The sequence below is a fragment of the Pinus tabuliformis genome, chromosome 9 (assembly GCF_031772625.1).
Source record: "Pinus tabuliformis cultivar Carrire ecotype Pingquan chromosome 9, CPIR1, whole genome shotgun sequence".
Classification (NCBI taxonomy): Eukaryota; Viridiplantae; Streptophyta; class Pinopsida; order Pinales; family Pinaceae; genus Pinus; species Pinus tabuliformis.
The window spans coordinates 1,104,564,224-1,104,636,312 of NC_142307.1; the positions used below are offsets into that span (position 1 = coordinate 1,104,564,224).

Consider the following 72,089-nt stretch of genomic DNA (forward strand, 5'->3'; position numbering starts at 1 on the left):
TATAGGATGTCTATGACTTTCATCCAAAGGGTTAGATTTATTCATAATGAATTTGAAGAAAAATGTGGCGAGGATAAGATAAATGTTACTCTAGAATTTCGAAAGGAATGTTGTATGGAAATAGTCTATAAAATTGAGGAGAAAATCAATTCAAAAGGTGACAAAGTAAATTCTGATATATTCAGAAGTATTGATAACATTTTCCAGTTGGAATTCAAAACTGGAGAAACATGGGAATTTATTAGTGATATTTTTAACATGTGGGAGAACATTGGCATTAAAAACTAGAAGGTCAAAAAGTCTAAACCATTGATATGTGGCAACGATAAACCAGGTCCTGAAATGAAGCAATTTCCAAAAGATATGACTATCACACCTTAGAGAGTGTTGGGGTCCAAGTATGAACAATCTATTCACCCTTTTTCCTACATTAATTTATCAATCCGGGTGCGTATCCTTTTCAAGGCAACACGCAAAGTATATGCAGGGGCAAGGTTACCATCTGTCACTGACCAAGGGTTCGTGATTAATACTCAAAGCATTGCTGTAAAACTAAAATTAACTGCAGTACTCAAGAAAAGCAATTACAAGAAATAATAATCTGTAACCATGAAATGATAAATGACACACAGCAGGAACTACACAGCACCTGATCAAAAGAGTGGGCCCAGCTCTCTAATCAGGGCTGCGTTACTCACAGCGAAGAGTGGAGCAGAAAAATAAGTGATATATTATTAAGTGGAAGAAAAGTATTACAATATCGATGGGGAGTCCCCCTTTTACAAGAATAACCTGTCTTTTATACAAAGCAAAGGAGAACAACATCTTTCCCCAAAACCTAGTAACCATATACCCAGAAACATACATCGGTTCAGAATGACACTAGCATCGGATGAACAAGATCAGAGAATGGTCCAAGAATGGTTCAGGGACATCTGCAACTCCAGCTACACAGCTTCGTTATGGCTGGTCCTTGCTTGGAATTGTGGATCTATTGCGGGACACTGAAAGATCAGTACCTGTTCTCCGGAAGCTACGCTCAAACATGTGTTTTAGTGCTGTGAATAGGCAAAACCCCGCGACTTTACTTCATTAATAAAATATTCCAATAGACAGGAAAGGGGTAATTACCTTATGGATTTAGAATTGTAAATACAAATGAATAAGTGAAAAAAGGACAAAAAGAGGGATGGAAATGCAACAGAAAGATAGCTCAATTTGGTGCCCAACATCTCCCCCCAACTAGCCTTCTACGTGTCCTCATGCAGTTCGTCACCTCTGTAGGTCTAGGTTACGCAGACTGTTGGCTTCCAGGAGCTGAGCGAGATCATACTCTTCGGCCATCTCTTTCCCTGGAACCTTGAAACCTTCTGAGAGGAGGATTTCCTTCCACCAATCACCTGGAACATTATATGCTGGGGTGTAATTTTCCACTGGCAACCAGATGGTGGGGAACTGGAACTGAATCCCCATCCACCAAACCCCGCATGTTTAGACGCATACCACATACCTTGGCACTCTGCTAAGCACTCGTGCAAAATTCAGTGCTCCAAAGGGTTCCCTATTCTGGATAGCTGTAGGTGACATCATCCACCTTTACTAACAGCAATCAAGGGATTCATCTTGAAATGTGACTAATTGTTTGACATAAAGATCAAGGCACCATTTTTGTGTCCTTAGCATTCTTTCCTTGTTTCCCTCAATTACCAGAAAGGTGTTGTGTTTAGTGAACATGGTTATTGACCTTTCATGTTCTCCTCTTACTACAAAGGGCTTTGTAACTTGATTGGACTCAAATGTATTAAAAGCCTTCTGCCAACTAATCTGATTAAAAGCGTAAGAGGTGAGAGCCCTTAAATGAATGTCTCCCACATATGGGACCGGGTTGAATCCTTTATCCATGTGCAGTAGATACCCATGCATGTAAAACTCACACATCAAATGCTGAGTTGGCAAGTCATGGCTCCTCAATATGTGTAGGAATTGTACACCGTCCTCTATTTCATAACTGATCTCATTCTTGATGCTCTCCATGCAGAAGAAAAGAACGTGTTCATCTAAGAATGAAGAATAACAAGAAGCAAGGGAACAACATGCCATCACCTCTTGTGCTAAGTTAAACATCTGCTCCTTATCAGCTTTCAATTCTGCCACTTGCCTTTCCAACTGCTCCATATTGAGCTACTGCTTCGCATGCCTCAACCTCATGACATCTATACGCTCCACATATTCAAAAATGGTTGTGGAGGCTCGTTCCTGAGTTATTTTGACCTCGCTTTGATACTGTGCTGTAGTGGATTTCCAAGTCTGCGCTTCAGCTGTTAGGGCATATTCACGGTCTTCAAAGAGTTGCTCGACCGGGTCTGTTTGAATGGCAGCAAAAGTTGTGGCTATCTGGTCCACCTGAGTCCCTACTTCCACTACTGTGGCTTGGGACATTTTGGTTTTCCGCTTGTATTTCTTCACCAGCTTCTACAATTTATGTACCTATTTTCTCAAATTCCTAACCTCTGTCTTGAGCTGCATTGTTTCTTTGAATTGCAGCTGGTAGTTTTGTTTGACAAGTAGTCTTCGTTGTTCACCCAATTCCACCCATTCTTACTTAGCCAAAACCTCTTCAGCTTCTGCAACTGGTTCAGCTGGAGGTAAATCTCCAGGGAAAGCTTCTGCTATGCTGACTACCGGGTCTCCTTCCATTGCCCATTCTTCCTCAATTATTTCTTATTTTATAGCCTTCTTGCCCAGCCTTACCACTAGCTCATTCGTCGGGACCGCTTCACTTGGTCCCTCCTCTTCGCCAATAGCTGCTTCCTTTTGTTGTGTGATCACTACGATCGGTGGTGCTCTTGTGAGATGATCACCCATTAATATGTCTATTGGAACCCCTCAAGGTTCCCCTGCCTCAGGGATATCTGCCTCTTCTTCCCTTTCAGGCTCCGAGATGCTTATCGCTTGGGCAACATCGATCCCACCTGATTGCAGTCTTTGTGATGTTTCAAGCTCCTTTTCTCTAAGCTGTCCTTCAAAAGGGTCTTGTCTGGCACCTCTTCTTCTAATCGACTTGTCAAATTTCAAAGTAGGGGGAACAAGGATATCTTCTTCTGTGCGTCGGGGGGAACGAGATACCCTCGCTCCTCTTGGGATAGAAGAGAAAAATGAAAACTAGCAGGGATCTTCATTTTGGCCTTCGACAATTCTGTTCTAGGTCATGTTCCTTGCTTGTACAGTGTTTGGTCCTGAGGTTGACATCGATTCTTGTGGAGAAACACCAGCCTCATGCCCTAGTTATCCTAGAACTTCCTCCATAGTTTACATGGTTCTCCTAGCTTCGAGCTCTTCTTGTCCTGGTTCGTCCTCCTCCATTGGTTCTATGGTTGGGGTGGCCACGACCTCTTCTTCATTCAGGTTGTCTTCCTCCATTGGTTCTATGGTTGGGGTGGCCACGACCTCTTCTTCATTCAGGTTGTCTTCCTCCATTGGTTCCATGGTGGCGGGAGGTTCTTGTGGGGTACCTTCGGCCACAATATCAACCAATTTTCTCGTCATTGCTTGTTGTGGTACCTCTTCTGTTGTTGTCATGTTGACAACTTGCTCTACTAGCTCCATATTTGGGGTCAGTTCTTGTGGAACAGCCTCGGCCATGGCACTAGTGGGCCTTTCTATGTCGATTCCTCTATCTTCCATCGATTCCGTAGTTGCGGCTTGCTCTTGAGGAGCAACCTCTTCTTCAAGTTCTTCAGCTTCCATTTCCATCTCCTCTGGCTCCTCTTGGTCAACGTAGTAATCTCCTTCTCCATATTCTTCCTCCATTGCTTCTGGTTCATCTTCCCTGGTGGCTACAGCAGCTGCTATCTCTTCCTCCGTGGAATCCCGAAATATCTCCCACGGAATTGGAATCCGTCTAATTGCATTCATCACCAGTAGCTAGACCAGCCCATGGTGGGTAATGACTGCCATCACCTATCGCGACCGTTGAGTAGAATGTGCCATCAGCTGAAGACTCCTTAGTAGGAAATAAGGCACATTTAATCAGTAGGTCTCTACTTGGGGGAATTAGAGGTGAGCTAATATCCGGAGATGATATTTAAACACACTGGAGTATCTCCCCTCACAAGTTATATACTTTATTACAAACTCTGCTACCTCTCCCCATGGATGCGGTAATGAGTTTCAGTCGTATCCTCGACCCTTTTGAGCAATGCTTTCTCTTGCGTGCAAAAAGGCTTCAGGAAACTCCAGGAGGGAAGTCCTCCTTGAAAACTATCTCTGTCCATTTTGAGGGAGCCTTCTATCTTCTACAATGGCTTCCTTCGTAACAGGGACTTCTATCCCACGGACCCGAGAACTTTCTTCTTCTAGATTGAGTGCGAATTCCACTGCAATTGCCTCGTTGGACCCCCTAAACCTATGAAAATAGACATCCCAGCCTGCATTTTCAAAGACCTTCCATACTTCCCGACTGTTTCGAACTCTTGTTGTGTCTTCTGGCTCATGCCGCACAGACTGTCCACCCATCGCTGTAGAGGCGGGATCAGCACGACGAATACAGTTAGCTAGTAGGGAAAATGACAGGGACCCAAACCGTTGGCAACAGTAATAATGTCATGGTCGCCTCGGGAAAAAGGATGGTAACAGTACTGGTACTTCTAAAGAAATCTCAGAGAATGATGGCGAGTTATGGCAGTAAGGTTGGATGTTTTCAATGGTTTAATGCGGCATGTTGAGGAAGTGACTGGTTATGAATTTTTGCGTACGAATATGCATTCCAATACTTCGGGGTCGTGATTACGAAATTGCCATAATCATTAGATTTAGTTTGGTGTGAATCGTGTGATATGGATGCATTTTTTTTGGTACGTATTCATTTATTATGACGGGAGCCCCCCCCCCCCCCCCCCAACTTAATTACAGATGTCCACGGCACGTATTGGTGTCTTTTGGAATATTTTAATTAAATCCGTAAATGTCAGCGATGACATACCTAGGGACCTACCTTGTGGTGGAGTAACAACAAAATAACTGGTGGACTAACAGCACACCGAGTAATAGTAGCGATGGAGTAATGACACTGGCGGAGTAACAACAATGGTGGAGTAACGACAATGGCGGAGTAACAGCACCGGCGAAGTAACAGCACTGGCGGAGTAACAACAACTGCGGAGTAACAACAACAGCTGAGTAACAGCACCAGCGAAGTAACAACAATGGCGGAGTAATAGTGTTGGCAGAGTAACAGCACCGGCGAAGTAACAGCAACGACAAAGTAACCGCACCGGCGAACTAACAAAACCGGCGAAGTAACAGTACTGACGGAGTAACAGCAACGACAGAGTAACAGCATCAACGGAGTAACATTAGCGGTGGAGTAACAACAATAGCGAAGTAACAGCAATGGCGGAGTAACAGCAATGGCGGAGTAACAGCACCGGCGGAGTAATAGCAACAGCAGAGTAACAACACCGACAGAGTAACAGCACCAACAAAGTAACAACAGTGGTGGAGTAACAGCACCAGCAAAGTAACAGCAGCGGTGGAGTAACATCACTGGCAAAGTAACAACACCGGCAGAGTAAGAGCAGCGGTAGAGTAATAGCAACAACGGAGTAACAACACCGGTGGAGTAACATCACAAGTGGAGTAATAGCAACAGCTGAGTAACAACATAGAGTGTTACATTTCTCCTGGCTATATTCTTTTGCTATTCCTACAAAATACAAACAATTAAGTAATAACAGTGCCTTTATATATATATATATATATATATATATATATAGAGAGAGAGAGAGAGAGAGAGAGAGAGACTCCTTTATACCAATAACAATTAAACCAGATGAATCAGAAATATGTTTGACAAAGGAATCTCTAGAGGCTGGACAGTGGTATAGCTTTAGATGGTGTCCATTTACTAAGAACGAAGTATGATTCCGATATATTGTAATTAGTCCAACTATTCCATTGTCAAACACTGCGTCCACTTCATACAGTCCTATCCAACGAGTGCAAAGCTTGCCTTTGAAATCTTTAAACTGGGAGTTGTAAAGTAATGCCCAATCCCCTTCGTGAAACACCTTGCTCTTGATAAATTTATCATGCCATTTCATTCTCTGTTGTTGAACAGCAGTAGTTTTCTGGATAGTTACCGATCGAATCTCGTCTAACTCATTGAGTTGTTCCAGTCGGTGTTTCTATGCTTCTGATAAGTTTAGGCCTACTTCTAAAGTTGTTCTGAGCGTGCTGATCTCAAATTCTATTGGAAACAAGGGGGATTTCCCATAGAAACTCAAATGGAGAAAGCCTGATTGTGTTCCACCGTGTTGTTCTATATGCCCATAAAGCTTCTAGAAGTTTCTGTGCCCAGTCCCAGCAATGACTTGCTACTATTTTTGTCAAGATATTTTCCAATATCTTGTTTGTACTTTCTACCTGTCCATTCCCCTAGGGATGATAAGGGGTTGTCACTCTATGTTTAACCCCGTATTTCTGCATTAGCTTCCCTATCATGTGAGATGTGAACTGCGCCCCTCCATCTGACACAATTTCCCTTGGAGTAACATATCGAGCAAATATTTCTTCAAAAATAAAGTCTGCCACTACTTGCTCTGTTGCTCTTGTGACCGCTCTAGCTTCCACCCATTTATTCACATAATCAGTGCAGAACAAGATGTGAGCTTTCTTATGAGAAGGTGGATTGAAAGGTACAACAAAATCAATGGCCCATTTCTCGAAAGGTTTGAGGAATATCTGTGGCTGTAGAGGCATTTCATTTGCTTTCCCAGGTTGTCCCATCCATTGGCAACTATCACATCTACGGACATAATCCTGAGCATCATGAAAGATGGAAGGCCAGTAGTATCCGATCTGCAGCACTTTGTGGCCTGTTCTCTTATCTGCAAAATGTCCTCCATAGGGTCCATCATGGGTGGCCTTTAATATCTCATAGATGTCATCCTCTGCCACACAATGCTGAATATGTTGATCAACCCTTGTATGAAAGAGATACCCTGCCATCCATGAATATCAGGTACTATGATGAAAAATCTTCCTCTAATCCTTATATGAAAAATGACGAGGCATTTTCCCTGTATCAAGATAGTTAGCAATATCTGCATACCACAGAGTGTTAGGAAAATTATCTTCAATGGGTGTATTCTTACCATCATTTTCTATCCTAGAAAGGAAATCAGCAACCACATTGTCCTTCCCTGGTTGATCTATTATAGTAATGTCAAATTCTTATAGTAGCAAAAGCCATCTTGTAATGCGACTAGGGGTAACATGTTTATTCATTAAATAACTGATAGCTACATGATCAGTATGTACAAAGGTAGGATACTCGGCAATGTAATGCCAAAATTTGTTGATGGCATAGATGATAGCAAGGAACTCTTTTTTAGTCACTATGTAATCTAATTCAGCAGGGGCCAAATTCTTACTAACATAGTAAACTACATATGGTACCCTATTGTCTTACTGTCCTAATATTGCACCAACTGCTATCCAGGAAGCATTTGTGTGAATATGGAATGGTAATGCCCAGTCTGGCCCTCTAAGGATCGGAGTGCTACAGACCAATTCCTTGATTTTCGTGAAGGCTACATCACAGTCATCTGTCCACACAAAATCTGCATCTTTTGTTAGCAATTGAAAAAGTGGATGTGCTACTTTAGAAAAAATTTCTATAAAGCGCCTGTAATAACCGACACAACCAATAAATCTGCGTACCTGCATGGGTGTTTTGGGTATCGGAAAGTGAAGAATTACCTTTATTTTAGCTGGGTCCATCCAGATTCCTTCAACCGAGAGCAAATGTCCCAAAACAATTCCTTCCTCCATCATCATATGGCATTTTACCATACTTAAAGAGACACGTGCCTGTATGCACCTTTCAATAACTTTCTCATCCCTTCTACGAATGAATCCCCATATGGAGTAAAGTCATCCATGTAAAATTCAACACTATCGTCCACCAATTCAGAGAAGATCCCTAAAATTTCCCTCTGGAATGTTGAAGGTGCATTACACAGGCCAAAAGGAAGGACTCAATATGCGAATCTTCCCTAAGGGCATGTGAAAGTAGTTTTGTCCTGATCTTCAGGAGCTATCTGGATCTTGTTATACCCACTAAATTCTTCTAGGAAGGAAAAGACCTTTTTCCAGCCAATGTGTCTAGAACTTGGTCAATAAATGGTAAAGGAAAATGATCTTTTTGTGTTGCCTTATTTAATTCTCTATAATCCACGCATATTTGCCATTAACCATTTTTATTACGGACCATTACTAATGGAGAAACCCATTGGATATCTAAAATGGGGTAAATAAAACCTATGTCCAGTAATTTCTAAATTTCTTCTTTAACAACATTTTTCAATGCAGGGTTTATCCTTCTCTGAGGTTGTCTCACAGGACGACAATCTTCCTTAATATATATATGGTGGGTACATAAATTAGCAGGAATCCCCTTCATGTCTGAGTAATCCCAAGCAAAGGCCTCTTTATGTTTTCGAAGGACATCTAAAAGTTGTTTCTTCTGGGATTCTGACAGGTCTGCGTTAATGTTCAGGGTCTTTCCTGGTTCTAATTCCACTAGGATACTTCCATTGGGTGCAACTATGGGTAGCTCCTCAGATCCCTCTGGTGTTTTAATAGATTCCTGAGTTTCACAGCTTAAGATGGATTCTAGGATTTGTTGATTTGGTTCTGAAATGGAGCAAGGATCATCCATAAATGAGGTGATTACATCATCCTCCGATTCCATTTTTAACTAGAGGGCCTGTTCAATAGTAAGGACTGGTCTTAATTCCTCATTTTCCAATTCAGGTTCCTTCCTGGATAAGATTTTCTTCCTACCTGCTAGTTTTGTAGATGGGTTTGGTTCTGCAGGTGGGTATAAAACTAAATTCTTAGTGTTGTGCCCATTTGAAATGACCATGTGCCCTGAACAACACCCAATGTAAGCATCTGCAGTATCCAACCATGGCCTACCTAAAATCAGGGGATGGCCGCCAACCGAAGATTGCATGTGTAATACAAGGAAATCTATGGGATAGTGCCATGAATCCACTGAAATTGTTACATCTTATAACTTCCCTACTAGTTTTACTGTAGATCGATTGGCCAATTCTAACACTGTAGGTGTGTGTTTCAAGTTATGAAGACCTAATGTATGCATAGTTTCAATGGTGATAACATTGATGGCAACACCCAGATCTACCAACACATTTGGAATTTATATCCCATCAATTTCCACTGTTAGAATTGGGTTCCCTCGATCTCCATACTTTACAGTCATTGAATTTTCCATCATAAAATCTGATAATTTTCCCATGACGTGAATAGTAAGGGGGTCTTTGGATTTCTTTGTAGGCTTCTTCGAACAGTATTCCCTATGAGTCTTTGCATATATTGGTACATCCTTCATAACTTGTAATAGGGGAATTTTGACAAATAAGTTGTGTAATTCACCTAATAATTCAAATTCAACCTAAGGGCTTGATTTACTCAAAGTCAGTCTTTCTGGATAGGGTGGTTCAAATTTATGTTGTTTTGCAGGAGGTTGTTTTGGTTCCTTGTTAATTAATTCTGATTCTTTACCTCACTATCAATTTGTTCAATGATAACTTGTGGAGGTTGAGCATCGACTGTCCGCCCTCATCATAAATTCATTTCATACAATTCTGCAGTGGAAATGCTATATGAAGGTAGGTTGAGAGTGTCGGTTTGATGAACTCCTTTATTATTAGGATTCAGTTTAGGTTGGATGGGAAGCTGGGGACGAACAAGTTGACTACTAGGAGGCACATTAGAGGGAAATTGGAGTTGTTGTTGTGGCATCGACTGAGGAAACTGCCTAGGAGAAGATCCTCGCCAAGTTGGAGCCCACGAGGAGCTTGAACCGGCTTGAGGGCTCCACTGGTGCCAAGGTGGAAACTGGTATTGTGGCCACATGGGTGGATAGGGCATGGACTGAGGATTCATATTAAAATTGTTGAAATATTGAGATGGGTCCAAGTACATACCTTGATTTCCCATCGGTGGTCGAGGTTGCCATGGCGTTTTAGACCCCATGAGGTACAGCTGCTCCATGTCTTATCCTGTCCCTTGAAACATTGATTTCAAGCTTGGCAAGGAGGGGCATGAGCTTGTTGCATGATTTAATTCACAGATTGCACATTCCTCTATGGAGTTCAATGGACATTCCCTCTCTGAATGATTCTTTCTACACTTTGGGCAGAATATAGCCATGTTCCTGTCTAATTACAACTGCTTTTGTTTCACTTGTAGTGTATCCATCTGTGCCGATAGAGTACTCAGGATATCCGTTCTCAAGTTGTCCGCAAGTTTTCGATTTCTACCTTTGTAACACCCCCGCCAGATACCCTTGCTAAGCGAATCCCTTGTCTATTTCTTGCAAGTCCCCTCGAGCACTGGATGCAGAGTTCACAGATAACCTCGAAGCTTTCCTTCGATATATCTCCCTTTCCTACGATGTTCAATAATTCCAAAGAGTCCTCACGAAAAGCCCGAAGGAGGATAATTTTTAAAATATCCTTATCCAAGTCGGAGTGACCTAACCTCTGTAATGTGTACTTAAATCGTTCCGCACAGTCTTCCAACCTCTCTTCTTCTCTTTGTGTGAACTTAAAAAGTTCCTCCTTGATGTTCCAGGGTTTGTAGTAATCCTGGTATTTTTCCAGAAAAGCTATTCGCATATCATCCCATGTGGAAATAAAACTTCCTCCAAGGCCCATAAACCATCGCAGAGCTGTCCATTTTAATGTGGCGGGGAATTTTTTTAACTTCTAAGCATCCGTCATGTAGTCATACCCCTGGCACACTATGTCAAACTCAAACAAAAATGTGTCGGGGTCTTCCAAAATAAGCCCATGAAAGCTTGGTAAAGCTTCTAATGGAATGGGCTTCGTGGGTGTGCCAGCTCCCAGATCCCGGATCGGAAAGTCAATAATGGAGGTTGTGGGTGCCATAAATATCCTCCAATAACCACTGGGTATTTCAATAGGCTTTGTGGAAGATGGCCTAGGGTTCCTTACCACTTGGGTTCGAGTTGCTTTGACAACACTTCCCCGGTCCCCTGGTGATGCGAGTGCCCCTACATTTCCTTCTCCTGCGTCGTGATGACTTAATCCCTCGACTACGACCTCCTTTCCTTTGTTGGAGTGGCTTGACCCTATCGATGTTCTGCTTGCAACCTCTTCCCCTTCTATTACTAGCGTAGGGTTCCCCTGGTCAGGTATACTGCTAGATGTCTACTCAACTACTGGAAGGGGTTGTTGTGTCGAATCGCCCAAGAATGTTGTAGATAGTACTGGTTGATCTACCGATTGTCCCTCGGATTTTACTCTCCGCGCATCCAGTCTCACGGTTGCACTAGAGGATGCTTCTGATTCAAATTTTGCTATAATTTGCTGGATGTAAGTCTTTCTTCCCAAGTCTGGTCCTCCCCTCTTTGGGGCTCTTCCTATTCCCCTCTTATTTGGTTCTCTATTCATACAAATAATGATATGACAGAAGGTCTCGGTGTCGAATTACAGTGCTCTAGTCTTGAAGTAAGGTGTCAAAAGACCATTCCTTCCCCAAGACAAAAGAGCTTAAGAAAAGAGAGACAACTAACAGAAAAGAACAAGAATGTAAGGTTTAGGGCTTGGAGCAAGGTGTCAAAGGACTCCTCCCTCCCCAAGATAAGAAACAGAAACAAAAACACACCCCCGAGAAGACCTAATACTTCTAGATCTGAAGTAGGGCGTCAAAAGACTCCTCCCTCCCCAGGGTAAAAGCTAGGGTTTCCTGTAATTAAAACACAAAGGGGTTTGAAAAAAATATCTAACTCAGGGCCTAGAGCAGGGCGTCAAAAGACTCCTCCCTCCCCAAGACAAGAGATAGCCCCTATGAAAACAAGAAAGCAAATAAAAACAAGAAAAAAGAAACACCTACGCTCAGGACCTAAAGCAGAGTGAGAAAACTCGTTCTCTCCCTAGGATGAGAGATTGACCCTCTAGTTGGTCCAGATCGTGTCTTGCACCTTGTTAGCCTCCCCAGCAATGGCGTGAAAATGTTGGGGTCCAGATATGAACAATCTATTCACCCTTTTTCCTACATTAATTTATCAATCCCGGTGCATATCCTTTTCAAGGCAACATGCAAAGTATATGCAGGGGCAAGGTTACCATCCATCACTGACCAAGGGTTCATGATTAATACTCAAAGCATTGTTGTAAAACTGAAATTAACTGCAGTACTCAAGAAAAGCAATTACAAGAAATAACAATCTACAACAACAACCATGAAATGATAAATGACACACAACAAGAACTACGCAGCACCTGATCAGAAGAGTGGGCCCAGCTCTCTGATCAGGGCTGCGTTAATCACAGCGAAGAGTGGAGCAGCAAAAGAAGTGATATATTATTAACTGGAAGAAAACTATTACAATATCGATGGGGAGTCCCCCTTTTACAGGAATAACCTGTCTTTTATACAAAGCGAAGGAGAACAACATCTTTCCCCAAAACCTGGTAACCGTATACCCAGAAATATACATCAGTTCAGAACGGCACCAACACTGGATGAACAAGATCAGAGAATGGTCCAAGAATGGTTTAGGGACATCTGCGACTCCAACTACACGACTTCCTTATGGCTGGTCGTTGCTGTGAATTGCGGATCTGCTGCGGGACGCTGAAAGATCGGTACCTGTTCTCTGGAAGTTGCAGTCAAACATGCGTTTTAGTGCTGTGAATAGGAAAAATCTCCCGACTTTACTTCATTAATAAAATATTCCAATAGATAGAAAAGGGGTAATTACCTTGCAGATTTAGCATAGTAAATACAGATGAATAAGTGCAAAAAGGACAAAAAGAGGGATGGAAATGCAACAGAAAGATAGCCCGATTTGGTGCCCAAAAGAGAGCATTGCAAGGAGCGAAGGATGAAAAAATTGTCAAAGAAATATTATCTCATATGAAGTTAGGGGAATTATCATTGGAGGAAATGTCTGAGGAATTTCAAAAGTAAGTTTGTTGAGTTATTTTTACTTATTTCTAGATTATAAATTTCTTTTAAGTATAACATATTGTTCTTGGTAGTATTTGTTAGACATATCATTATATTAATTTTTTTTACTTTATCTATTGAGTCACAAAGTTTACTTGAAAATACAAGAACAAATGGTTAAATTGTTGAGTGAAGATAGTTGGGATGATTTTGTACGCAACTATCCAGACTCAAGTTCTACATCAACACTAAAGGATTTTTATCTTGCATTTAAAAAGTTATGTTGATTTATATATTCATTTTTAATCATCTGTATACTATTTTTATTTTATAACTTATACATATATTTGTTTATTTTATTAAAGATGAGGAAGGATGGAAATGAAGCACCAAATAGTTTCAGAAGCTTTATTGAAAAAATTAAGATAGAAAGACTGAGAAAGAAACGCCTTAAGAATGTTGAACTGGATCCAACTCTTACTCATTTCATTTGCAATGGGCTTGAAACTATTCAATATCAAGTAATACAAGGTGACCGTTAAGACATTGCGAAACTCATACCTAAAAGGGATTATCCCCTAGTTATTGCAGATATTCCCCATGGTTTCAATATCCCAAACATTGACTATGATAGTGACCCTTATACTTATCAAGATCTTAGCAAAGTGGTTGCGGGATTTGTAGAAGTCACATAATCACCATTATGAATATTTGTGACATTTCATTTAAACACACAATTGGCAATGTTGTTGCCAAGCTTCAAGGGGAAAACAAACACAAGGATGCAGCTTACATGTTAAGACATTGAAAATGTATGTTTGATTAATGTTAAAAAATTCATTTATGTACAAGTTAATTGAACTTTTACTAATTCATGTTACAGGCAAAAGTCAAATCTTCTTCACTTTGAAGATCAACCAATTATAAATGATTGTGAGTTCATCCATATTGATAGTTGGACAAAAGATTATAGCTATATGTCTAAGCTTTTCAATCGGGTAGATTATATAGAATTGAATTTCAATATCTTCTTTCTTAATTTATATGTCATTATACTAATTTACTTCATTATTTATTTTTTGTTTGATAATTAGGTACAACACTAGAAGTTCGCCAACAAAAAAGGAAGAAATTGCATTGCCATTGAAAAATATCCAGTACAGTGCAAATTTATTCAGCAAAGAATTAATGCTCTTCAATTTCTTCCAGATGCAATGCAAGCAATTGGGTTGAAGAAAGGGAATTTTAGTGAATCACGTGTGGAAAAAAAGACAAAGGAACCTCAACCACCATTACATGGAATGATTAGAAAGACATACATTGGGAGATTCACAGACATCAAAGATCCATTAGAAGAGGAAAATGAGCAAAATGAAGCAGAGAATATTGTGGAAGAAGACAATGATGAAACTCTAGAGGATGAAGATTTTGGATTACGTGATATTGTTGATTAAATTTAAATTATAGTTGGAAATCAAGCTCATTTTTTGTAACTATTAATTAGTTATACTTGTAATGTTTTGACTTTGACATTTTATGAGAAGAATAAGAATTCAATTAATGTTGTTATATGTTCAATATTTGTATTATGTGATTTTCGTTTTAATTTTTACGTGAACTATTATTTTTTGAAAAAAATGTGTTTATTATTATTTTTTGACATGAAATTCATAATGGAAACTATTATTTAACCATTTTTTTGTTAAATTTTTCCTATAAAAAATGTGATTTTGGCATGCCATTTCTAGAAAAAAATTATCAAAATGTGTAATTTCTTAGTTATATTTATGTTCAAAATGTTTATTTTTATGTCAAATGTTAAAAATTATTGTTTTTTAGAGACAATAATTTGATGTGCATTGAAAAATTAATTAATGATATATAAATATGTAGAATATCGAAACTTTTAAATATTGACCTTCTTATTTAACTATGCTAAAATATAAAGACCTCACTGCAAAAAAAATAAAATAAAAGAAAAACATGAAAATATGAAGAAGAAGACCACTTCAAAAAATTTTAAATTTAGAAAATAATTATTCACATTTAATACATTACAAAATTTAAAGTAAAAAAAAAAAGTCTTTTGAAAAAAGGGCTTGATGCAGAATCAACGCTTTTTAAAATCAGCATGCAAATCACTAACATTCTAAAAGCTAATGTACATAAAAAATTAAAGTGTCAAAAACTATATATATATATATATATATATATATATATATATTCTGCATCACCACTTTTCAAAATCGGTTGACTTTTATGCTACCTCAATGAAATGGGTAATCATATCAGTTCCCATTTCAAAGTTTACATTGTTATGTGATGTTGTGGGTGAACCACCAATATGAAGAGAAAACTTCTTATTCCCATTCTTACTCAACAAAGGGGTTAGAGCCTAAATATATGGCCTTGCCCGGTATCTCCCCCACTGTAAGTGGGATTTTCCAGACCTGACGACTTGAGGAGCCTTGTACATGGTAGGAATGGCATTTATGTGGTATTCCTTTAGTTGAATTGCATGCTTTGGATCCAAATTGTTTATACTTGTGGGTATATAGTAGTCTATGTTATCAAGGTGGTTTCAATGAATCATGACAATGGGGTTTGGGTAATATAGAACACTACTCTTAGAAGCCCCTTGGTTTAACGGGGATTCCTCTCTAATTTTGTAATTTCTATGCACTTGTGGTTCCGTCTAGACCAAAACTTCATTCTACGATTGGACGCTATGACATAGACTATGAGGTTGCACCTGGAGTGGATGATGTGTTTGTTAACTTCAACACTGGTAAAATTTGTGCTCTTATATCTTCATTTTCATTGTACTAGAGGCTTATACATGGTGTTTAATTTATGTCTGGAGTCCCTTAATATTGGTGCCTTATGGTAAATTTTCCTAGAGATCCTGTCTCATCGAATGCCTTCTCATTTTACTTATTGAATTTGTATCAATCTATTTTCTTATGGTGGTGATTATTTATATTGGGCTCACCTATTTGGTACATCCACTCCATTTGGGTTCAGTTTTTTAGTCAATGTAGTTTTTTCCTTGATTCCCTTCTCTGTACAATTTAGTATTTATTTTTTGATTTCCAGTTTTACCCCTGTTTGGTAACCATGCCTCAGTAGTGTATGAAAAACGACTAACGAGGGGGTGGTTATGGCCCTCAAGGTATACCGCAAGCCCAAACTCAAGCATAAGAAGTTGCAACAATATAAAACTTAACTATTGCATCATAAATTAGATTTGAAATTCGTGATTTAAAATCCATATCTCCAGATAACCGACAAGCCTTTTCTTATTTTGACATCATTGATGAGGGTTCTCAATAGGTTCCTAACCTTGGTAACACTGTGGAAAGATTGAAGCAATACCTCAACACTATCACATTGAATTGGTACTTGAAAACCATAATGTGTCGAGTGTTGAAAGAAAAACGTGCAAAGCAGTACGAAATATTTTCAAGTATTGAGGATATCAAACATGACCAATAGAATTAACACTATTTATTGGAGTGTTTGGATGTTCGATTAGCTCACCTGGAAAGACAACTTCAATGTGAGGAGAAATGCACAATCACCCCTAGTAGATACAACTTCAAAAATCCTCCTCCAATGACTTCATTTGAATGATGCATTTCTTATGTATTATTATTTTAGGTTGCTTACTATCTCTATTTTAGACTAGACAATTTACTTATGGAGGATGTTAATTTTTTTTTAGATATCATCATAGATGGGTGGTTAATATATCTAGTTTCACAGGTGGAAAATTGAGATCACCTAGGTCAGACTTAGTTTGATCATGAATACTCTGTGGAATGTAGTGACATTTTTATTTTTGAGACAATACAAAATTAATTCACAAAAAAAAGGATATATAATAAGTAGTAAATTATATTACTTCACAATTCATCAACTACTAAATTAATACCAAATGTTGTGTTAATACCTTTACTAATTAGAAAGATCCCACCAGTGGTAGCTCCATTGGTAATCATGTTGAAATTCAAATGTTACATATCACAAGATTCCAGGTTAAAATCCCTCGTGTTCTTGGGGAGACATAATTCTCTTAGGGGTTATAGTGGCAGCGATTGGAATTGGCCTTGTGTCATGCGAGTACGAGACTAGTCGAGTTGCTGATTCCTACAGTAAAAAAAAAACCATACAAGGCGCTCTCCAACCTAGTATGGTAAAGTTTTGTAATGTAATTCCCTATTTAACATTTTGACTTGGTCAAATTATATACATATAAACTAGTTTATATCCATCTTAACTCTGATTCAAACCTCTTTTAGAGTGAAAATAGATTTGATCCCTATGGGCGCTTGGTAGATTTGAAATTAAGGTGGAGATCTAAGTTAATATATTCAAGCCATAGAGCTACCAGTGATAATTCTGACAATGATAGGTTTGTTATGGGGAACCCCATTGTTCCCAATAAGCATGATAAGGGAGTTGTGAATCTCTAATCCATAATTCTCAGCTCTGAAGAGATCAAAATCCTGAGCAAGGGATTGGGATTTGCGGTCTCACATAAGAACATTCCCTTTGAAAGCATCATTTGCAACATTGAGAATGGGACTCAAGGTCTTTCCTCAAACGACAGGGAGATATTAAGACAAGAATGTTCCCTAGCTATGTTGAAGTCTAAACGCCCAAAGAGTAACTTGAATAAAGAGGGGTGAGAGGCTCTTAGATCTCTCCGAAATAATGATAAGATAGTTGTTCTTAAAGCTGATAAAGGTGGCGCCACCATTGTGTTAAATAGAGAAGATTACATTCACAAAATGAATGAGCATTTGAGTTGTGGAAGTTATATAAGAGTCAACTCCAACCCTATTCCCAAGGTGATAAAGCAGGTCAAGAAAGCCATCATGGAAACCAACCTGGAGGATAAAAAAAAGAAGTTGATTCCCTCCTGTGAGGTTATTCCTAGAATCTATGGATTACCAAAGATCCATAAGGAAGGGGTCCCCCTTAGACCAATTGTTAACACCATTGGTTCCCCTACCTATGAATTAGCCAAGTATGTAGCTAAGATCCTAAAACCTTTGGTTGGTAACACTGACTCTTTTATAAAAGACTCAAGTGATTTTGTAAAGCTTATTAAGAATAAAAGGGTGCATAAAGATGATATTCTTGTAAGCTTTGATGTCGTATCTTTGTTTACGAAGATTCCTCTTGATGAAGCTGTTCATGTTATAAAGATGGCCACCGATCTTGAAACAGCGAAGCTTGGAGAAATCTGTTTGCGGTCCACTTTTTTCAGTTTCCAAGATCACTATTATGAACAAATTTCTGGAGTCGCCATGGGTTCCCCGCTCTCACCTATTGTCGCCAACCTATACATGGAGTACTTTGAAAGAAAATCCCTTGGCTCATTCCACTTGAAGCCAGCATGGTGGAAAAGATTTGTCGATGACACCAACCTGAATTGGACTCATGGTAAGGCAGAGCTTGAGAAGTTCTTCGATCACCTTAACTCTATAGCTTCCGAAATCAAATTTACGATGGAGCTTGAGGAGAATGGTAAGATCCCCTTTCTAGACATTCTGATCAGTAGAAAAGAGGATGGTACTTTGGGACACCAGGTCTACAGGAAGAAAACTCATACTGATAGCTATCTTCATGCTGACTCTTATCATCATCCCTCCCAAAAATCTGGCGTCTTAAACGCCTTGGTTGTGAGGGCTTTCAGGATTTCTGACCATGATCACATAAAGGATGAGATTGAACACTTAACCTCTGTCTTCAAAAACATTGGATACAAGGAGTGGAGTATCAAGAAAGCTATAGGAAGGGCTCAGGATAGGGCCCTCTCTGAGCATCCCCCTGGAGACAAGAAAGAATATCAAGGGAAAGTTTACCTTCCATTCATCCAAGGGATTACAGATAAGATTGCAAAAATTTTAAGGAAGAATAACATAGACACTCAATTTACAACATGTGGAATGATAAGGCAAATTATGAGGTCGGTTAAGGATAAAATTGATCAACAACAACTCAAGGGAGTGTACAAGATCGATTGCTCATGTGGCAAGAGTTATATTGGGGAAATAGGTCGATCTCTAAAAATAAGACTTAAAGAGCATGCCACTGACATAAAGAATGAAAGATCCCGCACATCGGCCCTTGCAGAGCACTCGTCCAAGACCAAACATCATGTGTGTTTGGAAGACGCCAAGGTAATTGCAAGAGAGGACAACTATCATAAAAGAAAAATCAGAGAGGCCATTGAAATTATGAAATTTCCTCAGAACCTCAACAGGGACAATGGGAGTGAAATCAGTGGAAATTGGCTTCCTCTGATCAAACAAATAAACCCCCCGGACCCTTGGAAGCATAAGATCGGAAATAAGGGGTCTTTCATTCCGGAAGTTTAATTTAAAACAATTAAAACAAATTAATCTAATTAATTTAATTTAATTTAATTAATTATATTAATTAAATTAAATTAATGATTTAATTCTTAAATAAAATAAAATAAAATATGAAATTAATCATAACCTTTCAAATATAAAAAATATAACTAAAAATAACTTTGATTATAAAAATTTAATTAATAAGGATAAGATGTAATTAATATTTTAATCGAATATTAATCAAATAGAAAATTTAGAATTATATTAAATTAAAACATTAGGATGTAGCATGAATTTATTGATTTTAATTAAATTCAAAAATCAAAATCAATTAAACAATATAAATTAATAAATTAATTTGATTTAATCTATTAATTATAGAGAGAGAAATTAAAATTAAAAAAATTTAATCAAATAAAATTTAAATGAAATAGGTAAAAAAATTTAAATGAAATAATAATTCTAATCAAATAAAAATTCAATAGGAATAAAAATTTTAAATAAAATAATTTTTTTTAAAAGAAATAAGAATTATAGCTTTAGTATTATTAATTAATTTCTTTAACAATTTTAATTGGATTTTAATTAAATTTAATAGGAACTTATTAATTGATTTTTAAAAAAAAAAAATTATTAATTGAAAACAAATTTATTAATTAATCAATTTATTAATCGAATAAAAATAAAAGATTAAAAATTAATAAATTAATTAATTTGATGAGTTAACTAATTAGTTAATTAATTAATTAATTAATCAATTAATTAATTGATTAATCAATAATTAATTAATTGAAGGAAGGTTAAAATAATTTAATGTAAATTAATTAATTAAATAAAAAAGAATTAATCAATTAAGACTAATGAGGAATAATTAAATAATTAATTAAAACTTTTATAGATAGAAATTAAAAAATAAATAAATAAATAAATTTATGTAATTATAATAAAGGAAAATAATAAATAAAAATAAAATAATAATTAATAAAAATCAGGAATCATGTGTCGGCCTTTATAAAATTAGGGTTCTTGGTTTATTTATATCCAGGTCGCAAGGCTCTCTTCTCTCAATAATTTTTCATTCATATTCTTTCTGATTTGTCCTAATGATGGACCCCTTTTGGGGTTTGAAACGTTGACAGAATGAACTAGAAACTGTGGATAATCCGGATCATAAAACTACAAAAAACTTCCACAGAAGCTTAAAATCTAGTATATAACTAATGTAACTAATTTTTTATACCTTTATTTGATACTTTAATGTATATTATATTTGATATTATTATTATTATTATTATTATTATATATTAGTTATTATATAACATTATCATTAATAAATAAGGAAGTTTATTTTATTAAAATTTAGGTAATATCTTAAAAAAAATTAAGATTCAATTCAATTCATGTGATAATTATTTGACATTATGATCAACTTTATCTTAGTGGTTATTATATCATTTTATAATATAATGATGAAATGTTTTATAATTAGTCTATATTCATCTTAATTCTGGATCTCTCAAGCACCAAGAGGGATCAATTCTCTTGAGGGCAAACCTTTCGTTTGGCAAAAGAACGGGTTGTCAAAACTTGGAGCCCAAAAACCATCAACAATAAATTGACTCTATGACCTCAATTTTACATGAACTACTGTAACAATATTTATAAATATTAGTTTATTATAATTTTTTAATTTTATTTTTATTCTTAAATAATTTGAATTTGAATTTTATTTGACTAAGTCAAAATGTTTACATAACATAACATACTAGGACATTACAATATATCTTCCATACTAGGCTAGAGAGGGCCTCTTGGCGCAATAATTTATACCAATTTGGATCCATATTAACTCCATATCTATCAAGCGTCGAGAGGTGCAAACCTCTTTTAAAACTTGAGGAAATGTTTTCACCTCAATAGATTTGATTCCTCTCCGCATTTGATAGATCCAGAGTTAAGATGAATCTAAGTTGGTGATATATATATATATATATATATATATATATATATATATATATAGCCCAAAGGCAAATTACAAATGAATCTTTACCCCTTTAAATAGGCTATATTACATTAGTATTGGAAAAACCATGGGTTGTAAAAGTCTGGAAAATTTTATTTATATATTATTTTTATTTTTATTTTTGAACTTGGTTGAGCTTAGGCTAGGAGTAACCCAATGTTGGATGGACGAATGATTTTCTCACTAGTGGGATGATATTACCAAGACTGTGTGAAGGTCAACTAAGTTTGGACGCCCCTTGGGATAGTTTAATTCTTCCAAAAGTGGTTCCCATCCTCAACTCCTTGATTTAGATTTAAATCTATAACTTAATGCAGACTAAACCCTACACAAACCATATATATATAATATCACGAAAGATATGATACACAACCCATTAAATATTGCAGAAAGAAAGAAAGAAATGTAACTAAAGATTGCACATCAATGCATACACATTTTTAACCTAAATAATTAAAATGGAAAGCTTCCTTAAATTTTTTAAAGTAAAACAAAAATAAGTGTGTTAGTCTCTCTAATACACTATCACAGTATAAAATATAATCACAAGTTTGCACAGAATAAAATCACTTTGATGCCGGGAAACAACCTATAAGGAAAATATATCAAGCATATAATGGTCATGTCAAATGGGAACTTCTTTAAATTTTGCCACTAACATACCAATTTTACACAAAATTAAATGATTTTGTCACCGAGAAACAACCTATAAGGAAAATATATCAAGCATATAACGATCGTGTCACATGGGAACTTCTTTAAAGTTGGCCACTAACATCCATATGCATGACAATTACTCTCAACTCCCCATGTTATTGGGATATCCTTTATTTCATAATCTCTAGTTGCTCATGATACGATATTTTTTTTTCCGAAAAATAAGATCCACGCATAACACAACTTTGCTATTACAAGTGAAGCCTTTGTAGGCATCACTTCCATATTTAAATTAGTACTCATAGTTTGAGTAAAATAATTAAGTGATCTTTTTTATTTTTTAAATTAGTTAATATTGATAGTAACAAAAAAATGCACAATATTCATGTTTTTATCTTTTACAAAAAATATTTGTATATATTTATTTAAGAAATAATATATTATAAATATGTTTTTATTTTAAAATAGATAAATTATCTTAAGTATATTAACGAAATAGTTGAGAATATTTCAATTACAAACGAAACTTGGAATTCACTAATGGTTGAGAACCTTTTATATTTAACTAGATGTAACAACTTTCTAAAACTTTTATATTTAACTAGATGTAACAACCTTCTAAATAATAAAATTATTAGAGGTTTTCTCTACATCACAATAATCAATATTTTAACAAATTACAATCTTATAGAAGAATATCATATTTAAGCAATAAGACAAGCATTAATTCCAGAATTGAGAGGCTTTTTTATGATTGTTTTTCGGTCTAGGATTTTGTAAGTCAACTCCATATGTGTTGTTTCATGGGTGGTGTTATTTTATGGAGCATCACACTAGCCTCCCATGGTGTTGAACTTGGGTTAAAAAGTTGAGTTGTGAACATATGGTTATGGGTTTGGTGTTAGCTTGGTATCGAGAAGGGGTGTTGTCATGGTCAAATGGTAGAAGATTTAAAGCCTGTTTTGGAGTTTGTGTCAACCCTCATTTGTGCATGAAGTCTACTCTCCAAGTATAGTCATTTCATTTTGGGCTATTATGACGAATCGATGTTGGTGTCCTGACCTGGTCGAAAAAGATAGAGTTTGGTTTGTCTGTCCTTTTGTAGGTAGGGGTGATCGATATAAATATTTCAGTCAACCCTCAACAAATATGGCGTGCATCCAAGGAAACTTCATAGAATCAAAACGAGTGGTGGAAGTACTTCTTGGCTTGGTCAAAGGGGCGTGAGAATTTTTTCTCATGAAACAATGTCATCCTATTTCAATGTTGTACCTCCTGATGTGTGTCTGAAAATAAGAAAATTGGAGGTGAAGGTAGGAGAAGAAAGGAAGTCACTGTCTGATTCAAATTTTTCTTGAAGATTTGGGTGGATGGGTTCTATATTCGGGACAAGCTAGAGATAGAAATAAATGATTCATAAATTTAGTGGCCCTTCATTGGAAAATTAAGACACTGATGGGCTTAGTTCTTAGACACAAACAAGTTGAGAAATAAAACCTACTATAATCCCTGAAGGATTTCAAGAGAATTTTAAGGAATTTGTTCTTCAGTGTAGATGAAATTGATTTCCATTAGAGATATGTTTAAAGCCATGTACCCTGTGAATCAGAAGGTGGTGACCATGGTGAGCCACTTGGTTCCAGTGCTCATGCTCTAGCTATTTTTTCCTTGTCTGACAAGGACTAGTGTTGAAGGGTTGCAGTTTGTTGGTGTTGGTTGACTTCCCAGGTGGCGGTTCTCTTACAATAGGTTAGCCCAGTATAGACATTGCTCTAGAGGGATTACGGTGACATATGGTGTTGCGGCCCAGTGTTTGTTGTTGTTCATGTGCTTTTGGTTTCGTAATAATTATGTTTTTTTATGGCTCCAAAGTGCATTGTGTCTCTTACTATGTTGGTTTTGATAGCAAGATTTGGCCGCTCATATGCCAATTTGAGAATGTAACATCTCTTGCATTTTCTGTGTTTATTTGGTGGGAATCTTGTAAGCCTAGCTGGGCAATGTTTATGCAAATATTAGTATGTCGGTTGCTAGTTTATGTTGTGTCGACACGGAAGAGGTGGAGTTCTTTTTTTGGTGTAGAAATTTTGAATAATATGACACTTATTCACAGAGATTATCTCGATTATACACTATTGCGGAATACATGCACAATACATAATCTCCTCTACATTGATCATCAATTTAGCAACATCAAAAACAATGAAACATCAATAGCATGCACACATTAACACAGTATGTAACCCGGGGAAAGCTTACAGCTGAAAACCCCACACTATCTGTATATTAATGATTGAGAACATGTAACATTACATAGCACAATAATCCTCACAAGCATCCAACACTATCTCCACTTGTTACACACAAAACTAGCTCAGATCCGAACAAGTCACAAGTTCAAATCTCCTCCGCTGCTTTGCCTGCCTCCATTGCACAATGCTTGAGAATCACTCACACTGAAAATCACGTGAGCACAGGCTATATTTCTTAGTATTGGCCCACACTATGCAGTCTTCATTGGCATAACTCAATCCCACTGATTGTCCAAGATCTCATGCAAAACTATAGTCACAACGGATAGCAATCTCAACCTCTAACACCTGTCTCCACTGAACTGTACATGCACCACTAAAATGTACATGCACTGAGTTAATTGATGTATTCTTCAGTTGCATTATGAGTTAATAATTAATTCACATAACTCATCACTAGTCTATTTGCAGTTAGACTAAGTACAACTAGTTTAACCAAGTCAAATTGAACACAACTCCATCAACTCCACATCCAACTCCACCAAACTCAACTGCTTGAGTTCTAACTAAAGTCCTGCATGCAATAGCTCAACTCACTCACAAAGAAAAGCATATTTCCTTCTGACATCTGCATGTGCCACATCTGTAGCTCAAACTGAAGTGCTCCAAGAGGATAAGATAATGCTTATAGTCTAAATATTATTATGAGACAATAATATTTGACTTTTCGATTTTTAGCCTAGCAGTCTAAAAATAGACTTTGATCACTCCGTTGTGAACCAGAAATAGAAGTCCATCTATTTTTCCCAACATGACCAATCATCCATAAACAACATCCTGCAACTCATAGACCATGATCCATATGTCTAAAAATAGACTTTGCGCCATAATTTTCCTGCGGGCCCACTTAGTGAAGGCGACTCCTTTCCACTAAGCTCCATCATCTTGTTGCATTCTCAACAGTTGGAATTCCCTCAACTCACACCAATTTATCCATGTATCTCTGTTTTTATGATTCATACAAAGCTTTGAAATTTACAAAACCATCCCTCAACAAGAACTTGTTTTGATCTGTCTAATAAGGTCATCATGAGCATCACCAACCATTTTGAAATCTTGTAGGCTATGAACTCCATCAGGTTGTACATATTCATTTGAAAGGTATAGTACTTTCATTTTGACCCAAGTTTCCAAACACCATTGGACACCATTAACACTTGAAATGTCTAGTAGCCTTTATGTTGAACTTCCAAATCACAAATTTCCCCTAAAATATTAGAGAAAAAATCCCCACATGTGTGTCATATAACTCCAATGAAATATAGTTTCTCCAATCCTCTAGCATCATATATTATTAATTAACTATCTATATTAAGTTATATCAAAGGATCGTAGTTTGAGTGGTTTGGTGAACACTTTGTTTCCCTTATTGTGTGGGTCCAAGTCTTTAGATACATGTTGCAACTAGTCTGCTTGGGACATATGAATAACTAATTTATTTTTCTAAAACCTTCACAACTCCACCAATTTCATACCAGTCCATTAAATACAAATAAAAACAAAACGAAAAAGGTGAAAAGTTATTCCGAGCAACATTCATATTTATCACTCAAATAAGCAAAAGTAAGAAAAATATATCAAGCTCAAATAAACACCAGTTCAAAAAACATATCAAAATTATTATATAAATTTGGAAAATAAAATTTAGTGATCATTTGTTTTGAAGTCCATAAATCAAGTCCTAAACACATGCTTATCTTCTCCACGCCATCAAAACCACCACTACCATCATAGCCTTTATCAATGTAATCTTCACAATAGTAACTCCTATGCAACATATATGGTAAATACCATAACTTAAACCATATACTTATGCAACATGTTTAAAATGCAGCAAGAAAATCCTAATTTATTTTTTCCCAAAATTAATTAGGAGAAATTCAAATTCTAATTTCATAAAAATACTTGGACGAATTTAACTGAAGTGATATGGCTCATATCACTAAATTAAATCAATTAATTCGAGTTGGAGACACTTGAGTTCAGTTCTACATGATTGATTGCTAATTTGTAGTAATCTAGTTCAGTTAATTTGAGTTATTGTCTGTGTAATTAGTTCTTAATGTTAGTAGAACTAATGGAGGTTTAGTTAAGGGTGTGTAACATTTTTCACATTAAGTGATCATCCTGTTAAAGTGATCAATCAACCTAAATTAACTCATGAATGCAGAGAAATCAAGTTACCCAGTTAAGATTGGAGTTCAATGGCAGTGTACTATAAGTTGTAGGAAATTCCAAACTATACAGGTAGTGCATGCAGTCAGAAAAGGGGCCTACAGGGATTGCACAATTCTAATTGGGAATTTCCATAATTAATAGGGGCTAATTTCTTGAGGAATAAAATAAGTAAATAGAAGCTTGGGTAGGCATAAATTTGGCTAAGTATTGGCTAGGGTTAGTTTGTGAATCAGGGAGATAGACTATACTAGTGCATAGGTTACTCGAGCTTGAGAAATCATTGTAGTTATTCTCTATTTTCTGACTAATGCAATACAGATAGGAAGGGGGTTTGAACAATTTAGTTCCCCTTAGATAAATCTATGAGCCTATGTGAATGAATCTTGTCTCATGTTTATGTCATGATTTCTTGATCATTTAATTATTTCCGTTGATGAGTAGAGTAGATTCAAGTCTTTTGTTTTAGAAAATTACATAAGAAGTTTGAATCTACAAGGAATTTATACATGGTATTAGAGAAAGAATCACAATAGAAGAGAAGAATTTGATTTTTTCTCTGCAGGTGAATCGAATTTGCAATATCATTCTTCAGATCCAGTAGGATGCCATTCTAGATATTGAGACTCGAGTATGTCCTTGAGGGTAGCTCGAATTATATTGCTTGGAAGGACAAGATGGAGGTAGTGTTGGAAGATAATGGGCTGAAGGAATTCATAAACAATGATATTCCTAAGCCTCCAACAACTAATGCTCAAGATCTAGCAGAGTAGAAGAAATATCTGGCAAAGTCGAGGAGGATCATACTAAAAGGAGTTGGAGATCATATTGTCTCAAATATCCATGGGAATGATACACCATATGCAATGTGGCAAGCCTTGATAGACTTGTTTTAGAATAATAATGACCACAGGAAGCTGGCATTGAAAGAAAATCTTCAAAATATCAAGATGGAGAAGGGCAACATAATACCACAGTACTTTAGCAAGTTCACCCAATGTCGGGATGAGCTTGGGAGCATTAGTATTATAGTTGTTGAAGAAGATTTAGTTAGCCTAGCACTTCTAGGCCTTCCCACAAGCTGGCAAAACTACCAGGATTCGGTAAATGGGAGGGAGAATCTACCAAAGTGGGAGCATTTGTGGTTTGACTTGGTGCAAGGAGAGATAAGGTGGAACACAATAGATGGAACCCCATCCAAATGATGACGAGGAGAAATCACAAGGGATTCATTGACAAAGCAATACCATACCATGTGCATTCCTATTTTGGCATAAAAGATGAGGAGAAATGAAATAATATATAGAGCATATAATAGGGGGTAAATGGCTTTTATATATTGTATAGCAATATGTGTATTATAAGGTATTTTTTATACAGTACATTAGCTACGCAGAGGCAAAAAATAGTTGGGATGCAGAAATAGAGGTTTAGGAGTATCATGGGATTATTGAGAGGGGGATGGAGAAAGGAAACACTATGGTAATATTAGGTCCAGAGTAGCCTAATATTCAAGCCTATGGCCTTAGTATTGATATGCAATTCATGGTAATGTTAAATTCTTGAAAGTGTTATTCTCTTTTATATTTCATTTTCATCCTTTTATTTAAATTTTTAACAATACCATGAAATGAATCAAGATGTTTGAGGGTGGTTCTGACCTCATTGAAATTCATATGGAGAAAGTGGAATTTTAGATCACATTCAAAATCCAGCAGACTTATCAAATTTTGAGGATTTCAAGATTGGGGGGATTGCAATGTTTCCATTGGATTTTGTCATGTACTAGGGTATGGAACTCGTATTTAATTAAGAGCACCAAGCCCTCTATGTACCTTGATGTTAGTGACATTGGTTGTCGAACTCATCTATCATGACCCTACTAAAAATGTACCCATCACTCAAACAAAATCTTGACTTGACATGATACATTTTTTCTATCTTATGTTAATTCTTATAGGGTGATTTTAATGACAAAAATCCCAAGATAGGAAATGATTTTGATGATATGTAGGTATTTGTTTTAGCATGATTTTTTTTGGATGCTAGAGGTGATATAGAGCCTATTTGTTGATGTATTCTCAGTTCACAGATGGATTGCACTCGATGCTATTTTGGTTTTGTGCACATTTACATGCTATATAAATAAGAACTTGTAATTTATGAACTTGCGGTTGATGAAGATTATAACTACTATATGAATGATGTTATATGGTTTAATCCACGTTATATGTTTTTTATCACTAATTCATCATTCTAAATGCTTTTGTTGACATATATGCATAAAAAATATAAAAATATATATTGTATAAAATTCATTCCCAAAATCGCTACCAACCTAGGAGCTTTTGAAAATGTTGCTCCCCGCTCCTGCTCCACAATAGCCTTGATCTACAAGTGACATACATCACATTACTAATACCTATATGATCTATGTCTAATCCATGTGTTAATATTTTTTACATACTGCTCAGCTAGTGATCCTACCAATCACAAGGCAATAGAAAATACAACATATCTTGCACCTTCAATACCCTTTCCTTACATCAGTGATGAACAATTTGAATGAAAGTGCAGGGGAAAGTGACAAAAACTATTGCTTGGTAGAGCACATGCAAGCCACAGGAGATAGTGAAATAGACTATTGTTTGGAAGAGGTTACATGCATGTCAAGGGCACAAATGTGCCACCTTCAGTTAATTCTAGTTTAGATGTTGTTTCAAATTTAGCAATTATAGTTTTGGATAGATTTTTTTTATGTTATTAGTGCTTTGATTTTGTTATTTTTAGCATGCTTGATCTATTCTTACTAGAAGGGTGTAGATCCCTAGTCAATTAGAATACTTATGTATGAGAAATTCCCATCTTAGGTAGAGGACACATATCTCAAGGAAGGGATGCATGCTTACATTCTCTAGTTCATATTTTGATGGAGACACACTTACTTGGCACTCTTACCATGAAACTATGGTGCACTAGGTGATCAAGTTAGGGCTACGATTTGACAAAATCCAACTACATAAGCTTCTGCATGTGTCCATATTCATTGTACTTTCTTTCCTCTTCCTATTATATAAGTGAGATGAAAGGTGCACCATTGTGTTGGTTATCGAGGTTTTGTTTTGAAATTTTGTAGTGTATCTTTTTTAGTATTCAATAGAAGATAGATTCAATTGAGAATTCAGATGTATGTATTTTCCATTAAATTTTTCCAAAGTATGTAATTGTAAATCAACAAACTTATATTTTCCTTTTTTTATTGAAACTTTCAAGTTTTCAACTACCTAGTATTTAGTTATTCCTTCTTAGTGCATAATCTTCTTACCATTGTTAATGAAAATAAAGGGATATAAATATAAAGGGGTAAAAGAAATGTTAATGAAAAAATAGATACTTACAATATTTAGTGAAAGCACGGATTTTTAAAATGAGAAGGTGTATTGGGTTCATATTAGTAGGGGGTTAAATAAAGTGATTTTTAGAGGTATTTTCTAATATGTATTCAAATTATGGGTATTATTTAGTATGCCATGAATGCACGTGCTATGTCAAAGGTTCATTGAGTGAAGCCCCCGTGGGAGAACTGTGCTTTGGATGGAAAGGCAAAGAAAGAGAAAGGGAAGAAATCCGAATCCAAAGGGGATTCCAATCAGGGTGGCAAGAAGAAATACTTGTCAAAGATCAAGTGCTTTCACTGTCATGAATTGGGACACTATGCCACGAAGTGTCCACACAAGAAGGTGGGTAAGAATCCATCAGGAGGAGTGGTAGGTGAAGCTCTTGCTTCACAATTCAAACTTGATTTCACCCTCGTCACTTATACGGTGAGCACCGTGATGGGTATTGTGTGGTAGTTGGATAGTGGAGCCTCATTTCATATGACGGGAAACCGAGAATTTTTTAGTGACTTTTAGGAGAAGGACCTCCAAATTCACATCAAAATGGGAGATGACAGAAGGTATTGTGCTACCAGTATTGGTACAATTACTTTTCAAAGGGAGTCTGGCTCCCCTCTCAAATTAAAAGATGTGTTCTATGTTCCAGGTTTAAAGAAGAATCTCGTTTTAGTTGCTATGTTGGAAGATCGTGGCTATGATGTGATATTCAGCAAAAGAAAATCCTTCTTAAGACACATCGCCATAGGACAAGTGAAGCAGATCAAGGTTCGAGTGAAGAAAGTCTACAAATTAGATGTAGAAGATTGTGTATCATTGAGCACAAAAGCAGAGAAGGTGCAGAGACAAGACATTAGTGAATTATGGCATAGAATTATTGTCATTTTCACCATGGAGCCTTGAAGATCATGCAACAGATTTCTATAGGAATTCCCAAGTGTGCACTAAAGCGAAGAGACACATTCAAAGGGTATACTTTAGGGAAGTACACGAAATACACCTTTAATGAGTAGGACAGTAAAGTGCAAGTACTCCTTGAAAGAGTTCACTTTGATGTGTGTGGACCTTTCTCAACAACCTATACCACCAAGCACATGTATTATGTTACGTTGGTGGATGATTTCTCACAGAAGTGTTGTATCGTCTTCATGCAGAAGAAATACTAGACATTCTCCAATTTTGTTGAATTTAAATCACTTGTTGAGAAAGAGACTAACAAGAAAGTGAAGGCTCTCAAGAATGACAATGGTGGAGAGTATGTGTCTAATGAATTTAAGAACTTATGTGCAAAATAAGGCATTCAATGGGATTTGACAACACCTCATAATTGACAATAGAATGGGGTGGCTGAGAGGAAGAACATAAGTATTATGGCAATTACACACGCCATGTTGCATGATCAGAGCCTACCATTGCACTTGTGAGGTGAAGCATACAACACAAATGTTTCTTTGTAGAACAAGAGTACTCATAGGATTCTTGGCATGAGTACACTACAGGAAGCGTTTTTAGGGAAGAAACCAAATGTGTCTCACTTTAGGATATTTGGATCATCAACTTACTGTCATGTTTCCAAGGATGTAAGGAAAAATCTAGAGCCTACAACTAAGTTGGGCATATTTGTGGGGTACACTGATACACCTCACAAATATTGTGTGTACTTTTCAACTCTCAGGATGAAAATTGTCAGACAAGATCTGAAGTTTAAGAGGAGAAGGCAATGAGGTGTTCCCTTGAGAGGGAGCTTTAGTTGCATTCAGATCAGTAGATTTTGGCTCCAAAGGAGGAACCTCATGATGTTGTGGAGTAGCTACAAGAATAAGTAGAGAGAGTGGAGACTTGCAGTCAAGTAGATACATCCATAGATGGAACGAAACACACGAGGAAAGATGACAGATTATTGCATGATGATCGAGAGGATGTGGGAGCACCCACATCACAGTGCAGGAAGAGAAGGTCACCAAATTGGTACATTGGCTACATGGCTCTGATGAGTGAGCTTGTAAATACCGAGCCATCCTCATTCGAGGAAGCAACACAACAACTAGGATGGGTTGCTGCCATGGTAGAGTAGTATGATTCAATAATCAGAAACAATGTTTGGGAGGGGTCCCAAGACCAGAGGATAAGTCATTGGTAGGTTCCAGGTGGATCTACAAGGTGAAGCAAGCAATAGATGGAAGCATCAAGAAAAACAAGGCCAAATTTGTGGCTAAGGGATTCTCTAAGGTGGAGGGAATTGACTATGAGGAGACCTTTGCTCCAGTTGCAAGGTACTCTTCAATAAGATCAATTCTAGCTCTTGTAGCACAGATGGGATGGAAGATGCATCTGATGGATGTGAAGACATCATTCCTTAATGGAGTGATTGAGGAGGAGGTGTACATTGAGCAGCTAGAAGGATTTGAGACCTTCGACAGGGACTCACATGTGTGCATACTCAAGAGAGCATTGTATGGATTGAAACAAGCACGCCATGTTTGGTACACCAGGATTGACAGTTATCTCATCGGGTTGGGCTTCACAAAAAGTGAAGCAGATGCAAACCTTTATCATAATTTTTTTGAAGGTAAATTATTGATAATACTATTATATGTCGATGATTTAATTTTAAGAGGTGATTAGAAGCTGATCAAGTCTTGAAAAGAGGATTTTACAAGAGAATTGGAGATGAAGGACATGTGGCTCATGCATTATTTCCTTGGTATGGATGTACGGCTAGGATATGGGGAACTATTTGTCTCTCAGGGAAAGTATGCCAACGAGATACTGAAGAAGTTCCACATGGAGAGCATCAAACCCATGGAGACTCCTTTAGCACAAAATTGGAGGAAGGAAGACGCTACATCAGGTGAAGTAGTGGAGGCTACAATTTATAGGAAGCCTGTGGGTTCACTTATGTATTTGTTGAACACACGACCGAACATGTGTTATGCAATTAACCAACTTAGTCAAGCTATGGTTAAGCCAACCAAATTGTATTAGAAGGAAGCAAAGCATGTGTTGAGATACCTCACAGGCACCACTCAGTTTGGTCTTTTGTACATGCAGACAGAGGGAGTGAAGCTTCAAGGCTTCACAAATGTAGATTAGGTGGGTATTCCATTAGATAGGAAGAGCACATCAAGAGGAATTTTTAGTGTTCGGCCAGTAGTGGTTTCATGGTACAACAGGAAGAAGTGATATGTTGCACTTAGCTCAGCAGAGGTAGAGTACATGGTTGCTAGCCAAGAAGAATGTGAAGCTATCTGGATGAGAAAGATCCTTGTTGGGTTATTTAGCTAGATGATGGATCCTATAGTAATTTATTGTGCCAATTAGAGTTGTATCAAACTCTATGAGAATCTAGTTTTTCATGATCGGTCCAAGCATATTTACATCCGCTATCGACATCTACGATATTATGTGTAGAGGAAAATCATGTTGTTGGAATACATTCCTACATAGGAACAAGATGCAGATATGTTGACAAAGGTATTGTCAAGATGCAAATTCAAGTTCCATAGAGGCAGGATCGGGGTAGCAGATAATCCCTTTCTTGCTGAGAGGGAGTGTTGAAAATGCAGTAATAAATTCCTAATTTAATTTTTCCCAAAATTAATTAGGAAAAGTTTGAATTCTAATTTCATAAAAATACTTGGAGGAATTTAACTGAAGTGATATGCCTCTTATCAATTAGTTAAATCAATTAATTCAAGTTGGAGACATTTGATTTCAGTTCTACATGATTAATTGTTAATTTGTAGCGATCTAGTTCAGTTAATTTGAGTTATTGTTAGTGTAACTAGTTCTCACTATCAGTAGAACTAGTGGAGGTTCAGTCAAGGGTGTGCAACTTTTTTCACACTAAGTGATCATCTAGTTAAACTGATCAATCAGCCTCGATTAACTCATGAATGTAGAGAATTAGAGTTACCCAGTTGAGATTGGATTTCGAGGGCAGTGTACTATTAGTTGTAGAAAATTCAAAATTGTACAGGTGGTGCATGCAGTCAGAGAAGGGGCCTACAAGGATTGCAAAATTTTAATTGGGAATTTCCCTAATTAATAGGGGGTTGATTCGTTGAGGATAAATGCAAGGAAATAGGAGCTTTGATAGACATTAAATTAGGTAAGTATTTGCAAAGGTCATCCTGTGAAGCAATGAGATAGATTATACTAGTGCAAAGATTGCTCGAGCTTGAGCAAGTATTGCATTTCTTCTATATTTTTAGACTAATGCAATACAAACAGAGATGGGTTTTGAACAGCTGCTTTCCCCTTAGATAAATCTCTGAGCACATGTGATTGAATCTTGTCTGATGTTTATGTTGTGATTTCTCCATCATTTAATTGTTTCCACCGATGAGTAAAGTATATTCAAGTCTTTTGTTTTAGAAAATTACATAAGAAGATGGAATATATAGGGAATTTCTACACAACATACATGGCCAAGATCATTACTTACACTATATACATCAATTTCATAAATGTTGTTCCCATTGCTCATAATGGCTCAAATAATGACGAGAATTTGATTCATTTTTTCGCCACACTTGTTCACATATATCTTCACAATAGTAACCCCTATGCAATGTATAATCATAACTTACACCATTTACCAATGCAACATACATGGTTAAGATCATAACTTACATGAAATACCTTAGTTTCATAGATGTTGTTCCCATTGCTCATAATAGCTCAAAAAACAACAATAATTTGATTTAGTTTTATACCACACTTCCTCACACACATACACATTCCAACAACTGTAGAGGTTGCATTTATTACATCTCATTTTTCCACCACTTAGAATCTAGTTTTATTAATGCTTGAATAAACAATAAATTTTTGTATAATCTACAACACCAGTAAATTTTATAATATTCTTTGCCTTTAAAAACTAATCAAGAATTATTAAACAATCACTTTCATATGCTCATCTTACATATAAAGAGTATAAGCTTTGAAAGAGCTTTCATATTTCTAGAATTCTCATTAAAAAAGTTAAACCTTAATAGGGTTTGATATCATGACAGAAAATGGCAGAGTAGTCATGTTTCTATCACATACAAAAATTGTTTGATTACTATTAATGGAAAAATACTACAATAGAAATACACCATGTTTGGTTTAAGATAGACAAACTATCTTAACCATACTAACGAACTAAAAAGAATAAAGTATCTCAACTACACACCTAACTAGGAATCAACTAATTGGAAAGAATCTCTTATGTCCAACTAAATTTAATAACCTTTTAAATAATAAAATCAATCACTCACATAAAGAATCTCACATTTAAACATCAAAATAAATAAAATTTAATAACTCCAAGATAATAAAAAAACTCAAAAATATTTTCTTTAATAATATATATATATATATATATATATATATAACTAATGCTAACATAAATTTTCCAAATAAAAAAAAATAAAATAAAAATAAACCAAATTTCTCAAACCTACAATCTTTCTATTACCATGTACATTAAATTCTTCTAAAAAAGAAATGTATTTTGTTTGCTAAAATAATTATGCCATGTAACTTCACAAGTTCCATTCATCTCCAATATGGAAAGTAGATTCAAAACTTCATTTATTGACTTGAAAGTGGAATGTTTTTAATGTGAAATATAATAATCTAATTTAATGTTAATAATGCTAATTTGTTAGCTAGAGCGAGAGAGGTTATTTTTTTCTTGAACGAAGAAAGAGAAATTTAATAGGTGAGTCTAGGAACTTCAACCAACAACCATACTGAATATTTAGCAGCCCATACAATTTCTTATTTTGCATTAGATTAGTCTCCAATTTACCAAATTTAAGGAAGTAGAATTCTCAATTCAATGGCTAACTCATTAGAAAACAAAGGTGTCACATTGGAACAAGGTGTGTTGATCTTGGATGAGTGATGTCACATTCATAAATCTTTGCCATGATAAGAATGGAATAAGAATTAGTTAATGAACTCACAACTCAAATAAGGGGATGGGATGGATGCTGTCCCAATGTCAGAGCATGTGCGGGTGTATTACCATATATCCTCATAATCTTAATATTATGGCGGCTCATCTTTTACACTGAGGATTGTATTCGTCTTATCATTTGAAGTGCCCATGTCCCTCAAGACCTGTCAGTGGACATATGGTTATCAATTTTAAATGTTAACAAGGCTACATAGCTAGTGTTCCATGTGGCTTGGTTTTACTATTGAACTTTGAATTTAGCAAATTAAATATTTTTTAATGTATACTTTTTTTATTTTGTGAATTGAATGTTGTTTATGGCTCTTTGGGATCATAGATGGTGAACACATCAATACCTTTAAACATCCTTGTAATCTAATTTTCATTTAACCATATGAACTTGTAAACACATAAACAACAAATAACTTACATTTCTTATAGGTAATTGTTTAGAATAATTAGATTAATTCGACAAAATAAAACACAAATCATCCATTATATTTCCATCATATTGTCAATTATGATAAAATTCCACATTTGTAAAGCATGCCACATTTCTAAGAAATGCTTATTGAAGAATTGGACAAGATTGTAGAATTGCTTTTTTAAAAAAATTGGTATTAATACTATCAATGCTAAAATGACATTGCCCCTTATTGCAACAATTTCTTATTAAAGGAAATACTATTAAAATATTTCAAAATTGCTAATTTGTTTCGTGACCAATGTTTTATACATATGCAAAATTTTATTAATTTTATAAAAAATTACATTTTTTTGGTCTAAAAATTAAACCATAATGGTCCTCATGTATACACACTGGCAACATCTTAAATTTATAAGAGAAGAGTCGATTGAAATTAACTTATTTATTTTAAAACTTATTCCATTGTTTTATACATTTCTACCTAGGCATTAAATAACACGGTCATTATTTGAATTCGTTAACAATGAAACATGGTAGGGTTCGTTTTTGTTGATAACCTAAACACCATATAAGGAGAGTCTTTGGCTTAAACATAGTGCATTTTAATCATTGGAATGAACTTTGAACATTTTGAATCTTTTAAATATGTGAGCACAGTTTAATTTCAAATAAACTTTGATAACAATATAATTTATAAAATTTTGAGTTATTTGTTTTTTTTTTTAATTTAATAATTACAAAGTTATATAAATTGGAAATATATAAATAAATAAATAAAGTTCATGGTGTGTTCATAATGGATAATTTTTTTTTGGTGATTGACCTAAATCTATGTTAAATATTGCTAACCATGTGAGAACTTTTATGATGTATTATGTAGAAGTTAGGGTTGTTGGGCGTCATATGAATAAGTTTTCATTAATTCTTGTGAAAATCTAGATATTTACATCCAAAAAAATTACAGGAAAACCAATGCATCTTCTTAAATGTTGACAAAGTATTTTTTAGTGGTATAGTGATTTGTCTTATTTATTAATTGGCATGTTAATTGGAAATATTTTCAGTTTGGTACTTGTTATAGCAAACCACGTACGATCACGTGGAAATATAGTCATTACCAAATAAGAGTCGAGTGGTAGGTACTTGACATGTCCATTGGAAATATTTTTAGTCTGGTGCTTCTTAAAAAAACATATGTAAGATCCCGTTGCAATATAATCATTATTAAATAAGAGGTGAGTGCTTTTGACCAATCATAATGTAAATAAATAAAATTAATTTTTTTATAAAAATAATTTTTTTTGTTTTGTAATGTAAGTTTTAGTCAACCCTAATAGCAGGGTCAATTCGTTACCAAATGCTGCAGAGATAACAAAGAGTAGCCTATTAGCTTTTTTTTTATTGAAATTAAACAATAGAGTTCTTGATAAGATCACAGTTCTTTGTATTTTAAATTGTATTTTTAAATATAAAAGTAAATTTAACACTATAAGAACTACTATTGTTGAAATATCGTGTTGGGTTATGAACAACAAGATGATCCTCAGAAAATGTCTACCAACAAAGGACCAAATCATCAAATGATTGTCAGAAAATCGCTACAAATAAACGACCAAATAATTAACCCTTCGGCTTGACCCGGTATAATGTCAACATAAAATTATAACGGCCTGATGCGTCTGTCTATTACTATTGAATATTTATAATAATAATTCAATTTTACTCTTATCTATTAACAGCCTCACGAAAACATCACCTCAATATGCATTCAGTGACACTAAATGACCAAATCATTGGCCTTTCGCTTATCCCCGTACAATTTGAATATAAAATTATATATTCATGGATGATGAGACCGCGTAAAGCATTGGTTTGTTAACCAAATCTAAAGTTTTCAATGTTTATTTATTGAGTTTACTAAACGGAACAATCACAATGGTGGCGGCTTGAGACTTACATTTATTCGCGTACTGTACAAATTTCCTGCTTTGTGTGGGCAACCCCCATGCTATTCGGCCATTAATGTCCACCCCATCCTATGTCTATAGCATGGGATTCGTATGCAGCACCATGCCATACCCATCCCCCATGGCGTAAATGCAATGCTGACCGAGATTTCTGGCTTTGCTAAGATTTCCAGCGCCGCGTATTTACCACGTTATAAATTTCCCGCCGTCTGATAGCTGAATTCCGACTTTTAAATAACAGCGAAAGGGCGAAATCATGTTATCCATTTCGGCATCCATTTCTGCGTCTGCGTTTTGAAACCAGGGTCCATTTCTGCGTCTGCGTCTGCGTTTTGAAACAGGTAAGTTTATTCTGTTAGCATGGATGCCTTTTCAATTTTTAATAACATGGAACACTTTATAAATGGCTTGCGAGAGGAGGTCTGCTCGTTTAATACTCGGGTCTCAATCTTAGAAAACATTTGTCTCTAAAAATATCCAGCTCGGCTTGAGAGGTTATGGTCATGAAACAAAAGAAATCTCGTTGTCTGCGGGTTGCCGACTCTCCTAGAAATAGTCGTAGCTAAAGAATTGGAATTACGTCATTTTGAATGGTCTCTTTTCATTGATATGTTATCTCGCAGATATTGTTTATTTCTACGAATTTTTTGTCGTGTCTTTAGTAGAAGTGTATTTGGTAAATTTTTGAGCATTTTGTTTACTTGGATAAATGTACATCTCTATGGACAAATCTAACTTTTCATTGATATGTTATCTTGCAGATATTGTTTATTTCTAAGATATTTTTTTGGAAGTGTTTTTGGTAAAATTTTGAGCATTTTGTTTATTTGGATAAATGTACATTTCTATAGACAAATCTCCCAATGCTCTTTTAAGGGTTTTAACTTTCTCTCTGATTGTTATTAATAGAATATTTTTAACTGTTTTTAAAAAAAATAGATATATTAAATTATGTTATCTAATACGTAAATTTAAAATATTTTATTTATAGTTAACATCACCAACATCTTCATTATCATTTTATATAAAATTTATAACAATTTTTATTTTATTATTTTAATTTTATTCATATAAATATTATTTTATTATTTTCTTCTTCTAAAATAATCTAACATTGATTAGATCAATACTTTAAACGAATAACACTAATTTAATATATATATATTTTTTCAAATAAGCTAAATTGCAAGCTTATCGTACAATCTCCTTTAAAGACTCGCAAAAAACTTGCTAACGATTCATTATGTAAAGCATTATTAAGTAACAAATATCTTGAACACTTTAATCACCTATGTGGCTAGCAAATGGGCCCTAGATTAAGTGGTTCAGAATCCAACTTCACCAAGCTCAGAAGCAGCAGCACTCTGTACATGAACTGACTCACTAGTTTCTCTTCTACTTCTTATAAAGCTATGTACATCTTAGTATTGGTAAATGAATTGGTTTTTATATATTTATTATTAATTCATTAGTTATATAAAAATAATAACACCATCTTAAGAAGCTGTTATGATCGACTTTGAGATCTTAAAGTTATATTTTCAATGTTCTACTATACACGTGGTTTAGGGTAATTATCATCATCTTGACGTGGTTTAGGGTAATTATCATTATACAAGTGAAGGAGATCTTTAATATTTGGGTAATTATCATCATGTTGACAATGATATATATAGATTTTGTCCAACCATCAAAGTCTACGATGCACGAAATTAACGAAATCTGTTGAAGTATTCCAAGTTTTTGTGCTTTCATGTATATTTATAATAATAATATAAGGAGATAAAGTTATAAGTTAATGACTTACAAATATATGTAGAGTAATAGATTTTTTTGGTGGACTATCAATAAATTATTTTTTTAGTATCCAAATTTTATCTACCCATAATGATGTAAGCTAAACCAATAACTCTAAGTAATGTAAGTTTTTACTTATTCAAGATATAATTTTGTTTTTTTAATTGAACACTACATATTTGTGAATGAAAGTTTATAGCTAGCCTCTTAAGAGAAACGAAGTGTGACATCGTTTTTAATTTGTTTTTTTATTTTTCACAAGTCACATAACTTAAGTGGTCCATAATCCACACATATTTTTTTACTAACCAAAGCACTTGGTGATGGATATAGGCATGGTTCAGGGGTGATGGATAAAGGCATGGTGGGAGAAAAATTGGAAAAATGTAGTGGGTTGGGGCGATGATACATCCCTATTGGTTGTACGATAGTGGGAATAACCCTAGGGCGAGCGATCACCCTAGGGGGGGAAATTGGAATGTTGAGGGTGGATGATTGGAACAATGAGAAGGGCGGATGGTTAAAGGGGAGGGGTGGGAATTGGGAAGGGTTTGGGGAGTCGGTTATAGGCATGGGAGAAGTACTGATTGGAGAAGTGCTCCCAATGCTATAGTTTCTTTCATCGACATGCTCATCAAATAATTGGAGTCGACAAGTTGGCTTGTCAACTATAACAACAAAAAAAGTTCATATAGTTATGCCTATGCATTGCAAATGATAGTATATCATATTTCACATGAAAAAATGCATAACATCAGATTTACCATTTTTGTGTATAATAGAATGTTGCACTAACTCAGGCATGTGGTCCACAGTTCTTTGTCGTTGAGAAGACAACTCCAGCTGTTCATTCATGCTCTCTTTTTTTGCACGAACTCGTCCAACCCTTTCAAATTGTAGTTTATCTTTCCCTACATTTGACTTGTGACCACAACACCTTTTCTTATTGACTGGGCTCAAGAAACTATGTTTTCTCTTGGTAGTGATCTTGGATGGAGTTATAGTATTGAAAAACATTTTGTTGTATTCTTGACATACTTTGTCTACCAAGTTGTTTAATGCATATGCCTGTTCCAAATTTGTAGGTATTATGGATCTCAATTTCTCATGAGTTGATGAGTTAACACGTTTCATCTCATCATCTTCAAATAATGCACTATCTGGTCGTACATTGGTCGTTTCAACATTATATGAGAAATTATCTAAATTATCATTGCTTGTTTCATTATGATAATTTAGAATGGGAGGAGAATCAAAGCATGGTAGAAGCTCTGTTTGGATTTCTGGGCCCAATATAGGTGACTCATTCAAATCAAATAAAATTCTAGGAATTTCTGTAGTAGGATTAGTGACATTAGGGAATACATTTTCACCCAAGCTAATGTTACTTGCCAACATCTCAACTTTCAATACATGTTTACAGATGTTTCCATTTAAGGCCCACTTGCAATTACAAAAGTGTAGAGTGGAATCTTTATATATGACATTGTACCAAATATCACGAGTATTGTTATTTTGGCTACGAACCCAATAATCGTTGTTACTCTTTTCATCAGGCACACAATCTTCATTTGGGATTTGGTTAGCTCTACACCTGGATGAATTCAACTGTTCCTCAATTTTTCTGGGTCGTACAAAACCAGCTTCTTTTAAACGTTGCATATGATTGTAATATAATACAACCTTTGTCAACAACACATAAATCAACCAATCAACCCGCCTATGGCATGCATTGTTTTTCTCACTTAGGTACCTCTGCTTGATATACCGATGGTAAGACTCAATTGCATTATTTGTATTTTGATTGGAATGTGGAAAATTTCTGTACGCTTTTGCCCACATATCTGTAGAAAGAAATTTATTGGTTATGAATTAATAACTATACATATGACATGCAAAAAAGAGTCATTAAAGCCACTTATAAGAAACTTACATATTTTGTTGTTGGCTAACCAAGTTGCTTTAAAATATTCCAAAAACTTTGTATGGTCACTGAATCCTTCAAATAAATTTTCAACTGCCTTTTTTACAGATTCATCATCTGCACATGTGTGCATGATTTCTCCTAAAGCACGGAAAATTCGGATTTGGTTTTCCCTTCCTTGGACTTTGTTTCCAACATTCTTCAACCATGCACGACGAACATGCCACACACATAATAATATTGTACAGTTGATTGAAGACCTGGAATAACATAATTTTTAGAGAGAATATACATTAAGAATATTTTTATGTCTCTTATAAAAAGAATAAACACATCACCTTAATGCTTCAATTTCAGCAGTAGCATCATCTGTAATGAAGGCTTTAACATGCCAATCTAGTTGCTCTTTCTTCCCAATGGCAAAGAGAGTTGACATCCATTTACAAATATCAACTATAGTATTGCGTGATGATATCACCCAAGCTACTGGAACCCCATTGTGATGTTTGTCGAAGACCATTAAAGTGTAAAGTTGATACTACATTACAAACAAAGTACATAATTATATTTATATAAGATACAAGCATTAAAATGGTGTTGAATAAATGAATTAGATTTAGGGTAATTTTGTACTCACCCCGTACTTATTTGTACCAAATGTTGAATCCATTGAGATTATATTGTTGTGAGAATATTTTAGCATCATTGAACGCATCCACTTTGTCTGTATGCCTATGATAAAAGGGATGTTTTCAGCAAGATCTTGTTTTTGGTAGAAGAAAAAGCTCTCAGCGTGTTCCTTATACCAACATTCTACACTGATTGGATCACTTTGATCTTTAACATACTCTAGCCTTATGGTATCATTGTAAATGTTTAATATATCTTGTCTTGTCATGTATGTATCTCGAGATGTCCCTGTGTATAACTCACCGAATCCATCCTTCACATCAGAGATGAACTTATCCCATATCATTGTAACATTAAAACCTCTTTGGATTAAATGTTGGACAATAGATCGCATATCCCTTGTTAAATGTGGTGCATAACTGAATCTCATAGGCCTACCGATTGCATCTTTTCCATGACAAACAACATTGGATTTATCAATATGCCTACATGCAATATATATTATTACAGCATCATCTGGTCTAAGTTGAAGTCGCCGCACAATGAAGTGACATTGGCAACCAACTTTAATACTTTCACGTTGATTGTGTTTTTTGTTTTGATCTGAGGATGCACTCATAATTTTGTTGTTGCACTTCGGACCATATGCACACCAATAACTATATATAAAACATTTACAACAAATTAGATATAAAATTTATGCATATTGAAAAGAATTATACATATATTGAAAAAAGATATAAAGACTCACATCATGTACTCCAGATATGTTGAAAAATATGTTTGTCCGATATCCTCTGCTTTTTTTCTTCGTTGAGAAGCAAGAAGAAATTGAGTGGGTGCCCGTTCACTCGATTCCTCTCCTCTTATAAAATCATCAAGTCGACAATATGGAATAATTGCAACTTGGTCCCCATTAATCTCTGTCCATGTTAAATCTTCTGCTGAAAATTCAATCATATCCTCCGGGTCTTCAACTTCCAACTCATTAATCCTCTCCCACTTCTTCATTCTTCAAATACCTATAAAAATTGCATCGAAAATAATTTGGTTTGAGTAGATATTATGGTCTTGATTAATGCATATCACTAAGAATAGCAATCACATTTTTAGGTAACTATTTTATACTTTTCACGTAAACCACTTTGGTAAAGGTAATATTTGGGTCATTAATCAACTTATAGATTTCATACAAATTTAGACTAACCATGTATGACATATGATGTCTTTGTGGAGGTGGTGTCACCATGTTGGTCTCATGGTACAACTTGTGATGAGTGGTTGAGGTGGAAGGGGTCGAAGGGAAATACAATTATAGATTAGTTGGGTTTTATGTTTTTTTAAATCTTAATAAAATGAGATATGCTAAAGTAGTGTCTATTGTTATTGATTATGAATTGATATCTATTATTTACTAGTCATCTAATTTATATGGTTGCAATAGTTTCATTGAACTTTTCTAATCAAACATATTGTTTTTCAAAAACACAAGCTTTGGAAGTAATTTTTGTTTACTTTGATATATATTGATATAAACTTTGCGGCTAGTTGTAAGAATTAGAATCCTACTTTTGTCGGTACATTTGATGAACTCGGTAGGTTATTTATTTATTCAATATGTGTGTGTTTGTATTAAAATGTGTTAGTTGTATTTCTTTCTCCACTTATAAATAAATGTTAAGAACATTGATTTGGCTCCTAAGACATAAAACTTAATAAACCATAACCGGTTCTATATCATTTGGTAACAAATTTCAAAATCTCAATGACAAATACGTGAATTATTTCCATTTTAGTATAACAAAATTTCCATTTAGATATTAACAAGAGTATTTTCGGAACATATTTCAATTTGTACAAAATAAATTATTTTATGGCCCCTGTGGGGAAATTTAGTTTGTTCAAGTTATGATTGCTTTTATGTGTCTTCCTTCACTTATGATGTGAAAAAGTAAGCTCAAATAAACTATGAACAAAAGCTCTTGAAACTTGATGCCCTTTGTTCAAAGTCCCACTCCTAATGAAGTAAAAATGCTTTGGTTAGTAAAAAAATATGTGTGGATTATGGACCACTTAAGTTATGTGACTTGTGAAAAATAAAAAAACAAATTAAAAACGATGTCACACTTCGTTTCTCTTAAGAGGCTAGCTATAAACTTTCATTCACAAATATGTAGTGTTCAATTAAAAAAACAAAATTATATCTTGAATAAGTAAAAACTTACATTACTTAGAGTTATTGGTTTAGCTTACATCATTATGGGTAGATAAAATTTGGATACTAAAAAAATAATTTATTGATAGTCCACCAAAAAAATCTATTACTCTACATATATTTGTAAGTCATTAACTTATAACTTTATCTCCTTATATTATTATTATAAATATACATGAAAGCACAAAAACTTGGAATACTTCAACAGATTTCGTTAATTTCGTGCATCGTAGACTTTGATGGTTGGACAAAATCTATATATATCATTGTCAACATGATGATAATTACCCAAATGTTAAAGATCTCCTTCACTTGTATAATGATAATTACCCTAAACCACGTCAAGATGATGATAATTACCCTAAACCACGTGTATAGTAGAACATTGAAAATATAACTTTAAGATCTCAAAGTCGATCATAACAGCTTCTTAAGATGGTGTTATTATTTTTATATAACTAATGAATTAATAATAAATATATAAAAACCAATTCATTTACCAATACTAAGATGTACATAGCTTTATAAGAAGTAGAAGAGAAACTAGTGAGTCAGTTCATGTACAGAGTGCTGCTGCTTCTGAACTTGGTGAAGTTGGATTCTGAACCACTTAATCTAGGGCCCATTTGCTAGCCACATAGGTGATTAAAGTGTTCAAGATATTTGTTACTTAATAATGCTTTACATAATGAATCGTTAGCAAGTTTTTTGCGAGTCTTTAAAGGAGATTGTACGATAAGCTTGCAATTTAGCTTATTTGAAAATATATATATATATTAAATTAGTGTTATTCGTTTAAAGTATTGATCTAATCAATGTTAGATTATTTTAGGAGAAGAAAATAATAAAATAATATTTATATGAATAAAATTAAAATAATAAAATAAAAATTGTTATAAATTTTATATAAAATGATAATGAAGATGTTGGTGATGTTAACTATAAATAAAATATTTTAAATTTACGTATTAGATAACATAATTTAATATATATATATTTTTTAAAAACAGTTAAAAATATTCTATTAATAACAATCAGAGAGAAAGTTAAAACCCTTAAAAGAGCATTGGGAGATTTGTCTATAGAAATGTACATTTATCAAAATAAACAAAATGCTCAAAATTTTACCAAAAACACTTCCAAAAAAATATCTTAGAAATAAACAATATCTGCAAGATAACATATTAATGAAAAGTTAGATTTGTCCATAGAGATGTACATTTATCCAAGTAAACAAAATGCTCAAAATTTTACCAAATACACTTCTACTAAAGACACGACAAAAAATTCGTAGAAATAAACAATATCTGCGAGATAACATATCAATGAAAAGAGACCATTCAAAATGACGTAATTCCAATTCTTTAGCTACGACTATTTCTAGGAGAGTCGGCAACCCGCAGACAACGAGATTTCTTTTGTTTCATGACCATAACCTCTCAAGCCGAGATGGATATTTTTAGAGACAAATGTTTTCTAAGATTGAGACCCGAGTATTAAACGAGCAGACCTCCTCTCGCAAGCCATTTATAAAGTGTTCCATGTTATTAAAAATTGAAAAGGCATCCATGCTAACAGAATAAACTTACCTGTTTCAAAACGCAGACGCAGACGCAGAAATGGACCCTGGTTTCAAAACGCAGACGCAGAAATGGATGCCGAAATGGATAACATGATTTCGCCCTTTCGCTGTTATTTAAAAGGCGGAATTCAGCTATCAGACGGCGGGAAATTTATAACGTGGTAAATACGCGGCGCCGGAAATCTCAGCAAAGCCGGAAATCTCGGAAAGCCGGAAATCTCGGTCAGCATTGCATTTACGCCATGGGGGATGGGTATGGCATGGTGCTGCATACGAATCCCATGCTATAGACATAAGATGGGGTGGGCATTAATGGCCGAATAGCATGGGATCTATTGGTTGCCTTGCAGAACAGTGGCGGCGGCTCGTTGTCAGACCTCCAGGACATGCAAACCGGCGTAGCAAGGAAAAAGGAGCTGCCCATCCATCATCATAGACTATTCCGAAGATGCCGTAACCATGCCTTGAAATGGCTATGGTCATACATAAAAGGGCGTACTATAAGGCATTAAAATCCCTATAGCATGGGATTTATGGCTTGCCCTTTGTGTGCAAGAATAGGAATAGGAATAGGAATGTTTCTTAGAATAATACTCAGCTTACTATTTTGTAATACGAAGGGAGAGTTGTACATGCCCATTCCCATCATGCCATTGCCACCTCACTTTGTACGAAACAGTGGTGCGGGAATTCGATATAAATTCAATGCATTCCCAATAGTACACTGTGTTTGGTATGAGAGAGTTTCGTACTTCGTACAGCACATTTGCGAATCAGGAAACACACCCGAGCTCGCAGATATTAATGGATTTAGGCACAATTTGCAGGTTGTGATTTATGATTATGGATTTCTATTATTTATGATTAGAGGATGTAATTCCGCATTATAAATTTATATTAATTTTAAATTTATTAATTATCAGAAAAATAAAATCAAAAATCTTAAAATCCAGTTTCCGTTTTACCTTGAGAAAAATGCATTCAAAGAATAGTGTATCATGCACGAGGAATCAACATGTGTTGTTGTCCAGTTTTCCTGCTAAATTTGATTTCTATGATATTTGATCAATTCATATGTGTTTGCATAATTGTAAAATAGAATGATTAATAAATTTATTTTATCAATAGAATTAATTAATTTCTATGCATTTAATAAATATATATTAATATATTATTAACCAATATTATAATAATATAATAATAGTATACATATTAATTTACTAATTATTAATTGAGTGAATTTTAGGTGATTAGGGGTTACGAATAGAATTGTTTGCATCTAAATTCAATTTTCGTAAATCACATAATAGATATTTACATCATTTATAGTATATGTATAAAATAATAATTATTATAATAGTAAATTAATCTAATACTTATAAATATGGTATAATTATTTAATAATAGTGATAATTAAATAGGTAAAGTAATTAATATATATATATGGTATAATTATTTAATAATAGTGATAATTAAATAGGTAAAGTAATTAATATATATAGAGAAAGGGGGAGAGGGGTTATAAATTAATAATTTAGATTATTGTTACAATTTAGATTATAATTATATTTAAAAAGTATTTGAGATTAATAATCCAAAATATATTTATAACTAAAGGTTATTATTGTTAATAATTTTTTCTTACAAATTTTATTAATGTCACTATAGTAGTGGTTTGATAGATAGGCTAGGGTACTGATATCCACAACTTGTGTTCAAATCCTTCGAAACATATTTTTCATTTTATGGGTTATCTTATGTGTGCAATTTATAAAATATATCTTTAAGTTAAGTAGTTCCAAATGATTGAGGGTATATATATCACAAGTTTCTTATTAATTACATTAGGCTCCATCCACAATCACAAGTGTAAACAACTCCATTCATAGTCACCATTGTAAACATGAACTCAAGCAGAGGCATAAGCACAATCACAATGGCCAATGTGAGGATGAGACTAACCATATGGGTTTTGACATTAAACTATTCATTCAATATTGAAAAGAAATATTAATGTGCTATATATAAAAATGGTCACCATATCTCAATTATAGGCCAAATATTCCCTATGGATGGCATATATGGTGGTTTAAGACCCATGTATATCACCTAATAGGTCGGCATTGACCTTAGACCCTAGCATGGTCCTCAAGAGACAACCTTAGTGGACTCATCCTTGAAATGGTGACCATATCTCACATGTAGGCTAAATATTCCCTATTCAAACCTTTCATTGTGATTTAGGTTACCATACTTGTCCCAAATGACACAAAGGTAATTGGTGTAGCATTATACCCTACATTTATATTATTCCATGGCATAGGTCATGAGAATGATCCTTGCTATTATAAATTTCAAAATGGCCACCATATCTTCCTTCTAGGCCAAATATATAATATGCATTTTCTATGTCATTGCATGTGGCCCTACACCAAATGGCCCATGAGATATAGAAGCAAATATCATTTCTTAAGAATTTATGTTTAAGACTAGACCATGACCCGGGCTATAAGAAGAATCCATAGTGTGGTAAACCTCAAAATGGTCATTGTATCTTCTTCTTTTTTTGTGGGGTGAATACCCACGGGGTATTTGAACCAGTGACCTTTTTGCATGGAGTGCCTTAACATAAAACCCATTTACCATCAATTCAAATCCACATGAGGTTAAATGTGGCCATTGTATCTTGCTCACATAACAAAGGTTCATTTTCTAGGGATTATGTGGTAGCATAATATACCACTCATAGCTTATGATCCCTAGATACAAGTGCTATGTTCTAAGACCATAAATTTTATCATAAAATTGTGGCATAGGAACCAAGAACTATTCGTTGTTTACTAAACCTAAAATTAACTACATTATCCCACTTATAGACCAATATTACTATGTAGGGCCTTTGTAGTGGTTTGAGATCTGACATATGCACCATGAGCTTAGGAGGATATCATTAGAAACTAAGGCCCTAACTTTGGACATATATCATGGAATAGGTCTTGAAAAATATCTATAGTTCATTAATCCTCCGCATTTTGACTATATTTGACATATGGGATAAATATTTACTATTTAGGCCCTTATATGACATTCTAGGGCATCGCGACTAGATTCCGTGTCTATCACAAAAATTATATAACAATATTTTGATACATTTATTATCAATTTGAGTCAATAAACTTGTGAGGTACCACACAAAACATATGCAAGAAAAGTCTCAAAAGCACACACAAATTTAATTATAAACCATCGTCAAAAGCAATTGCTCATCCAACAATGGATATACAAAGGCAAAAATTCAAGTTAAACCTAAAATTACATTCAATAATTTTCAGATGGATCCACTTTGTCTGCTAGATTAAAAACCTTGTATTTAAAACACGAGTAATAGGGAGAAAATTAATATATTCAATAGAAAATTCCCCTTGAGAAATTATCTATTCAATGAACAAAAGAACACATAAACTAGAATCCTCACAATTCCCCTATCTAGAAAGTCATCAATTAAACTAATGATTGTTCCAACATGAGACCTATGTTGAATAATCCTTAGCAAAACCACACATAGCATAATCAAATAAATAATACAATGCTTAACTAGTTCATATCACACTTGTAGAAAATATTTGAATTGTTCGATAGTTATAATATGCAAAAAAAATTAAACTGAACTACCACACAAAATATAAGGTGCTACTTCTGAGATGAAGGGGACTCTACCTTCTCTCAGAAGTAGGCCCATAGCACACTCATGGAATGAGAAACTCAAGAATAAACTGTGCATAAACTAATGTTATATTTCATAATAAGACAGTGTACCGAGTATAAGAGTATCAAACTATCAACCTTTCGCTATATGGCCCCTTGTTCCTCTTGGCACTATAGCCTTATATAGTCACATTGGATAGTGCAGACAAATCGAGCCATGCCAAATCAGAAAAATATAGTACCAAATCTTAGACAAAGAAATCAATGAATCAAAGTGCCAATTTAGGCAATTGCTGTGATTTACCACCAAAGGCATGAATCTTATAATGTTCCTACATGTACTACATGAACAAAAGAAGATTTGACTAGAAAAACACCTTTGATTTCTCAAGCCTTTGTTAAATATGACGGTGGGAATCCATATGGACGCCTTTCTCCACAAAAGCCATGTCCTCAAATTGGATCAAAGGCTTGACAATACACTAACCAACGAGATGGCACAAGACTTGTTCTACATGCTATAAGAAATCTAGTAACTTCAACTTAAGTTATTTTGCACATATTTTGTTTAATAAACAAAGAGAATGCAACACTTATGCTAAATTAGTTACCTTTGGACCAAAAATTCATTTGAGGGGAAAATGAGGAAAAATAAATATTGTTATGTGGTAAAGGGTAGGTAAAATAGAATCATGTAGATTGTACCAAACAAGTCAAAATAGGGACACTATAGAGCCCTACAAGAAACTATTATGGGATTATACCCTAAATTTTAATCATGGATCATTTTTCATCCATGAGAATTATTCTTATTGTTAAAAATATAAAATGGTTGCAATATACCACATTGAAGAAAACACTTCTCTATATAGGGCCCATGTGATTCCTTCAACCCTTGTGCATGACCCATGCACTTGTTGACGCTGCGATCAACACCCTCCAAAATTTTTCCTACACCTGAATTTTGGAGCCTAATGGGAATCTTACAGTATGTCATCCTAAGGTTTCTCCATGGTCATTTGATGTTTCTTAAAGTGTTTAAGTCTTCTTCCTAGTTTTGAACTGTCAAGTCACTTGCACACACATCCTCAGTCTTTGATGTGTTCATGAGCACACTTCCTTTATGCAATTTTGAATAGGTATAACACCATCCATCAAGACAAAATTTGTGCAATTATCAAATCATGTCAACAATTAGTGCACACTTTTATTGACAATTTCCCTCACTTCGATTGCAATTGTACTTTTAGTTACCCGACTTTTCTCAACTGTCGCTTCTTCACACTCTTTCCTTCAAAAGCATCGCTTTCATGTTTACAACTATGACTTTTGCTTACTTCCACCTTAATAAGTTTATTTTTCATGTTATATTCACTCTGGCATGTGTTTCTTTCAAGGTTGTTCACAATTTGCAAGTGTCATCTTCATGTTTTGCTCTTGTCGCAAGTATCGCTTTTGTGTTTTCACTCCTGCATGTGTCATACCTTTGTGTATCACCAAAGTCAGTTTTGGTGCACTCCTCTACATTATATGGTCTTACATATCATTAGAATATGAGCTAGACACATTCCTACAACTTAGCACGCCATTTGACCACATTCATCACTTTTATCATGATAGCTTGTGTTCTAAATGTTGTAATTTGTCATTTCAACTGTCGCACCTAGAAATAAGTGTCACTTTGTTGTTGTTTTAAGGTGTGACTATTTTTCATGAGTCTAGTGCATTCCATTGGCTTGTATTGATGGAATTTATGTGTGTTGTCCTTGTTTGAGTCATGTTAGGATGCATTTCCTTCTCCTACTTTGTTGGTCCCACACTTAGCCATTTTGAGAGCTCTTCTTTTTCCTTCATCCTAGTGCAAGTTCTAAAGGCATTAATCCTCTAAATAGGTGATAAGAGTAACTTATTCATGAGCCTCAGTGACATATATTTCCTCCCATAATTTTCCACTAAGTATTTTCTAAGGTCTCCTCCCTCTCACATTGCATTAGTACTTTCTAAGGATAATTCACCTAGACTTACATTGTCTCCCTCAATGAAAAGCGCATTCTAAATGACCAAGTAGCCACTATTGGATAGAACTACACCCTCCCAAGCCTGAACAGAGTGCACTTTAGAACAAAAAATGATCCTTTGTCTCTTTAAAAGTGCATGGTACACTCATGAAGCACGGAGCCATTAGGAACATGGTGCACTCACGAATCATGAAGTCATCATCCTTCCCTTTGAGCACATGGTGCACTCACACAGCCTAAATCCTTTGAGCATGTTGTGGTTCCTAGAGACAACCTTTGATTTGAGAGGAAGGTCAATGCCTAGCACATCTTAATTTCTCTTGAAGATAAATCGGTTTTTCTCAAGAATTAAATATAAAATGATTTAAATTTGGTTCAATGATCCTACTCAAAGGAAAATCCAATTTTATACATTGGCAATATTTCATTCCAAAGACTTAATGTTCAGTTATGGTGGCCTACACATAGAGTGCAGTTTCTTTAATTGTTGCAATATAGGTGAAAGAAGAAATGCAAGAGAGAAACCTAGTGTAGAGGGATAGTGATATAATTATGTACACTAAATTACAGTAGAATTATGAAAAAACATAGAAAATGAGGTACAAAAACCATGGAGCGCATTTTAAGGCCTTCAACCTCACACATTACAGGTACCATTTTCCATAACATAACATAGGTAAATCTATTATACAATATTGAATTCCAACAGCTACAATTACACAATTTCTAAGAGGAAATAAACACATATGAAATGATAAAAAAATACAAAATCACATACTCCACATCTCAGTGCTTAGAATCACCATAAACTTCTTCAGCAATCTTCAAGAACAACATACATATCATAAGCTTTAAAACTTGCAAAAATTTCTAAAAACTACAGCCTCTCATTAGGGGAATTTTTGGGTCTAAAATGGGCCTCCTAAGGAAATTATAAAATAATAGTGGAAATAATAAAATAAGATTAGATTACATCATCAAATTTTAGAGGGAAAAAAGAAAAAACTATTTTTTCAACTCGAATTTTCAACTTATCTCCCTATGGGTTTACTCAAATTTGAAAAACGTGATTGCAATAATGTTTTTTCATGTATTTCTCATTTTTCATGTAGAAGGGTCCATCAAAGGTATGCAACATGGGTACTCCTTGGATGGGGAATTAAATTTTTCATCCAACGATTTCTCCTGCTCGAAATTTGAGTAAAACCTTAGGTGGATAAGTTGAAAAGTAGTTTTATTATTTTTTAACTTTTTACTTTTTTACCCCAAAAATGGTGAATCATCCCCCATGGTTGAAATCATCATCTTGAACCCTATTGGTTCTTATAAAGTTTATTTTGGTTGTACATTTTTCTTAGAAGGCCCATTTTAGACTTTAAGTATAAAATAGAAATTTAAGTATATTTTTTCAAACTAGCCATTTTTTTCTAACGGCTAGTTAGTTACTCTCTTCATCTATTTAGTTCATTGCCTAGATTTGATTCATCATCTTGTCCTAAAGATGAACCACACTGGATGGCTGAGAACGTGTTGACAAAATTTCTCCTATGTGATTGTTTCCAAAAGAATTTATTATTATTAATATGGATCACAGAAGTCTAAACTCAGAAATTGATGACATTTTTTCCATAGAACTAGATTTGGTGTGGGAGTGTGAATAAGAGAATTGTAGGCTATCCTTAAGCTTGTGAGTTCAATATAATTTGGCCTGCTGCGTACAAGGTCTTCAAAATCCATAACAGTTGAAAATTTCTCTATAGATAATTTACTATGGTTCTACCCTTAAGGGTGGCATACTTTTCATGTGACAAGTCCACCTTTCTCTTGGCCTCAACTAATAACTACTTATATTTTTCCCATGGTAGAAAATTTTCTTGAAAATCCCAATAGCTAGGCAATCTTGCTCTAGTTCTCTGGTCAAAATTAGAGTTGAATGTTGTAACCAACCTTACCAACTAATTTACACATTCATTAGCCTTGTCCCTTGTTGTGTTTTTCTAGATCATTTTGGAAACTTCCAAATCCAAACCTATCCTATCAATTATGTCCATTTCCCTTAACTCATCAACTGACTTCTCATTTAGGTAATTGATAAATTTCTCAGTAGTGTTGTCATTCTTAGCATTTTCCTTCTTTGGATGACAGGATAAAGAATTCAATGGTATTTACTACAACATTTTGGTCAGCACCTAATTTTAGGTGTTCCCATATATTCTTTATCTCAGAGATGATGTCATCCTAGATTAGTTTCCTAGCTTCAACGAGGGGCATGTTTCCCTTCAAACTATACATCGGCGATTTAATCTCATCTTGTTCCACTTGATACTTGTTGTTAATATGTTCCACACTTTATTGTGTAACACCCTCCTCCCACATTTACCTACGCTAACTGGTCCACTGGGGTAAATATGTGATTAATAGCTACTATGTTGTGATTCAAATCCCCATATACAATTAAGGAAGTGGAACTGACAAAACAAAACCAATTTGACCTTTCTCGAGAGCTACAAAACCTTTAGGAGACAACCAACCCTTCCAGGTGCCCAATCCCTAAGACAACTTGTCATTTTTCTTAGATAGACCCCCAATCGCTCTCATGACAAGCCATGCATGCAACTGAGACCCTCCAGTCACTCCCAAAACAAGGTATGCATGTGACTATGGCCTTTTTCAGGTAGTTCTAAGTTAGCGACCCTACATTTTTTGCCACTTTTTCATGGCTAGGTCTTAGGCCTCTGCCCAGAACTTCATGAAACTTCCAAAAATGATAAATAATAATGAATTAAAGCTAATAATGTAAACATTGGTACAAGGACTTGAAATAACCCCTAATATCCATGACAAACATTTCGTCAAACATATCACCAACATGTAATTTGCAGGTCATAACCACAGATTTGAGCATATGGGTCTCATACTTATTTGAAAATCATAGACAAGAATTGATTATTTATCACAATATATGAATTATCATCTATTAGTGATCTAGGTGGATATTGGTGGCCACCTACCTATTCCCCTTAGACCCCCAACACTGTCTCTTTCAATTTTTCGGTTTCCTTAATTGTAGCATAGTTTACTATTTTTGGCAGTTTTTCGGGCCTTGAAATTCTCGATCTGTTTTGAGGCCCTAAACAACATTTTTAGGGAAAATGGAGAGACTAGAAACATCTAAAATCAACTTGCCATTTTGTTTTTCGCCCTCTCTTTGAGATTTTCGAATCGGGGTATTATGATAGCCAAACAAAGATCGTATGCCAAAGTTATGACCCCGGGAAGTTGATGTACCAATTTACCCAAACGAGGCCCACAGTTTTGACGCTTCATGTCTTAGGGTTAGGTTTTTGGATGTTTAGGGTTTTCCATTGTTTCTCAATAATAAATAGGCCTTTGAGCCTCATTGTAACATAGTCGAGAGGCATGTAGCCACCACATCTCTTCTCAGATGTAAACTACCATCACCTGAGCTAGTTTATTTCCATTTCTATTTGTAAGCATATTTCAGTATTTTACATTAATGAAATGAAGTATTATTTCTGCTGCATCTCTGTATTTATAGTTATATCTGTAATTTTTTGTGTTCCTATTTAAATCTGGAAAAATTATGTCATATATTCATTCACATTTCTTGTACTACTTAAATCATGATGAGAGCCATAACCAAAGTCTGCCATGAACCATGCTTATAGCCAACATATGACCAACAAACTCAAAATAGTAGAGCAACCATAAAAACCACATATGAAGAAGTACATTTACACATGAAATACTAAAAGAAAAGGAGTTCTTATTAATGTATACATAAGCCAACCAATTCAAGGGCTTCCACGAACGACCCGACCATAGATTGGTTGGAACCAAATCTCTCTTTCAGTTAATCACCCTTGTGTCATATTCCAAGCATGAATGTGGGACTCACAAAAAAACCAATCAAGGCTTCCTCGAGCTTTAATGTATATCCACCAAGGGATTCTTAGGCCCGAAACCCTCATCAATACAATTCCCAACTTAGCCAAGGCATGGGATTCCTCACATCCATTCACTTTACCTACTTGTTACCTTTTTCAGGGTTGTCTTGCCACTGTCCATTTATCCCGATGGACCCAACTAGTCCAATTGGTTGTCATATTATTTCCTTCAACTCCCCTTTACTCATGCCCCGAGCTTCATCTGGATCTTTTCTTTCTTGTTGGGTCCCATTCATCTCTCCCCAAGATCCATTAACTTCCTCTTTCCCAAACCAATTCCCAAGACCCTCAAGACACAAAAGGAAAGAACCAAAAGAAATCAATAATAAAACCATGAAAAACCAATAACAATACAACACCACAAACAAAGTGATACGTCCATACACTAGACATAAACAAAATTGTAAGTCAAGCACAAACAAATCACAAAATACTGAAAGCATAAACTAGCAATAAACACCATGAATCAATCCTCATGGGTTCCCAATGCTTCTAAATGAAAACTCAACCTGAGAGTTCTTCAAGATCTCATGGCAGACTCTTTTTCCATGGAATCCCAACATCATACTGCCATAAACACATAACTGTCAGTGCATAAATAAATATAACAATACACCGGTTATCATACCTTGTTGTATGAAGCAAGTTGTCATGAACACTTGCACATGTGTCATCTGTCAAGGAACTCCAATTCCTTGACAAATCCAGCCATAACTGGAAACCAATTGTTTACCTTTCAAGTACACGTTCATAAATATAACACATTTCCACATAATGTCATACAAAATCTAGGTTAAGAAGACTTCCTATACTCATGCAAGCACTCATTCATTTGGAATTGTAGTTTCCAAAAAATTCCAAAGGAATTCTTACCCAATTCCTTTCTTTTACCTTTTTCCTCGATGTAATTGAGTCTTATTATGTCATGTTACATCACCCAACTGTTAGTTATATAAATAAATTTATTGTTACCTTGTCACTCTGATGCTAAGTATGTTGCCCTACAACCGTTCACACATGTTCCAAATATCAATACATCTTATTTATTAACTAAATCATCCTCTAACAAGACTAACAACCATGTCATAATCAACTTACGATCACTAGTCATAGTACTTCAACTAGCACCCACTTGCACTCAACTACATATCAATTGTCTCATCACATAATGTGTTAGTACAACCATCTTAAACAAAATCATTCCTTCATGCAATCTTATAGACACATACTCTTATGATGAAATTAGTCAAACATTCAAACAATAGATAAATGCCATAATAGACACCAAATAAACAAACACCAAATAGATGACATAATCAAACATTCAAATGCCAAATAGATGACGTAAGTAAACTCATACCTTAATGTATCTTAGGGGGGGATATCTTGTCTGCGCAATCAATCTTGATTAACACGATATAACTTCACAACACATCAAATCAAACATAAATAAAGTCATGAGATCCACATAGTAACTAGCTAACTTGTTGACATCATAAACTCATAAACAATTGCCATTCGTGCATAACAATCACATATGCACAGTTAGTCTATATTAGTACAACACAATATTACAAATATCTTAGCTCATACTTGAATATCATAACCATAACCATCTGCATAGGCCAATCCAATTTAGCATGATACATATAACATCAACATCTTAATTGTAATGAACATAATCATCATGCATATGATCGTAATGCATATAAAATCAAGTATTACCATTCATGACATTCTGACACGTGCATATAACCACACTGATCAAATATCATCTATCATGCATGTAACCACAACAAAAATAGAATGAAAATCATGTACATGACCATAATGTATCTAACCCTAATGCTTATAAAAACCATTAACCAACATACCTGCATGCCTAACATACAATCATGTATGACGAGTTGGTATTACCCTGAGGTGTAGTGTTGCAAGATTGCTTTGATGACCTACATCTCCTTCTCTATCTCAACCAACACATCAACATCATACATGTAACAACCCTCGTGAAAATTCCATGTAATAAAAGTTAATAAAGGAAAAATAAGACCATGGTTAAGGGAAACTTATTCCAAGTTGAATGTTGGGCAAAGATATCCTAATGGGCATCACCGGATGTGTTTATCGCTAAAGTAAATTGGAAAAGGAAAAGGCAAAAGGCATTTTTGGCACATTTATTTATGAAAATAAATGAAAACAAGATAAAAGGGAGGTGAAAGTTCATAGGTTGCATGTGAGGAGGAGATTGAAGGAAAATAATGGAAAATGAAGAAAATAGAGGCCTAATTGATAAAACGGATTTTGAGGATCAATTTGTAACCTATTTTTAGTTCATTTTTGGAGCTGTCTCATTACTTTCTCTCTCTCTCTCTATCACACACACACACACACTCTCAGACACTTAGAGTTTTCTTGGAGCATTTTAGCTTTGGAGAAAGAAAGGAAAAGAAAGCAAAAGGAAAGGAAGGAAAGCAAGGATCAAGCAAGGAAGAGCAAGATCAAGCAACTTTAGTAGGAATACTTACAAGTAACATATTGCATGTGTGATTTACTAGCTGATTTTGACATGCATGGCTTTGAATGTTGGGGTATGGTTCTCTTGCTATCCACGACATGGTTTTTCTGGGTTATGACATTGGTTTTCAACCTAGCCTTGCTTTTTCTTGATAGCCATGGTGTGATGGGATTCTTTTCTTACTTCCGAGCTTTGGATTTTCTAGATGGTTTCAAAATCCAAGGTGGAGGTGGTCTTAGGAAAATCCCAAAGGCCTAGGAATCGCTTGACCAGTTTTGGGAGGATACACGACAAACCCTAAGGGAGGAGTCCTAGTTTAGGTCCGAGTGATCTAGTGTGGATTCTGGTAAAGCCTAAGAAGTTGGTGTCTTAGTAGGGCCTAGTGATCCAGTGTGGATTTTGGTAAAGCCTAATAGACAAGGAGATGGAAAATTCCTCAAGGATAGTGATGGAGTCCAGAGGCATTCCTAGCTCGGTTTGGTTTTGTGATCTCGGTGTTGGTTTTGGTGGTTTGGTGAGGGTGGAGGTGATTTAACCTCTGGATTCCCTTGGTTGTTTTTAGATTGGTTTACCCATGAGATCCCACATTCATGCTTGGAATATGGCACGGAGTGACTGGTTGAAAGAAATATTTGGTTTAGCCATGTCTACGGTCGGATGGTATGTGGAAGTCTCGAACTTGGTGGGATTTTTTTATGTTTAATAAAAGCTAAGCTCTCTTTCTTTTGTACTTATTAATATGTGGATTTAATGGTTTATATCTCACTATTATTTTCATGGTTTAATGTTGGTTATAAGTATGGTTATATGACTCATTATTGTCATGGTTATTTCATGTATTTACTTGTAATGAAAAGGATAATGTATGCAAGACCTAATTGATGTAAAAATAGTTATGAGAAGAGGGTGGTGATCCTTCTAGTCAAGTCTCATATAAGTTATGTTGGGCCCCTATACTACTAGTGTAACCCCTTATTGTTGTTAGTACAACCCCCTTATTATATTGTTGTACCCATGTAGTCCCCATATTGTTACTATTGTGCCTCATAGAATCCCACTATTGTTATTATTTTTCCCTTACATTATTATTGTTATGTCGGCTCTGATTATATTATGACCCCTTAGACTCCTATATATAGAAAGGAGGTCTTGTCATGTGTATCATCTAAGAATTTTTCATTTGTGTAATGTAAAGGAGGTTGCTCCCTCAAAGAGGCTTATTTATAAGGTGTTGATCTATCTTTTCTATCTTTTTGTGAGCTGGTTTCATAACAATTGGTATCAGAGCTTTGGATTCTAAGGTTTCGCTGCTCATTGTGGGATTTTCGCTATAACTGTTTTTCTGTGACGTTTCAGAAGCTATAAAAACCCATTTGAGGCAAAATCTCGCTGAACCTCGGGTCCGAATTTTAGATCTTGTGTCACTATATTTTAGGAGATATGATTTGATGAAGTTATGCTTTTTCCAAGCTCCTGAATTTCATCTAAAACATGTCATCATGGAATTTGCGCTATAACTTTGTTGATATGAAGTTTCAGAAGCTAAAAAAACAAACCCATTTGAGAAGAATTCGATCTGAACCTCAGGTCTAAATTTCAGATCTTGTCTCGCTATATTTGTGGATATATGATCTGAGGAAGTTAGGATTTTGGAAGACTCCCGAATTGCATTTTAAATAGGTGACCTGGGAAAATCTTCATAGCTTTCTCTCTGAGCATCAAATTGAAATTTCGTAAGAAGTTGCAGAAAGAGAACTTCCTGTAATTTTTTGTATATCATTTTCAGGTACTAAGGTCGAAACAATGAGATGTGGCATGTCGTACAAGTTCTCTCTACTGAACTAGTCTATAATCAGGTCACCGTGGGAGATTTGGCATAACTCTTTCTTGGATAATCAAATTCTGATCAGAATTACATGGTTAGAAAGAGAACTCAGAGAGCTACCGTAGGAAGAGATTTCAGAACTTGGAGATCTAAAATTACAGAGTTACATTCATTTCAAGATCGAGCTCCTAAAATCAAGAAAAAGCGAGATGAGAAAGTTTGATGGCAAGGATTTGGTATTTTGATCTACATGGTGTACCACTGTTACAAAAGGTATGTATTTCATCTTCATATTTAGAACAAGATCAATTTTTATGATATAAAGGGCTTTGTTCTCGTAAACCACTTGTTACGTGGTCAATTTTCATGGAGGAAATTATAACACATTATGAGGATACAAAGAGAAACACCTTCTTTAAAGCAACACCACAACAATTGGAAGAAAAAAGAGAAACATGGCTTTGTTACAAAGTGGAAAGAAAAATTATGGCAACAAAAAAGTCTACCCCTCACAACTATAAATATGGAAGTGTTGTTTCTCCTAGCCTTCCACAACCTACAAGGGTTACACCACAACAATTGGAAGAAAAAAGAGAAAAAGGGCTTTGTTACAATTGTGATAAAAAATACATTAACGGTCATAAGTGTGCTGAGAAGAAATTATTTTACATTGATTGAGGAGAGGAGGAAGAAAAGGATCAAGAAATGTCAAAAAGAAGAGTATATACACCAGGAACCAACCCCGGAGAAAGAAGAAATGAATCCAACCACATCTTGTAAAGCATTGGAAATAATTACTACTCCTAAAACTCTCAAGATAGAAGGAAATATCGAGAAGAAAAAGGTTCAAGAAGTGAAAGATCACATCAAGAAAGAGGAAATGAATCCAACCATATATTGTAATGCATTGGATGGAATTACCACTCCTCAAACTATCAAGATAGAAGGACATATCAAGAAGAAAAATGTTCAAGAAGTGAAAGATCACATCGAGCATCAAGAAATGAATCCGACCATATCTTGTAAAGCATTGGAAGAAATTACCACTCCTCAAACTCTAAATATAAAAGGACATATCAAGAAGAAAAAGGTTCAAGTAGTGAAAGATCTCACCGAGCATAAACAACAAGTTCTCCAACTTTTAAAGGAGAATGCCACTTTGGTGTAGAATAGAATGAAACAACAGTTAGATCAACATCACAGTGAAATTTTTTTTGATGTAGGTGATTGGGTATTTTTACGGCTACATCTCAAGCAAGCTATTTATGAGAAGGAAATGTTGGAAATACTACATGCACTTAAGAAATGCCGACCTTACCCAATGGGAAGACACTTCAAGGTAAAAATGGATCATGATAGTCTTAAATACTTTTTAGAACAAATATTATCTTTAGAAGAACAAAAAAAATGGGTCACAAATATGTTGGGTTATGACTTTGATATCATCTATAGAAAAGGGAATCAAAATTTTGTTGCAGATGCACTCTCAAGAAAGGATGAGGATGTGGAAGCATTGTTTTATGCTATTTCTATTATCCAACCAAATTGGATAAACGAAGCAAGGGATGAATGGAAGAAGGGCGAAGAAGTGTGGCCACTCATTCAAAAGCTGCAGAAGATCCCAATTCAAACAATATTGCGAGAACTTGAAGAGGAAGGAAAAGTCATAGTAGAACCTAGAGCAGTCACAGAAACAAGAACCCAATAGCTACGAAATTGATCAATTCCAGAGTATCTCATCAAGTGGAAGAACTTGCCCGCTGAAGATTCCACATGGGAGGACAAGCATTTTGTACAGACGCATCAAGAACTATTGAGGCATTGAGGACAACACTTTTTGAAGGAGAGGGGCATGTTAGGCCCCTATACTACTAGTGTAACCCCTTATTTTTATTAGTACAACCCCCTTATTATATATTTGTACCCATGTAGTCCCCATATTGTTACTATTGTGCCCCATAGAAGCCCACTATTGTTATTATTGTGCCCTTACATTATTATTGTTATGTTGGCTCTGATTATATTATGACCCCTTAGACTCCTATATATAGAAAGGAGGTCGTGTCATTTGTGTCATCTAAGAATTGTTCATTTGTATAATGTAAAGGAGGTTTCCCCCTCGAAGAGACTTATTTATAAGGTGTTGATCTATCTTTTCTATTTTTTTGTGAGCTGGTTTCATAACAAGTTATCAATCATTTATGCTATGTCTTGTATTCATTTACTGTAGATTGCATTGATGCCAAGTGTTTGAAAAAATGACAGTCCCAGTTGGGGATGGTTGAGCTTAGTCATGGAGTCAGTTTATGATTTGTAAGACTTGTTATTATATAAATCATGGATTTTGGAAGTGTCACTAAATTATGGACAATGACCTGGGCTCTAGGCTTGAAAAAGTGGCTCAAATACCAGGGGCACTAGCACAACACTGAGAAAAATAGTCCCTGGACACTGGCATGTCATGCTGTGGGAGCATACAAAGCCCTCTGGACACTGGCATGCCCATAACATGGGAGACTCCAAGGGTTAATTGGTCAAAAACCGCATTGGGACTCAGGGATTGGTTACCGGAGAAGTTGGGATGGTTCCTGAGGGTCTTATTGCTGATGTGGAAGGTATGTATGGTGTGTTTTTATCGGTTCCATTTCCTTAAGGTGACTTAGGAGGTCGAATCATATCATAGTAACTTCTCGTCACATGTTTACCCCGATTGGCTGGTTACTTAGTTATATGTGGGAGGCGCTGTTGAATCCTTGAAAATCGCTGCAACAACATGGGGGAGACCACCTGGTCCGGACCTTGGTTAGTAGCTCCTTTTCCATTTGGAATGGTGGTTCCAACTGGTTCAATTAGGTCCAATTACCTTCTCTCAATCTCCAATGGCTTTAAAATATGACTTTCATTTACCAATGGAAAAGAGACATCGGATCGTCCTTCTTGCTGATCAGGCAAGAAAGTGATCCTTAAGCTGATTTAGGGCTCAGCCAATCCACTACTAAAGCTTGCCTCTTTGGGAAGAGGACTTAAAAGAATGTAGAATTTATTCTAAATGCAAACTTGTTCTAATATGCAAGCAAAAAAAACTATCTTAATCTATCTTAATTAGGCAGATATAGATCTAACCTAACCAAGAGCAGGTATTTAAAATATTGGGATTGAAATATGTCTTGTTTATAATGAATATCAAGTTAATGAAATAGTTCAATTAACTGACATTATGGATAGCAAAACACATCCTATTGAAACATTTTAACTGAAATAATCAATCAAGAACACTCAGGAAGTAGTTCACAGAATGATCTTGATCATTTATTCAGTAACTTAAAATATTAAACAATAATATGCGGAAGAAGTTCACAACATATCACTATTTATTCATCCAATATTAAAAGACAAATTTATGAGTAAATAGTTACTCAGAAATCAGAATTCAGCTCATAAGAACAGAGATAAATAACAACATAAAATAGAAGCAAATTACCCATACCGACAAAAGTGCACAAATATGTAAGTAAATTGACACCATTCCTATTATCATAAAATGAAACCAGTATTTAAAACAATGGTTTTCGAAATACCAGTTTATTAAATCCATTTCTCTAGCTCCAGTCTCTAATAGTCCTTTACAATGCCTGGGCTTCTGCTTTCAAAAGCAAAGCTACAATAGTGCAAACTCTGTTCATTATACATAACTCAGGATGTAAAAGAAAAATATCAATAATCCCCAAAGCTGAGATTCCACTCCTCCCGCCTACAACTCTAAATCCCTATTACAAAAGTGCCTTTAGAATTCCAGAATTGCAGAGGAGAGCAGCCCCTATTCCATTCTGCAATCTGCTATTTATAATTTTTTGCAAAGGAATTCTTGAGATGAAGTTTGTTGAAGAGAAATTTGCTCAATCCAATTTTATTTGCTCCAAATTTCCATCTTTAATTGCTGGAGCATTCTCATTGATTGAGATCTTTTTCTCCATATATCTTCTACTGTTTTCCTGCAAAAAGAAATCAAAATGAATTAAAATGTAACAATAAAATCAAAATACCATTTCTGGCACTAAAACAAATCCAATCAAATTCTATTTAAATAAATAATTGAAAATGAAATATAAGCTCTTTATTGATGCCTGGGATGGTTTGATTGGCCAAGGATATTATTGATGAGCGAATCTGCAATTTGAAGAGGCTTAGGACAAATGAAAATGTAAATAATAACTCATATTTTTTTTTAGAAATTCGGAGCTTGATCTTCTGCATGATTTTTGATCCTATTAGTGACCAAATCTATTAGTGAAACCTCCTCAGAAATATTCTCCTTGATTTTAACTTTCCAGTGAGCTGTCCTGAGCCTCATTTGGCCAAGTAAAACTCATTCTATGAGCTTCCAAAGTTGATGAGTCAAATCTGGAAATTCTGTCGCTAGGCTAAATATCAGAATTTTAATTAAAATCTAATCCTAAATTAGAATTCTAATTATTTAATTATTAATTCTAAATTAATTATTAACTAGCTAATATATACAATTAATTCTAATTAATTATCATCTAATTAGAAATTAATTAAGTTACAACATTAAATTTTAATACAAATGATTTGGAATAGTTAATTTAAATATAATTAATATTATAATTCAAATTATATTAAAATGATAATAAATATTATAATTATAATATAATTATTATAATATAAAAATATAAAAATTAATTAACAAACCATTGGAATCACTCCAACAAAATCCATAAAACAAACCATTAGAATCAATCCAACCTCATTAATTCATCCACGAGAAATTATGGAGGGATATGGTGAGTGGAGTGTGAGGTGAGGGTGACATGAGGGTGAGTGAGGTGGAGGTGCGAGAGGCATAAGGGGTGAAAAACTTTGTATTAAATTTTTTTAACCCATCGCATTTTTCAATCGCAAATCCTTTAATGTTTAAGTTGAGAAGCTTGTTGACATTGCGATATGCGATATGCGATGTCGCATTATCGCATCGCATGAAAACATTACATCGCATATTCTTTTAAAAGATTCATTGTAATCTTGCGATATCGGTGGACTTGATAAATCAATAAGATAACGATAATACTCATATTGGATCCAGAATAAAATCGAGAATGACTTTAAATTGAAATTCATGGTTTAACTTTGATCACATCGCATGAAGGGATTCCGTTGAGGTTCTGAAAACTTGATTCGTTATGAATTTTGTCAAGTGTAATTTGCATCTAAATTAGAATTCTAATTATCTAATAATTAATTCTAATTTAATTATTAATTATGAAGTAAACTAATTAATTAATAAACTATTTATTAATTAATATCTAACTAACTAAAATATTAACTATTTATAAATTAATTAATAATAATTAAATTTTAATTTAATTTAATTAATTAAATTAATTAATTTAAAATATATTGTTTAAATATTAAATAATTTTAAACTAATAATAAGAAAAAACATAAACTAACCTACACTCATCTCACGTATGAGTGAGTTTTGTAACTTTAAAACCAAAAAACCAAAGTTAGGTGTTAGCCTCCTATTGCAATAGGTTTCATATTTCATGATTTACAGTGGAATGCCAAAAATGTTCATCTTTTCCATGCTGCAAAAGTTCCATTTTTGAAAGATTTCTCGATTGAGGGAAGGACAAACAGCTTAATCTTGGCTTCCTTAGTTTTAAATTGCTTGTTTTAGAGATAGAGAATATATGTCTGTCCAAACTGTTTAATCTTGGCAGATGAGTAGCTAGGTAGAGAAATGAAGGAGCCCAACTGCTTAACCTGGGTCCTTGGAAGAGATAAGGGTAGATTTAGTTAGGAGGACAGTCAAAAGAAAAAAGGATAATCAGGGTCTGCAAGTCTAAGTGCACCCATTCAAAGGAAGAAAAAATGTTAGGTGTATTAGGTTGGTTAGGTAGTTTGAGGTTGCAGAAAGCAGGGTTTTGATCACTTGATGTATTGTCAAAAACAGCTTGTCTCATCAATGAAAGAAATGCCAAAGCAGTTGTTTGATGGCAGAATGATGGAAGCATGTTTAACTCCCTTTCACCCCCCCCTTCAAAATTTCTTACTAACACCCCTGAAGGACCTTGGGATCTGCCCAACCAGCCCTATTATCACTTCATCTTTTGTGAAATAGTAAATCAAGCTTTGACTTTCTTCAATAAAAAGAAGCCACATTTCTTGTGTAAAAATCACTCTTCTACATTCCATTCACTTCCTATGACTAAGTTTCAGTACATAAACTTAGCCTCTCCCCTACTCCCTCACCTCACAAACTCATATTAACTTCTAATCCTATTATATAGCTCCCTAACTAAATTTTCCCATCCCTATTGTTACAAAAAAACTATATAAAATCCAAAAAAATATTAAAAACCCACCCTATAGCATTATAGCTATGTATATACAGTTTAGGGAAATAATAGTCCATTTGGGACTACTATTAACCTTCCTGCGTTCTAACCTGGGGTTGTCTTAACCTCTGGTTAACACAATAACCATGGTCTTCCCCTTTTGTATGTAAACCTAACCCATTTTTAGCGCTCATTATTTATGTTTGGCGTTTAAACGTTTAATTTAACATTAAACACTACCAGTGCACATAACCCACCAAAACCGTATTTTCTAAAGTTTTTGACCCCCCCGCGACATAATGATATTTTATAAATCAGGCGGGCCCCGCGCCTAACTACACGACACCCCGATCGTCCCGCCAGCCGTCCGATGCCCAGCTCCCCAGATCAACGGTGGGCGGTCGTTTTGAGCCCCTGATTCGCCGGAGGTTAATGTCCAGGGGATGGGCAGTTTCCTTGCCGTACCCCCGCCACGTGTTGGCCTCCCGGCGTGTTCGGAGGCCCCTTCCCCAATACCACCTGTGCCGAAAGGTGGTGCGGGGAAAACCAGATACCACCTTTCGCCCTCCTACGTTAGCCCTGCGTCGCTTCTGACGTCACGTCTTCATATCCCCACCGATGCCCCGTGTCATTGCCACCTCACCTGCTCACGTCGTCACCCCGCTAGAGTGTCCTATGCCACGTCTTCATTCGAGTCAGCTGCCACGTCATCCGTCCGTACCCGGGACCCGCCGATGACATCAGGCTGACATCATCCCAAAAAAGCGCCAAAAGTGCTAATATGCCAAATTTTTCATAAAAACATGCCTTTTCGACCGTTTTGTTTCATTATTCATTGGTTGTGTGCGGGAGCTGTTTGTGCCGTTTTTTCACTCGTTGGTGTCAAAATTCGAAATTCGACCAAATTGCACTGCTGCTGCCTGGAAATACGTCACCATTGTTCACCATTGCACCAACTCGACAACCCTCGGCGCCATTTTTACCAGGTATTTGCCAATTTCACCAATTTCACCCTGTTCTTACCATTTTTCTCTATTTTTCATGCTGAAACCGGCAAATTGCTAAATTGAAATCACTCATACGCCCAAAAAACCTACCCAGATTCGCTCACTACTCCCCACTGTTAAAAGAAAACCCTGCCAATCCCCGGAAATTCGTGAAATCACCGCATGAAGCTATTTTAAAGCTCGGGTTTCCATCAAAATTCTGCAATAAGCTCAGCATTATCCTTTCTGCCACATTCCACTCATAAACCTATGCAATTTCACTGTAATACTCCCCGTTCCCTTGCAAAAATTTGCCCTCATAGTCTTCTATCCAAGAAATTTGCCAAAGAAACTAAAGCCTTATCCGAACTCTGCAAAGTTTTCCTTTTCATCATAATTACAGATATTGAAGGCCCTTCCCTCACTTGAACTCATTTTGAAACCCCTTTGCAAATCCTCAGAGTAAGTGGTCAGCAACCTGTTACTGCTGTAAAACTTCATTCCAAACATAACATCAAAAAGTTTATAATGGCCACTCCAACAGCTCTCAGTGTCACTCCTATGAATCCACCAAACAAGGAACTTGAAGCCATGCCTCTGGTTTATAAGGATTACCTCATTCAAGATCTAGTTGGGGACATAAATCACTTGAAGACCTTCTGCCAACTAAGAAACAACTTTATAAACAACTGTGACAGGTTTGGCATATGGGAGTCCAATTTGCCTTATTATTTCCTTCCCTCGGTTAATGTTTTTCCTGAGGTCATTCATTTGTGTGCTGAGAACTATGAACCAAATCAGAGAGCTGTCAAGTCTCCATCTGGGAGCATACTTTTTTATATTACTCTTGACTCCATCAACCAGATGCTCGACTTCAAACAGACTCAGCTATTTTTTTTTTGTAAGCTTAGACCTTCTCATTTTCGAGTTTTTACATGTCTGTTATTCACCCCATTTTAGCACAAGAATCGAACCCAAGATCTCCGGTTCGGTGAGACTTCATTTCCACGGCCATTGCCACTTGAGCTACCCCATGCGGACCAAACAGACTCAGCTATTGATTCCTTTCACCATGAACTATTTGCTGGATGAAGGCTCCAAGCTTTCCAGCTCTGAAATTGCAAGAATTACCAAGACATTCATGAGGGCAGACTGCTAGCCTACAGGCCCACCTCCTTTATTATATGACAATTTCAATGAGGTGGGCAAGCTTCTTATAGATATGATTTCCTCTGTGCTGGGTTTTAAAACAAGTGAGCACATTGATGAAACAGTGCTGGTTTTGTTGTTTGCATACAACCCAGGACAACCCCCTGCTGTCAAGTATAATTATGCCAAGTTCATAGCCAACAAAATACATGATCAACTAGTGAAGCTGGACAGGGAGGGAGTCTTTAAATATTCATCATATATCTATCATTTGTTCATGTACACTGTCATTAGAATCTATGGCTGTGAGCTCTGTCCTTACAGGCTCCCAAGATATGTACCAATGAGATTGTTTGCATTGGAGTACTATAGGCAACTCATCAATGCTGATCTTACTCATTTTCATAGTGCCAATAAGAAAGCTCATTTGAAATTCAAAGACCATCTAGGCCCCTTCATTATGAACAAGAAAGAAGGTTGGCAAGATGCCGATCAAATAATGAGGGACAAATACAAGTTAAAGAGGAGCTTCTGGTGGGTCCCTTATGACCCGGAGGGTTTCATTAGTGCCAGAAGAGTTAAATACAGGCTGATGGCCTATGACCATTGTAAATTACCACAAATTGAACAATATGCCAACCAAGAGGAGTGGCTGCAAGACACATTAGTTGAGGAATTGACCTAAGAAGAAATTATGGAAAGAAATGTCAAAGATTTAGAAAAAACTGTTGACTTGGATTCTGCTGACCAGGTAACTTTCAAACTGCCGCACCAAATCGTAGGAGGCACATCCACTGCTGCAGCTTCACAAGCTGCCCAAGGAGCATCTACATCAGCAACAGGTACAGCTAAAGGAAAAGAGCCAATGGATACAGAACAAGGAATGGTCACAGAACAACCTGCCACTTCAATGGAACAATCTCAAGGACAGGCTCCTCCACAGCAAACAGAGGCACCACAAGTGCCTGTTTTACAGACTCTTGCCCATGAGGAAAGAGGCAGAAAACGAGACCGAGAAGATTCCACACCTGCTAGTGGGTCTACACAATGGCCCGAAGCCAAGAGGCAAAAGGTTGACTCTCCAATTGAGGAGGAAGTCAGTGAGGAAATCCTTGGAAGTCCAAGGAGAGACAGAGAAGGGAGTCAACAAACAGCTACAATCTCTTTCCAACAAGAGCAAGACAGACAACATGGCATGGAGGTATCTTCCTCTACACAGCAAAGTAGGAAGCCAGCTAGCATCAAAGCCACCTTTAAAGAAATTAAGGCTAAAAATGAGCTATTGAGAGTACAATTGTATGACCAATTTCTTAAGGCAACACCTGCCAAGCAGGAAAGATTGATGGCAGCATATGACATCAAAGAAGAAATGATGATTCTCGCCCACTTCAAGCCCAAGGTTCATCAGCCACAATCAGCTGCAGACTATGTCAAGACAAGATTAGAGGTCCTGGCCAAGAACATTCACCCCATGGATCAAATAGAGTTACATAAGCAAACAAGGGAAATGGTCTATGCCACCCTGGCAGACAAGGCCACGCTGGCTCATGAGTTGAAGGAATCTTTAAAGAATACAAATATTCAGTTTGATTTGGAAAGAATGTCCTCCACAGCCAAAGACAACAGAATTAAAACATTGGAGGACATTATTGTGGACCTAGGGCATGATCCTAAGAATCCCAAAGCCATCAAGGCCCTAATGAAGAAAAAGGAGGATGATATTGCTGCTCTGATAACGCAAATGAGGCTCACCTCGACTATGCACCCACAAACAGGAGAATTGATTCAAGAGAAAGAAGCTAAAGATACAATGGACCTCCTGATGCAAATGAACCAGAGAATAATTGAGATGGAGGGAGAGTTGAAGAAAGCACTACAAGGAAAGAAGGGAGAGTCGACCTCCCAGCCACCTCAAACAGTTCCAACTATTGTTACTGTTCCTCCTACACAAGCAGCAGTAACCCCTTGAATTATTCCAGCAACTACAACAGCCACAGATGCCACGGCAGCAAAAACAACAACGCCTGAGTCTAGCATGAGCATGGATGAATTGACAAAAGCTGTCAAGGAGCTAGAGCTTCAGGCAACAGAGATAAAAGAGGCCAAGGAAAAGTTGGCCAACCTAGAAGGAAAATATGATAACTCCAAAATGACAGTGGCTGAGCAGACAAGGGAAATTAAGGCCCTAAAGGAAAAAATAAAGGCCTTGGAGGAGGAGCTAACTTTGGACAAGACACTAGCTGAAATAAGGAGGATTCTGTGGGCCAAGATTAATCAATCAATCACTGACTAGTGGCGGTCAATTCAGGCCATACATGAACAAATAGATCTAATTGGCCTAGCTCAGTTTGAAAATCAGAGAGCCAGAGCAACATTGGGAACCATGCCTGAACAGGCCAACAGAATGATTAATTTTTTGAACCATCAAACTAAGGAAGAGCTGGCAGCAATGCAAATTATGAATAGGACGGAGGCCATACTCACAGCAAAGAAGGTGCTGACTCTGAGAGGTTTTGTACAAACACTGGAAAGAAAGTGTCAAGAGATGCAAAGGGACATAGATGATTTTAAGTGGAAACTTACATCATTACAAAGCAAAGGTTTGCCCAGCTTGTTGACCAGTACTGGAAGGCTGTTAACACGTGAGCAATATGCCACCAGAGTGAACAACTATGTCACAAATCAACTTACTACATCCTCAGGCTCTACAGCAGAGGCGGGGCCACCTTCTGGGCAGAATCTCTATGATAAGTTGGAAAACTTATTTTTCATTGAACATGAAATTAATCATTTGTTTGAGATGCCACCCAACTATTATAGGTATACAGAGGCCGATGAAACACTCATCAAAATACAAAAGCATCAGTTACCTCCCGAGGATTGGTGGCAAGAAATGCTGGCCATTTTGCCCAGGTAATTTCAGTTTTGCCCCTTTTTGTTATTACAAATCTCGGTCAGCTATGAGTCAGCCAAATGAGGCACGAAAGCACTGGACAGAGCGGTTAAAGAAGAGGCAGAGCAGGTGGGAGCAGTGACAAAGCAAAGAGATGGACGACGAGCCCAAAAGACCGCAGATTTTAAAGCGCAGCCCAGCCGACTCAATTGGACTCAAAAGTCAATTTTCTCTA

The 72,089-nt window shown here is 35.5% G+C and overlaps 1 protein-coding gene across 1 annotated transcript; it reads right to left on the reverse strand.

Annotated features, from left to right (window-relative positions):
* Nucleotides 1-10,799: 10,799 nt before the first annotated feature.
* On the reverse strand, nucleotides 10,800-42,372 carry LOC149152523 (uncharacterized). Its single transcript, XM_089443506.1, has 4 exons — nucleotides 42,016-42,372; nucleotides 40,879-41,926; nucleotides 11,337-11,499; nucleotides 10,800-11,240 (listed from the first exon to the last, which is right to left on the reverse strand). The coding sequence occupies exons 1-4, from the start codon at nucleotides 42,137-42,139 to the stop codon at nucleotides 10,800-10,802; spliced, it is 1,776 nt and encodes a 591-aa protein (XP_089299632.1). The 5' UTR covers nucleotides 42,140-42,372.
* Nucleotides 42,373-72,089: the final 29,717 nt, after the last annotated feature.

What these genes read in the sequence shown, in the direction of transcription:
- LOC149152523 (XM_089443506.1), bottom strand. Translation starts at nt 42,139, where the DNA reads ATGCACACATGTGCAGATGATGAATCTGTAAAAAAGGCAGTTGAAAAT. An exon ending in GTTAGCCAACAACAAAATAT is followed by an intron (nt 41,927 to 42,015) that starts GTAAGTTTCTTA and finishes TTCTTTCTACAG; the next exon opens with ATATGTGGGCAAAAGCGTAC. An exon ending in ACTGTGGACCACATGCCTGA is followed by an intron (nt 11,500 to 40,878) that starts GTTAGTGCAACA and finishes TTGTATGAATAG; the next exon opens with AGAACCAAATAAGAGGGGAA.